Raw genomic sequence first — 70,289 nt, 5'->3', positions numbered from 1 at the left:
CGGTTTTGGGGACGGTTTTGGGGCGACTGGAGATGCTCTAAAGGACGAAAAGCTTGGGCTTGGGCAGTAGGGGTGGAACAGTAACAGCTGCATCCATCCACAGTAAAATAACGTTGCCCAAGGTCTGAAGGAAGCCACGGAGTTTTAGAGAGAGAGAGAGAGATAAACGGGGGGGGAGGAGGAATGAGAGGGCATTGAAGCCGCTGTCAGCCACCCGCACAGAGTATTCTACTGCTTTCCTCGACTACGACTCCTCTTTGTCAGAGAGATTGCGAGGGGAGATTGATGAGAGCGGACAGAGACATTGTGCTAGAGAGAGAGAGAGAGAGGAGCGACCGACTGACTGACGGGCGAGAGGCAGCAGGAGGGGAGTTAAAAGAGCAACATCCATCCCTGATATAAATACAGAGCGTGGGCGGTCAGAGAGTGAGCGCAGGTCATGATTTTGTAATCGATTGCTTTATGATTGAGAGCCCTGCCCCTGACTGCCACCGCTAGCCCAGCCAGCCTAGCTATCGCCAGCCCCCTTCCTTCTCTCTCTTTTGTTTTGACGCTGACACAAAAAGGGCTCATGATGGCCTTATGATGGAGCTGCATGCGCTATGACCACCTCTTTTCTCTTCCTGCCATGGCCATGGTTTTCTCTCTCTACTACTACTCGCGCTAGTCGACCTTGTTTACTTTTCTTCTTATCGTATCATCACACGCACCTTCCTCGTTAGTCTTTTAGAAAGGACGGATCGCGGCTGTGGGGCCCGTTCACCAGTCCGATGTGGGTGAAACACCTGCTGGTTTTTCTAGGGCAGGATGGGCCGCATGCTAGTGCTGCTTGCTCCCATTCCTGATAACCCAGCCCGGGATCTGCAGGTTTTGGCCCATGTAGGTGGAACCGATAAAAACCATACAATTTACTTCCTCCGTTCAAAAATAAGTGACTTTAATTTTTCTAGATATGAATGCATCGACAACTAAAATCAACTCAGATAAATTCGTATCTGACCAAAACTAAGACACTCATATTAGAACGAAGGGAGTAATTCCATCCAGCATAATAGATGCCCTTTTAAGGTAAAAAAAATGTCACATGCATGGAATCAGCCAGCTATGGCTACAACCGGTTTGACTTTTACAGGTATGGGTGGTCTCCAGGTCACTGTTGGAAAAAAAAACGACCATAACATGCTTTTTTCTATATGTAGCATTTTTAGGAATGCCGCATCGTTTTCCAACATTTCTCTAAGAATCCGTAGGAACTTGCGGCATGTAGCAAAAAAACTTTTGCGACAATTCTAGCATGCCCATGTAGCAAAAGAAAATACGGTATGTAACAAATCCCCATTTGTTTGGAGCGAAATGAAAGGATCGTGTGGCAGTATGCAACCTAAAAACCCAGTACATCAAACATATTTTTATAACTAATCGAACATGTACGCAACATTGCATCAAAATCACTCTACCACATACATAAATCTTTCTAACATTTTACCCGTGCTTAAACAACAACAAAAATAATGCACACATGTAGCAAATCGAGACACCGTATGTACTATTTAAAAATTCCACATCAATTTGACCTTCAGAGTCGGCAGTGTAGGCATGGCCATGGCCAATTCAAGATCGCTCGCAATGAATCTGCCACATCGAAGGTCGCCACGAAGAGCTATTGGACTCCCACCTACTTCCGGAGGTCGGGAAAAATGGTTGAGGGTGCGGGGAAAGTAGGGTACATGACACCAGAGCGGGCACCACCGCCACCAGAGTGATAGGCGGTGGTGGATGGTGGGCGCTTATCGCTCGTGGTGGTGAGCGGTGGGCAGTGGGCGTCTACCGCGGACGTGGTCTGGCTGCTTCAACACGAATAGGAAGCGCAAATGCCTACATGGAGACATGGACGCATCTTGCCTAGCAGCGGAAACCGACTCTAGGAGTTCTTAGCGGCGGGTTTCTTGTGATCAGATGAGCGAGAAAGTTGGATATCATGGAGGCTAACGTGGTGGTGGCCGGAGCTGGGTGGATGCAAAGGCTACGTTCCGCATCGCATGGTGGGAGGAGGAGAAGGCACGAAGAAGGGAAAGAGACGCGTGGGTCAAGGGACGTAGCGAACGAGGAGTGCATGTGGTCGAACCGGCTGATGGATCACAAATAGAGTTTTGCGTGTTTTGTTCGTAACATGTGTTGTTTTCTCGATTCCGGTAAAGTCTTGTCGATCGGTGGTACAAACTCACAAATAATTTTTGAAAATAATGATCTAAATTAGTTGCCACTGATTCAGTGAAGCTAGACATATTTAGGCAACATTTTTACTTAAATTTGCATCAATTAATTTGGCCCGGACGGAGTACAGCAAATATTTGACCATTCTCAGTTTCCATGTGAACTGTCGATGCTAAATATTAAATCTCCCTAGTGGTAGAAATTCTGTTAACATCCAGTCATCCACACCCAAGAATGGGCCGTCCAGCGTATTACATATGCGTAGATCTAAAGTGTCAAGTTGTGCCATGTAACTGAGAACTGAAAATTAGAACTGTTAGTAATTACCGGGTGTGTAATCAAAGCAAAGTCAGAGACCTAGCTAGCACGCTGGTCACAAGATCTAGGCTCAACAACCACTAAAAACTGTACTTACTATATACTGCAGATGGTGCCATTTGACCGCTAGTGCGTACGTACAACGGCTTCCTCTTGGAGAGGGGAGGGGCCAGCGCACAGTCACACACTGTGCCCACACGTAAGTAACACCCAGCGCCCCTCATGAATGTAGATGTAGAGTACTACACCAGATGGCACTATGCATATCCCGGCAACTGAGATATAACGTCACCCCATTTCATTTTTTTTTTTTTTTTTGAGGGGGAAAAACAATTAATCAGCTCACAAAGTAGTTTACAGAGTCTTGATTACATAATTCCCTAACAGCTTCTGGGACAGGGGAAAGCCAAATATTACTAGACCCAGAGGAAGTAGCAAGATGTGCCAGTCTATGGGCAGCTTCATTACAATTTCTACCAACTTTAGATAAGATACAGTTAGGCAGCACGCTCGTATACAACTTTATGTTCTTGTAAATATGCCAGTTCACAGAAGAAATAGCTGAGTGATTGTTGACAGCTGCAACCGCATTAGCACAATCAGACTCCAGGGAAGAGGGTGTCAGGTTGTACTCCACAGCAATCTTCAAACCTTCATATATAGCAGTAGCTTCTGCTTCTTCCGCATCCCTGCACTTTGTTCCAACCATACTTGCTGCTAGGATGATGGCACCCTGGTGATCACGGATAACTACACCTGCTGCCGATTCTCCAGAGGCCGGGCAAAAGGCCGCGTCCACATTCATCTTTGTTTCCCCTTCACACGGTGGCGACCAGGATGTTTGCTTGCTGGGGTTGGCGGCAAACGTTCGGCTATCTTCGGTAACCTGCACAGGGTCAACAGTAGACGAACCAAGACGAGAGGATTCCTCTTGTGTCGGATCCTGAAGAAAATTGTTATAATTTACGAGGAAAACAGCAGATCTGGCAATGGTCTCGTCCCCTTTACCGTGGACAATATCGCATCTCAGGTGCCAAGATCTCCAAAGCAGCATCAGGATTTGGCATCTTTGGGATTTGGTAGAATTGATAAGCAGGTTTTGGAACCATTCAGGTCCAGTGAGTCTGAAAGCTCGTTCTGGTGGGAGCTGCCAGTAAGTCCTCATTTGGGTTCTCAGTGCTCTAGATTTAGTGCACATGACAGTAGCATGGAAACTGTCTTCCTCTTCTCTCCCGCAGATATTACAAATACTATTCATTTCGAGGGTTCTTCTCATCTTGTTCTTCTTAGTGGCTAGGTTATCACAGGCAACTCTCCACCCAAAAATTTTGACTTTGTTTGGAACGTTTGCCTTCCAAATGACTTTCCAAATTTTCCTGCTGTTGTCTCTGCTTTCGCTATGACATGCACGCCATCTGGTGCCATGTTGAAGATTGTAAGCCAACCTGTATGCGCTTTTGACAGAGAACAATCCCGATGGTTCATAGTGCCAAGCTAAAAAATCATTGCATTGGTTGATAGGGAGTTTCATGTCGAGGATCCAATCAACATCACTGCTATAGCATACATCCCGTACCAGGGCTTCATTCCAGGATTTACCATCAGGCGCTAGAAGTTGGTTTACTCGTCGGATTCTAGTTCTCGTCTTCCCCTGGGAGACCTTTAGGTTATAGTCTCTCGGAAGCCAATTATCCCTCCAAATATTGACCTTGTTGCCATTACCTATCCTGTAAATGATGCCCTCTTTGATGAGATCCAAACCATGCTCGATACCATGCCATGAAGGGGATGCATCTTGTCTGAAGACGGTGTCAAGAAAGTTCCCACGAGGGAAATAAATTGATTTGAGGAGCCTAGTACACAAACTGTTTGGGTTTTTTATGATTCTCCAACATTGTCTGGCTAGCATGGCTTGGTTCATAAGCCTGGAATCTCTGAATCCGACTCCACCCAGGTCCTTAGGGCTAGTGAGAATATCCCATGCCGCCCAGTGAACCTTTCTCTTCATCTCATCTTCCCCCCACCAAAAGTTGCGCACCAACTTCATGTAGTCGTCATGGAACCCAGCCGGGAGCTTAAAGATACCCATAACATGGATGGGGATGGCACGAGCGATGATTTGATGAGTTCTTCCTTTGCCCCCATAGACATTAGCTTCTCGACCCAATTATTCAGTTTCTTGGAGAGACGATCTTTAGATGGCTGAAACTTCCCTTTATTCATGCGTCCTTCAGGAGTTGGGTAGCCCAAGTATCTATCTTCAAAGGAATCCCGAGAGACCTCCAAGATCTGTTTGACTTCGACCTGTTTAGTTTCTGGGCAATTCTCACTGAACAACAAGGAGCATTTGTTGGCACTTAGAATCTGGCCTGACCCCTTCTCGAACTCTAAAATAGCCTCTTTCACCACTCTCGCTTGTTCTGGATTAGCACGGAAGAACATGAGACAGTCGTCTGCAAACAGGAGGTGTGAGATACCTGGAGAGCTTCTAGTAATTTTGAACTCCTGGAGGCTTTTGGTGAGGATAGCATTATTAATCACCGAAGAGAAACACTCAGCCACGAAGAGGAAAAGATAAGGAGACAGCGGGTCTCCTTGTCTTAGCCCTCTAGTGGGAATGATTGTTTCGGTGAGTTGGTCATTCACCTGGACAGCGAACTTCACAGATTTAACACAGTTCATAACCCAGCCGACCCAAACACTGTCAAACCCCCATTTGAGAAGAGCTTGTTCCAGGAAAACCCAATCAACTCTGTCATAAGCCTTGGACAGGTCCATTTTGAACGCACAGAAGGACTCCTCACCCTTCCTAGACCTGTGAATGGCATGGAAACATTCAAAGGCGATGAGTGCATTATCTGAGATGAGTCTGCCGGGCAGGAAAGCACTTTGGTTCTCAGAAATCAGGTCATTGAGGAACGGTCTCAACCTATTGACCAAACATTTGGATAGGATTTTGTATATGACGTTGCACAGAGAGATAGGCCTGAAGTCTTTAAGGTCCGAGGCATCATTAATCTTCGGGATTAGGACAATTTTGGTCATGTTGAAGTTCTCCGGGAAGGACCCATCACGGAAGAATTGTTTGATGGCAGCACAGACTTCCTTCTTCAGCATACTCCAATTCCTCTGGAAGAACCTCGCAGGCAGGCCATCCAGACCCGGGGATTTTAAAGGTCCTATTTGGAACAGGGCATCGCCTATTTCTTCATCCGTGAGCTCTGCAAGCAGAGCTCGATTAATCTCCTCTGAAACTTTGGGTTGGATCAAGTCAATCAGGATAGAGGGGTCAGTTGATGGGTCATCAGTGTACAGGTCTTTGAAGAACTCGGTTGCAATCTTGTTGAAGTCATCCTCATTGTTAGTTTCATACCCCTCTTTAGATTTGAGCTTTCTGATTCTGTTCTTCTTAGCTCTACCTGTGGCTTTTCGGTGGAAATATTTGGTATTCTGGTCACCCTCCGCCAGCCATTTGATCCTAGACCGTTGTCTCCACATGATTTCTTCTCTATGTAGCATTTCATCTAGTCTGGCAGAGACATGCTTGATCTCCATGGAATTGCGCTTGTAGTTCTTTCTCTGGAGGAAGCCCAACCTTTTCTTCAGGCGCTTGATTTCTTTATTGATGGATCCGAAATTATCTTTGCTCCAAAACTTCATGGAATTCATGGTCGATGATAATTTGTTTTGGATCTCTTCAAGATTGTTTGCTGGGGATAGATGGTTCCATGTATCCTCAACACATCCAGCAAAAGAATCCTCCCTCTCCCACATAGCTTCATATCTGGGGGCCAGAGAGTTGTGTCGAGGAAGTTCTTTCTTTAGGCTGATCAAGATTGGGCAATGATCTGAGACTGAGGAGACAATGTGCTCCACCAAGCTATGGGGGTACAGCTGTTGCCAGGCGGGGCAGGCAACAGCTCTATCCAAGCGCACTCTCACATTTTTTTGACCAATCTGCTTGTTGTTGTAGGTCCATGGGATCCCCTGGAACCCCAGGTCATGAAGGTTACAGTAGTCCAAAGTCTCACGAAAATCAAGCATACGTTTTTCACTTCTCTTGCATGCTGACCAGTGCTCAGATTGGTACATGGCTTCATTAAAATCACCTGCAACAAACCAAGGGTGTTGCGATTTGTCCCTGATTCTCCTTAATAATTTCCAGAATTCAGGACGGTCTTGCGTGCGAGGCTCACCATAAACAAAGGTATATCTCGCTTTTATTCCAACATGGTCGGTAACAGAGGTGTCAATGTGGTGAGGCCCAAAGCTTATCAAGTCAAGCTTCACACAATCACTAACAAAGAGGGCCAGCCCTCCCCCTTTACCATCCACGCAAACAGGCAGGCAGTTAGAGTAACCGACTCGTCTGCAGACTCTCTCAACTGCGGGCTTATTCTGTCTAGTCTCCGACAGGAAAACTATCACCGGTTTGAACTCACGCACAAGGCGCGCGAGTTCTTGAACTGTCCGAAGCTGCCCCAGGCCTCGGCAGTTCCATATCAGGATCCTCATTGCTTCTTCCAGGCACCCTCTTTGGTGCCCGGATCAGTGCCGTCCGTGTCCGGCTCGGTCTTCTTGCCTTCTTCCAGTTCTTGTTTCCTTTTATCCTTACTGACTCCGGTCTGAGCCTCACTAGCAGGCGCCGACTCATCCGTCCCACTAGCCTGAGCAGACTCTATGGTGACCTGGGCGCCCCTATTATCAACTAGGGGCTCACCCGTTACAATCTCGGCAGCAGTAAGGCTATCAGAAACAACCCCTATAACAAGATCAGACACAGATTTCCTCTCTAATTTCCTAAGATTACAGAGCCCCTCTATTCCTAGGCTCTCTTCCAAGGAGGGCACCAACATCAGGATCTTCCTTTTTGGGTCCCGCTTGAGCTCTGGACTGTCCTCGTCCTCTCTCTGTCGCGTAGCCCCCGAGGTGAGAACCTGGGTTGTACGCATGTCCTTGGAATGGGGCTTCGTGAGTTCCTCTCTGGGTTGCCTTTTCCAAGTAGCCGCATTGTTGCTCCCAGAGATGATGCCTGTGGCTGTCTTCGTGGTTGACGAGGTTGGGGACGTCGTGTTGTTGGGGCCAGCCGCAGTGGGTGGCACCACTTTGTCTTTCGCCTGTAGAGCTGGAGGGGGGCAGTGATCAGCAGAAGGGGTCGGGGAAGAGTCGGTGCTTGCGCGAGGGTCGATGACGATGTTGGCGAGGGAGTCGTCGTTGAAGGACCTGGGCTTGTCGTTGACGGTGAGTCTGTCCACCTCTTGCGTGACGTGGGCGACGATGGCGAGGTCGCGTCCGCTTGTGTGCTTGCCCGGTGGAGATTTTGGCACTCGCCACAGGAGGCCAGGCGCTTGGCGAGGCTTGACGGTGTCCTCCGGCAGGAACCAGCATCTAGGATCGTCGGGGTGTACAGGCGCCACCCCGAGGTCCTCATTGTACATCTTCCTCTTGGTGGAGCCAGCTGCGTTGCAGTCAGAGTCACTGTGGCCGATGAAGCCACAAATGTAGCAGAAGGATGGCAACCGCTCGTAATGGACATTGGCCACCACCTCCTCGTTGGTCACTCCGTCCATGAGCGTTACCCATCTTCGAAGAGCTCGGTCAATGGGTAGGTGCACACGAGCCCTGAGAAACTTATCACATATATCTCCACGAGCATGGTTATCAATACAAATGAAAGATCCAACTTCCCTTCCAAGATCTCTAGCTAGAACTTTACAGAGCAGATAAAAGGGAATTTTTCTGAACTGTACCCAAATGGGGACAGTAAGGAACCGTACCGTTTCAGGATCCTGGCCTTCCTTGAGAGCGTCGACGAGGACCGCATCATCCTTGTGTCTCCATGGCCCTCCCTTGGTGACGTGGTTGAAATCTCCTTCCTCAGAGAACTCAAGGAGGAATCTTCTATCGGGCAGTTGGAGCATGTCGAGGTGACCTCGAATCTTCCAGACCCTCTTCATTGATTCAATGAGGTTCCTGGAGGTGATGGCCAAGACGGACAGGAAAACACCCACGGCAATGAATCTGCCGCGGGACGCCTTTCTGGCCATGGACATGTTGACGATGATGGCCTTCTTCTCCTCTACGGTGCCCAGCTCCTGGACCAGTTCCTTGCCGCTGCGACGACCAGGGATGGCTGGAGTACGGGTTACAGAGAGTGGTGGCGGGGGGCTAGTCAGGGCCTGGTTGGTGGGAGGGGTTATCTGCTTACACTTGTCCGCCATGGCAAGGCAGAGAGAGGTTGGGCTAGGGGATGGCACGAGCAGTAAGGCGTGTGGCAGAATGTGAATTCCTTGGGTTCTACCGATCAAATATATAGTACTTGGAGATTTGATACGGTGATTACTGCCATTGAAGAAGATCAAGATTGACGGAGGTATGGATCGCATTGGGGACGAAATCACTGGTTGCAATTCAGAATATGGAATCGCTGAAGATCGGGGCAGGTACCGTGGGGATGAAGGCTCCGGATCGTGCTCCAGTAGGAGGAGGTCCTGGTGATCAGATTTACGTTGGCACTGATTTGGGATAGGAGCAGCAGACGAGCAAACAGGGATTATGGGCGAATCTTGCAAACACAACGGTGCTGAGGGGGCCGGCCGGGACGTGATCGGAGGGGGAGGGGTGATGGAAGGGGAGCACTGGTTAATGGACTTACCAAACCCATCGAGGAAGGATGGGATTCTAGAGCGGAAGATCTCCAGGCTTCTTCGCGGATCACGGGATTTTAGGATTAAATCCTTGAGTCTCTGTTTGGTATCTAGGGGAATAAAATCGGGGGCAGAGGCGGAAGGGGATCGGGGCGATTGGAAGGTGGATGGCTGGTGGGTAAGGGGGCGGTCGGTGTGGGGCGGCTGGTGTTGATCTGCTAGGATTCTCTCATTCTCGGTGGAAGGATCGGCTGGATCGGAGAGATCGTCTCGCCGGACCAGGGGGAGACGAAGCTCCGCCATTCAGTGGGTGATCTTTTCCTTTTTTTTTGACCTTCTCTTTTCTTTTTTCCTTTGCATGTCACCCCATTTCAGATATCAAAATTATCTGAATCGGTCCGTTTTGCGGTGGGTCGTGAATAGATCAGTGGCATGTCCATTTATGGGTGGCAGTGCACTCAACGACAGCCATCGCAAGAACACATGGGAGTCAAAAACATAATTTACATTACTAGGCCCCAAAAGTCCACATTACAAGTTTAAAAAAAGGAAAAATAAAATGATGGATAATGGTCGCGGAGGTGGTGCTGCTCGCAGGTCCTAGTTCTCCTCGTCGATAACAATGGGAACTTGCGGTGGCGGCCACATTGGCTGCCGGAGGAGGAGGCGGCGGCTCCTCTCGAACTAGTGGCCGCGGGCGTTGGAGCCGCCCGCCTAGGGTCATTGCAGCCGGGGAAAAACCAGGGGTCTCCCTTCGCCATTGGAACTAGCAACAAGCTTCGGAGGTTTTGGACTAGCTTTTGGAGAAGGTTCGGAGGCAGTGGACTGGCGAGAGTGAAAGATGGGGCCTCAAACACAACGGGTCCCCATTAGAAGGACACGACGATGGGCGAGACACGTGAACCCGCGTCTATTCCCATCACACGGTCACTAACACACGGGCCCGGGAAAACAAAGGGGGCACACACGCCGACGCGCAATGTCCGCGGCCACCGCAAAGCAGCCATCCCAAATTTAGACTGAAAATAGGGGTCAAACTGATAAAATCGATCACGCGTTCATTTCCGGATCCCTGCAGTTAGACCTCGCCATTAGATCCCGTGAACAAAAACGGACAAAATGAACCCGTTTACAGACATCCGTTAAAGATGGCCTAAACAATGAGAAATCTCAGCGCGCGCACATGTACACCAGACGATTGATGGGGTTTTGGCCGGTGGCGCAACTACACTGCTAGACAGTGGTCACTACGTAGCAGCGTCTTTCTGTCCGTCTGTCAAGCTACACGCACCTGCACGAACAGTTTGAGGCATAAATGTCACGTATAATTGGGTGTTGATTGGTTTATTCGGCCCATCACCGTATGCATAGTGCCATCGCGTTCTTGTCTTTTCTTTTTGCCCGCCCGGGTATGCTGGGGAAGAAGTGAGATCGAAGCTAGGGGACCACCCGTAGGTGACTCGCGAGCTGCAGAAGACCGATGAGGCGCGTTTCAGGAGAGGGATAGCCAGCAAATCGTCGATTGCATATGCTACGAGTTGTTTGAGAACGTACTACTGTATTTAAAAAGAACGTCGATACGATAGACCATCAAATCATATGTCGATAGCTGGCCATGGGCAGCCCAGCCCGGCCCGAAATTCCCGGGCCAACCCCGACCCAACCATGCATGTGGGCCGGGCCTGGGCCAGATTTTTTGGCCCGATGGTCAACATGGGCCGGGCCTGGGCCATCATTTTGCGCGATTTAAGGAAGCGGCCCGGCCCGAGGCCCGAGGCCCGACGGGCTTTCCTTATGATGAGTCGGGCTTGGGCCAAGATTTCGGGCCCGACGGTCAGGCCGGGCCGGGCCTGGGCTGAGATTTTCCGCGTTGGGCCTTGGTCGGCCCGGCCCGAGAAATGCTCAGGTGTGAGGAGAGCGGGAGGTGAAATATATTGGCCTTGGTTTTCCATTGCCATACTGCTGGAAGCAACTGAAAACAGCCCACGAGCGCATCCTGTAGGCCGGCCACGAGATAAGACGGACCGGCTTTAACAGTCTCAACGGCCCATCAATTGGGCTACCACTACCAGGACCTTCCCTCGGTGAGGCTGGGCTGACACGGGCTGATTTCTCTACTCACTGACAAATTAAGGGGGCATTTTACTAGAAAATATCACATGGTTAAATGGACATCTATTTGTAGGGCTAAAGAGAAAGAGGGATGGGCATTGAAAATCTAGACAAAATGAGTTACAAGTTTATTGTGTAAATGGTGGTGAAAATTAGAAAATGGTGAGGATTGATGGCAAAAGTTAATTCATGCTAAGTATGTTCATAGGGCCATTGCATTTGTTTGAACATAGAGATTTTGACTCTTCATGCTGGTATAATCTTTTGAAAGTTCAAACAAATATTTGGACAATAGAAGTATGCGAATTGGATCAAGTGAAGAAACAAGTTTCTGGGATGATGCTTGGAGCACTACAAATCCCATGAAATTTGTTTTTTCAAGATTTATTTGACATTTGCAATGAACCAAGCATTTATGTACCGAGGCTACGAGAAGAAACTGGATTTCTCATACAAGAGGTGGCTAGATGCTGATGAAAAGGAGCAACAAAGGAGAATGAGAGTTTCATTTTAACCCAGCCATTGGATGATGACAAAGATAGACCAGTTTGGAAATTTAAAAAAATCTGGTGTATTTTCTGCTAAGTTCATGTAAGAACTCTAAATTAAAATTTTACAAATAGAACTTTAAAATATCTATGGAAAGCAAAACAATGGCTCCAAAAATAAATAAAAATTGGATGTGGACCATTTGGACAATGTGCCAGTGAAGATAATATGCTGAAAAGAGGGTGGCGAGGTGATTTTAAATGGAGATTTTCTGATGATTTGGAGAGTATACACCTTTTTTCTCTTGCTCTTCTGCCAAAGTATGTGGAGGTTATTAGTTTGGCTATGGGCTAGTGATAGGCCTATGAATTTTATTCAATATATTGGTTAGATTGCTAAAAAAATCCTAGAAGATCTGCATGTGGTTTATCTTGCAACATTTTGTTGGGAAATATAGAAACTAAGGAATAGAGCTTGCTTTGAACTCAAATGGATTAGTTCCCCGGTGATATTGTTTTCTATGCCTACGTATTTTTAAGGTATTGGGAGGGACTTAAATTTGGTAATGATAAAATTGACATTTTCACGGATGTTTGCAAACTGTGGCTTTATCTCTTCAAGCTTCGCCGTCTAGAAAGAGTTGCGTACGCATCAAGGATGACCTGGAAGCTTCGGAAGATGAGGAGACGTGACTGGGGCATGTTTTTTGAGGAAATATAAAAATGGCTGTTTTTGGCTCTCTTTGTCTAGAAAGTGTATTGGCAGTTTGTAATTTTCTCCTTTATCATCAGAATGGAGGTTTTCGCTTTAAAGGAGGTTGCTATAAACTTGTTCTGTTTCAGTGGTTCTCCTGGTTCTTTGTATCAGGAGGACTGGTAGGAGGGACATAGCTAGTAGGGGCATGTTGGGGCCATGGCCCCCCTATGGTAGTTTTTTTTCTCAAACTTCCTTTAAAATTTGCAGATTTGGCCCCTATACTCGGTACATTTTAGGTATATAGACCATTCCAAGTTATGTGATGTGTTTTTCTTGTATTCCTCGCTCTTACTCTTGGCTGGTAGATAACAACTTCTTTTATTTTCTTTTTATTTTTGGTTTGTTGGAAACTTGAATCTACGTTGTTTCGATATCTTATGATAGTGGATTCCGGAGCCATGTGGCTCCGTATGAAAAAAATCCAGTTGTGCATGTACTGAGGAGATACTTTTGTTTCTAATGTGAGTGTCTAAGGGCTACGCAAATTGGCCACGTGACTTTTTTATTTTTGTCCATTTCCGATGTGAACCACATCTACGAATAAGGTTTCTCCATATTGGTGGCTCTCTCTCATATTAATGTCGAAGTTGGAGTGCCTTTGTTTCTAATGTTTGCGCTTGTAGATTCTTTCAGATCTAGGAGGACGAAAACCTGTTTAGAGGATTCTTTAAAATTCAGGAGGGCCCGCGTCCGTTGCTTGTCTTTGATGGTGGTGGTTTCATCTCAGGTTCTTATCTAATGGAGGTGACGGTCGTCTTTGTCATGTTCGGCCTTTCCCCTGATCCTCTTCTCCGGCCGACTATCTGATTTTCGGATGGTGGTCATCGTTGTCTTCCGGCATAGCCCGACGACTTCTCCGACGAGGATTCAAAGTTTTACTGGCTCCCGTGGTATTGCTGACATCCAGTCGTGGCAATGAGCACAGCTCAACGTGCACCTGTTTGTTATTTCTGTTTTCTTCTGGAACTGCATTGTGTGTTCAAGATTTCTAATCCTTTTAGTGTCCACTTATGTCCGACGTGCGGGCCAGACAACACTGACCCTTGGATCGGTCTTGGTGCCAACAGGTTTTGCGCGCCAGCGTTTGACTCAGGCTCCCGATCACTCGACCACTGCCCGAGAGATCGATGGTACTCGACGCCCGGGACGGCGCCGCGCGCACCAACGGCGAGGCCTCCTCTTCCTCCTCCCACTCGACATCCGGCGAGGAGCATCCTCTCCCGCCCGTGCTCGGCGGATTCGTCAACGGCGATCAGCCGCTGCCGCGGCGCCTCCTGGACTACGCGACGCGCGCCGGTGCGACGACATGGTGTCCGCGCCAGGCCACCGAGAACGCCGCGCGCCGCCTGGTGGCCTGGACAAGGGAAGGCGGCGCCGTCCACGCGCTCCTCGTCGTATCTGTGAGCCTCCGCTTTCCTGTTCGGCTTTGGCTCCGACTCGAATTCATCAGCCTAACGGACTCTTGATTTGGATCATGATCCCAACAACTAAACCATCATTCGCCCCTCGCAGGTTGGATCCGTCACGTCCTTAGCGCTGGCTGTGCTTCTCTTCTTCACGTTCTTCCTGGTGGCGGCGGCGACGGCCGGCATCGTCATTTCGATCCTCATGTCCCTGGGTGCAGCCGGAGGGTTCCTGGCCGTCACGTTCGCTTTCCTGGCGGCGATGTACGTCGGGCTACTGTCGGTTGCCGTCGTTGTTATTTCGGCAACGACCGTGGCGACTGTCATTGGCATTACCATTGCCACTGGTACCTCGTCTCATCTTCTTCCGACAAACAAATCCCACTCTTGCTTGCCATACTTTCTGAACGTGATGATGTTTGAATGAAACCACACCACACCCCTTTGGAAGTATCACTTGCTGCATCATGTTAATCAAGCTTATTTCAACAATTAACTGGTCTGACTATGCCTCGTTGCAGGTTGGGCTGCGTTCTTCTGGATTCTTTGCTTTTCTGCTAAGAAATGCATGGACCTTTCTAAGCTCTGAGAGATCAACTGGCGCCACAAGATGTGCGATCGATCTGGTCGAGCAAATTTCGTTCGCTTTCTAGGTACATGATCTACGGCTATCTGTATAGATAAATCATGGCACGGATGTGCGCCATGTGAATCTAGTCTTGTAGCTAGCTCTGTGAACAATAGCATACTCTTTTCTACAACAGCAGAAAATCAGGTAAAGTTCACCATAGCTAGTCTGGAACCGATCGATGCCGGGGCTGCTTCTAAACCGGATTAAATTTCAGTCGTGCTACCAGGTTCTCTCATCGCAGAACTGCAAGCCTGTCTATATCTGTTTGTCACATTGTAATGGACAATCATTTACTTCCATGGACAACAGCAAGGAAGTAAAACCTATATGTGTCATTGCACGTAGTTAGCCCAATTTTTTGCACAATTGCACGGCTATAGATGTGATTTATATAGAAAGCGTTTTATACATCTCAAATGCCAAATAACAGGTGCGTCTCTTGCACACAAAAAATTTGGTACACGATTTGATGCTCAACACCTACTTGATCACTACGTAAGGGTCAGTTCATCCTGTGGCATAATGTTTGCTACACTTCTCACACTAACACCAGACACCAGTGATGGTATTACGCTCTAGACAAGGTACACCTTCCGGCAATTTACAGGCGCATCTTGCTGGTAAAAAATGGAGAACTGTGTAAATAATGTGTTTTGCTTAGGTGCTCAATAATTTCGGCTACTTTGGCCTTGCATTCCATGGAATCCATGCAGGGTGGAAGTCTTCCCCCAGACATACCTCTGCCTTTGTCCTGCGAGAAGCTGAAAATGGTGCACTTCGTTCCGCTCATCGCAAAGATTGATAAGTTAGATAGAATCATCGTGGGACTAACATGGTAACTAAGCTTAATCATCAGCTATTGCAAAAAAAATAGGGCCTCATTCCAAAATTAGACAACCATTACTGTTAGTACTATGCGCACGATTCACTTACTCCGTCCCTTGATTTGGATTACATTTGAATCATTGGCCTAAGAGAACTCAAAATTGCAGCCTCATATAGTATGAAGGTGAGTGGGGGCGAAACAAGGTAAATGCACAGCACTTACCTGTCCACACACTTTGATTTGCTGCTACCATGCACCTTAGAGTCTAATCATTGGCCTAATGAGATCGCAATGAACATCATATGCATGGATAACAGTTTCTAAGGTCCCTGTGATATAACATAGCACAGACTGAGGGAGGAGATGATCCTACTGAACCGAGGACATGATCAAATATGGTAAGCAAAGATGGCCAGGCTCTCCGCCTCCCACATCGTATCAGCTCTCCGTCCTAGCCTAGGCGTCTGCCATGCCAGTGGCTACTGACATAGGCATCCCAAATGGGCCTGCCAAAGATAGTACCCGGGGTTTACTGAAGGCCCACTACCCGAAGAATAAGAAGATTCGGGAGCCCAAGATATATCAAGGAAAGTCAAGAGTTGTAATAGGAAGTGTTATTTGTAATCTGGCGGGATGAGTTAGAAACCGTCCCGGACTCTGTAACTTGTATGGCACGAATCCCTCGGCTCCACCTCCTATATAAAGGGGGAGTCGAGGGACAAAGAAAGAATCGAATCATTGTCTACAAACCCTAGTTTTCATAATCGTCGAGTACTTTCCGGCTGAAACCTTCGAGATCTACTTACCCTCTACTTCCAACTAAACCCTAGCCTACAATCCATAGGCATTGACAAGTTGATACCTTGTCAGCTACCTACCGGGAAAGTCTGGCAACTGCGAGAGAAGTAACGACCCAAACTGTTGCGAGGATGGTAAGAGATACCCACAGTACCGTTGCTCGCCTCCGGTGACATCGAGCACCAAAGCCATCTTGACATTCAACAACTTTGAGAAGGGCAAGGACAGTGGTGGTCCCTCGGAATGTGACAACGCTTTCCACAACGATGAGGAGATGGTCGTTGCTCTCTCCACCGGCTGGTTCAAGAACATGACCCGTTGTGGATACTGCATCAAGATCACTGCCAACAGCAACTCCGTGTATGCAAAGGTGGTAGACGAGTGTGATTCCGTGTATGGTTGTGACGATGAACACAACTACGAGCCGCCCTGTCAAAACAACATTGTGGACGCCCACCAGATGTTTGGAATGCATTGGGGCTTGATCAAAACGTTGGTGAACTGGCCATCACCTGGTTCAACTGGTTCGACAGCAGTAACTAGTCAACATTGACATACAATCTTATATTACCATTCCTCGCGATTTTACATCAACTATTGTGTTTGTACAAACCATTTGTAGGTATTATAGTAATTACATGCTCATTCGGGATGCTACATATGTCCGTTCCTACAATGGTTGTTATATGGTTTCGACAATATATTTCCGTAACATTTGTCTTGAGGGAAGAATGTTCTAGTAGCTCAGTTGCATGCGTCTTACCTATCCAACAATGAAACCACTACTACTTCTCTCCCGGCATTCATTGTCGTCGCTATTTTTGACAGTTAAATCTATAGTGGTTTGTGGCTTGGGGGTACAACCTTAGCTTATTGAAAATTTACTATTGGCAACACATGATTTGCCACTTTCTTAGCCATACGTTCTGCATGTCATAGGATCAATTGAAATTCTTGCAAAATCTGCCACACTTGTCATTTTTGTTTGCAGGACATTTCGTGGCACCCAGAATGCATCAAAGGTTAATTGTGCAAAAGTCATAAACCAAATAAAAAAGTCACAATCCAAATATGCCATGTGTGCATACAAAGTACTCCACCTCAAAGAAAAAAAGAAGGTTAATTGAACAAATTTAATCGTGACCCAAATATGCCATGTGTGCATGCATTATACTCCACTTCAAAGAAAAAGAAAGCTAGTTGTGCAGTTATTACCAAATATGACATGTGCGCATGCAAAGTAGTCCACCAAAAAATGATTGCCTCTGACTTTGAACTGTCAGAGAGAAGGCTATATAGCGGTCTAGGCGCAGAGAAGAGGTGGCGCCACTTGGCAACAAGCCGTCAACATTCCCAGCAAAAGGTTGGACCTCATCCTGTTCGAATCTAGCTAAGGGGTAGCAAAAGCAGTCGCTGTAGTTTTGCCAGCACCACCCACCTGTGTGATTTCAACCCCGTAAAAGATGGTGTTTACAAGTAAACACCTTGCTTTTGCATCTGGACCTCGCGCACCTTATGGAGGGTGCAACTATTATAGCTTGCGCCCGGGTGTTCACTACTTTATATAATAACGTAAATAACACTACGAACTCCATATTCACTCTTTTTTCAATGAAGTAAAATACAGTGCTCACTACAGTTAATAATAGCACAACCGAATACAATCACCAAACCAAGTGACAGTGAACCACCAACACCAGCAAGCAGCAACCGCACAAGGGTCCCCAGATACGAATCATATATACACACACTTTAGGCAAAGATAATAAACGAGAGCAAGCATAAATAGTTGTCAGCAAAAATAAACGAGAGCAAGCATAAATAGTTGTCAGCAAGACTCAGTACACCGTGAATCCATGATGATTGTCCGGGTAGAGTCGCTGCATTTAGGTAAAGTAATGCAAAGCAGCATGTCTGGCCGTAGAACATAGCCTGAGAAGTTCAAAGAGCAGAAGATAAAACAAGAGGTCAGTATGAGCACTACCATCTTTATCTCTAACCTGGTGAAGGAAAGATAGTAGCATCACACAACATACCTAGTGGCTACCAACAAGCGAGAGCAGGAACGTCCGATAACTCCCTGATGTTTCAGAATGGATAGCATCACTTAACGGCTTTTTGTATTTCTTGTAGTATTCTGCCTTGATATACTGCATATCAATCTCAGTCCTCGTCACCACAATCCTTATAAGTGTCCTGTCGTCAGTACCTAGACCTTTCATGGACTTCCTTAACGCCTGTATTAACATTATTCACACAAAATACAAGATAAATACCAAAGCAAGAGAACAGAGATCAACACTCCCCAAAAAAGATGTCCTGAGAAGAGAATAATAAAGATGACACAACTTTTAGGTCTATCAGTCAGTTCTGGAGCAGAACCACTGCATGGAAGATAATAGCATTCATGGAGGCATAGTCTGTAGCATATTCCCGTATCAATGATACTGGTGGTGTTCAGCCTAGATAAATAATGCAGCTAGCACAGTTACAGACAGTGGTGGATCTAGAGCAAGCTATGTGAGTGCACAGGACCCCTAGTGGAAAAACAATTCTTTGTAAAATGCCATTTTTACACCACATATGTACCCCTAAAAATGTTTTTTATTTGTTGATGCACCCTCTAGGCACCCTGGTTCCAAAAGTTGTAGCTCCACTACTGGTTACAGAGTACAATGGGACGTTGGGCACCAAACATACCGAATCAATCTAGCCACGTGCCTACTTGAAAGTATTTGCACAACATATCTCATTGGGATTAACTAGATATTAACTGAAAGTAGGAAACACGGAAGAAGTAAAGAAATAATACTCCAGAGTTGAACCCTGCAGGGCTTCATACACAGTATATTACGGAGCAAGTGATATTGATTCTCCAGATCTTGAAAAGTAATTTTGTAACATGAAAAGGTTGAATTACAATTCATGCAGTGTAAAAAATCTTCACTTTATCAAACACAAGAACTAAAGAGCATGACTTGCCTCTGGCAATCAAACAAATTATATTTACATATTTTAATCTGAGGACAGCATGATTGAGATACCTTAGCAAAATACTTCGCTGGATTCTCAGCACATCTGAGGATAGTTATCAGTGCAACTTCAAAATTTCCAGATGTTTCATTCTTGACAACCTACCATCAGTAAAGGAAATTCGTTATTACACACCAGGAGAGCACCAAAATGTAAATGGAAAGGCAGAAGTCTTACCTTCTCTAACGATCGGTCATACATGTGGTGGTAAGCAGAAGCAACAGCTGCCAAGTGTGCCCAGCTGCGTTCAGTGAAGATACGAATGAAGGTTTTCTCATCTGTGCCAAGCTTTTTCTCACCAGCTTTGTACAGGTCCTTGGCGTCATGTGTCACTATAGTGGGATCAACCTCAGGGCCTTCATAGCGTGGAATGCCCAAATAGGCTAGTAAGATCTGAAATATACATTACATCACTAATTAGCACAAAAGGTACAATTTGGACAGGTATACCTGTCCAAATTGTAAGAAAGCCAGTGCACAGATCACACTGATATCAACATGTAAAGAGGAATTACAAAATGATATCAAGATAGCATTTAGTAAATGCAATATTCTCAAGAACGCATTAAATTCTGCGTTTCAAGAAATGATATGTATGAATAGGGAAGTAAACAATCCAAATGTCTTTCAACTTGTTTGCATCAGACGAAAAAGTTAAACAAGTTGAGCAATAAAACCTTCTGATGATCACCAGAAGTTTGCTGACCAATGTCATGCTCAAGATAGGTACCAAACTTGGCATAATATGTCTGTTTCATTATTTGCAGCTGTGATGGTGTCCTGGAACATATTATATCAGTAGCTGCTCTCAGATCAGGAGCTTCAACACTCAGAGCATCTCTCAAAACAGTTGCATCACGTCCAGCAGGATCAAGAATCCAGAGCAACATTGCTTTCTGAAATCATAACCACAAGGTTAGCCATATCGCAGTAATTCAACCATACACACAACTGAAGAAACACAGCTTTGGCTAATACACCACGCAAATCAGTACTTCTACTAAGTGAATACGTAGTAATATCTAATTAAGCATACCACTTCAGCTAGTGTAATTGTGCAATGATTTGATTTATCATTCAATAATGATTAATTTTGTAGTTTCCAATACCTTGTGGTTTCCACTGAGTTCAGATGATATACGACGCGAAAGTTCCTCAGAATACATAGTCTTGAATTCATGTTGAATGTATCCACGTTGCATTGAGTCACGGTGAGCAAGTATATTTGAAACTGCTGTACTATCACACCCAAACCCTGTAAGACAGAACCAAGTCAAAATAAATCATAATCAGCACGACAGCACCTAAAGGATTACTTACTAATAAAGAAAACAGATAATGAAGATTGAATGAACTTTATCATTTTAAGTTAGAATGTTTAGTTTCTGCAGACCAGTAAATCGCTGAAGCAACTTTCTTCACTTCTGATTCTCACTTGATTAAAGCAACCATGCATTACTAGAGCATATTTATTAACTCCTGACCTACCTGAAGAATAATGTAGTTTACAGACACAGTAACATTGATATAGGTGCCGTATAAAATAAACTTATGTTGTATTTACTATCTTGTCATCTTAAATGGAACATTAACATGCACATGTTTTACACTAAATTGCAGATCACTACAGAGTTGCTGCTCAAGTATTGTTATATATAATGTAACAGGATTCACAACTCAAATACCATGGTCGTAATGAGTGCAAGTCGACTAGTCATGGTACTAACAGAGTAAGGGGCAACTTGAATGGTTACAACTACACTGCTCCGTAAACAACTATAGCACCATTATGTCATAGGTAGTAGGTGTCATCCATAACAAATAAATTCTTGAAAGCACCTTCATCGGATGCTGAGCCTTCTATGGGGGCCCTTAGCAGTTGAGAATTTTAATTCTGAGTTATTCTGAACACACGGGAACGGCTGGGATGGTTAAGGGGAGGGGACACACAAATGGAAGGGACAAGAAGGAATTTGATAATAAAATAAATGAAAATTCAAGAGGCAACAATATGTATCAACTTGTGAACCAGAATATCAATGATCACCAATATTTTACAGGACATCATTCCATAAATATTGTCCACAATCTAATTTTTATTTCTTCTAACCTTGATAAAAAAAATCCTAGCAATCCAGAAATATGAATTACTCGAGTTTTTTTTTTTTCGAGGAAACGCAAAGGACCATTTCAGTGAAAAGGTAGAGTTTTGTTTACATCCTCCTAGGAGGCAAGATTACATGTTATTAAACCTATACATCAGTGCACATCCAAAGTGGATGGCAGAACCAGCCTTAACCCCTGGGCTCCTGCCTGAGCCCATAATCTTATCTCTTCCTTGATGTTATCTATCAGCAGCGGCATTGAAGGCTGAATTACTCCAGTAACCAGCAATTACTACATGGCTTTGCACTTTTGCAGGAAGAATGGTCTGCCTGAGACGGGACTCGTCCTTATTATCAGGCCACTTGACTCCAAATTCGAGCAGGTCAAGCTACATGTCCCCAGTGGGCACAGTACTGCAGTTACCATCACCGCACCCCTGAAAAATGTCCCAATCTCCGACTCACGGTCCATCCTAACATCTAGATATTTCAACCTCCGACGCTCTAGCTCTTAACAACAAATCCACATCCAACCAGAACACTTCAATAGTGCTAAGTCCATTCTAATGAATAAGGCTTATATTATTTTTGAAAAGTCAAACCATGTAAAGTTTGACCAAGTTTTTACAAAAAAAAAAAAAATCATTAACATGCAAAATATAAAATCAACATCATTAGATACATCATTAAATATATTTTCATATGATATATACAGAACATCATATTTGTTGATAGAATTTCCTAAAAGTTTGGCCAAACTTTATTTGGCTTGACTTTTAGAAAAAATTTAAGCCTTATTCATTGGAACATACATTTTTACACGACAAAAATAAATCTAAGAGACCAACGTTCCTTTTGACCACTGAATTCAATCCACGCAGCCCCTGGTCTGGAACAGCAATTTCCACCTGGAACAGTGTTCAACTCATGTGAAGACTATTCAGCAAAATAAACTCATCCGAAGATCGGCAACTATTATTCGATATCGAACGAATCGCTGCGAACGAAACGGCAATCGTTGAAAATCCATGGCATGACGCAAGCCTCCCGTGGCCGCGTTGACCCGAAATCGATCCTTATCCAAAAGCGCGATTGCGGTGGGGGAATCGGGGAGGGGGAAGGCACGGACCTTTGAAGGCCTTGTGGAGGTCGATGGCGTCCTGGCGGGGGTTGGGAGGCGCCGGCGGCAAGGTGAGGCTCGCCATTACCGGCGGAGTTCGATGCGCTCTCCCGCTCCCGGCGATTCGATTCGATTTGCTTGGTCAAGGGAGCTGAGGGATGGTTACGCGATTTCGGTTACCTTCTTCTTCTTTTTAGGTCTTCTTTGTAAGTGGGGAACGATGGACCAGGTCTAGCCATTCTTGGTGCCGGGTCACGGTCGACCTCCACGTCGCCTGCTCGGACGGCCGATACGGTGTGGCCGGACAGGGAACCCGGCAGACCTCCACGCCTGAGAAATGCCAAATACGCGACGACAAAATGAACAACGAACCATTAAAAAATATCGAAAAAATTATCTAAATTTAAATGTATTTATGCATTAAACAAAGTCTAGATATATTTAAATTTAAATAAACTTGCAACTTTTTATGAAGAGAGGTAGTACAAACAGCTAGCAGGGCGGCTCTAGCCCTAGACATGGTGGGCAACGTCGGGCCCATCACCGCATCTTCTCTTCTACTTATTAGGCTAAACCAAATTCTTGAAAAGGCCCACCGGGCGAGGGACGTAGCCATCAGGTAACCAAAGAAAGGCACCGAGGCTTCATAGGGGGTGGGGGACGCAGTCGACTCCATCTCCCTTCTCTTCTTCAAACGATCGAATCCCCGGTCCAACCGTCTCGCATGTACTCCCACTCCCAATCGGCAGAGAAGTGCGTAAGTGGAGATCGGCTCCCACCTCCCAGTACCATATCACCTTGCTCAGATAATTGTGCTCCACTTTTTCTTTAGTATGTAGATTCTTGTTAATTCTTAATTGTTTAGTGATCGGAATTGCATATGTATATGTATTGCTGAAAAATATGGAAACACACTCTCACCACTAGATAACCATGGTAAATTATACCACGGGGTAGATAATGGTGAAGTTTCTGTGTGTGTGAGAGAGAGGGGGATGTTAATTGTTTAGCGATCGATTTTTTTTGTTTTTATGTAAACATTGTGAGAGATGCATCTTATGTGATGCCAGTTAGCTAATTTCTTCATATTTATAGGTGTCACAATGCTGAATTATAAGCCCGGGCTAAGAAAATGCATGAAAGAAAATGAGTGAATCAACTTATTGAATCATAAAAGGTGCTTTAAATAGCTATTTTTTGGCAACAAGTAGAAGAGAAGATGTGGTTTTGTGACTTCGCATCTACAAATGCTCAAAGATTTTTTTATGAAGCACTAAAGTATTATTGTCGATGGAGTCATTGGAATTTGGTTTTATTTGAGGTAATACAATTAGCACGGAATACTACTTGTTGTATTTTGCTACTGCATTTGTCTTACTATTGTTATTTGACATTGTTTAAGTGCTTAACAATTAGTTTATAGACATCTCACACTATGAATGTATGGTTGAATATTAGTTTTTAATATTTTCCAAGTAAAACAAGACATTGAATGCTATTTTTAATACTTTCCAAGTAAAAAAATGCATATATATATATATACATATATATTTATTTATTTATTTATCTTGATACCGTACATGTATATTAGTCTTATGGGACCCTATCGTCATCTTGCCCTAGGGCCCCGCAAAATGTATAGCCAACCCTGAAGGCCAGGGGTGCATACAGATCGGATTGAAGAGAGGAAGAGGGAGGGAGGGAGAGAGAGAGAGATTGGACTTTGCAATTGGAAAATACAATGAATTTATGTTCATGTAGAGAATTCTAAAAAATTGCACTCCATACCAAACGAAAGTCTTGCATTCCAAACTTGCCCTATATAAGAGCATATCCAATAATGTTTATATCATGGTTAATAACATGTTTCAAGCATGTTTTCATGAAGAATAAGACCGAGTAAGTTTGTGTGAGTATGGATCAACTGGCAACTGCCCTATGCAGAAGCTCCAAAGATACACATACTGAAGTACATGATAGTATATTATTGGTGAATGATATGGACAACTATACATGCAAGTAACCAACAAATTGTTGGATTTCTCTAAATGAACATTAAGAAGATTGTTGATGTGAAAAAGGTACTCTTTGCATGGTGCATATTTTCTTCGAAGAAACATGGATGCCCCCATTTGAACACTTGAATGGGGCAAGTTGAAGATAAGTACCAAACAAAATGTAATGGTGCTACCAAAATGTTGATGTTTTTTTTTTTTTGTAGGAAATACAAAATTAAGAGATTGCAAAATATGATACTGGTAATTGTAAACAACATTGATTAAACAAGTATAAGATAATTCGGAAATATCATTTTTCTTTAGGCACAATCTTTCTTTGTTGCAACACACATCGATACCTTCTCATATGAAAGTAATGCTATTATTTACTTAGATAACGAGTATAAGATAATTAAGATTTTTGCATGATGGAGAAATTTAAGTTTGTTGAGTAGCATGTGCTTCTCTTTGTGTGACCCTTGTCATTGCTTTGCTCCGTCACAACTCGTCTCTCCCCATCCTTCATCAAAAAATGTTGGTAATGTGGAAGTAGGGAGCTGACAAACATGACACCGAGGAACATACATGAAATGGCATATGAAAACTTTGACATGACAAAGAAAAGAGAATTATGGGGTTGACCATGTAGATACATATGCTAGAGACACATAGACATATCTCCACATGCTACATCTTGTAACGGAGGAAGGAAAGTAGAGTGATGAGAAAAAGAAGAATATAGACATGTGAAAGGCCAACATCATGGAGATAAGGAAGAGTGAATGCATGTGGAGAGAAGATAATGACATAAACGTGTCTTAGGAATGTTTTTGATTTTGGTGGAGCAAAAGGTGCCAAAGGAGAAAGGGGAATAGAGAACAAAATGAGGCACAGACTACTAATGTGCTTCACCTCCAAATATTATTTTTTTGTCTTAGGTGGCCTTAATTCGTCGCTTCATTATTATTTTCATGAAAACCATAGTTTTATAAGGTTAATTTATTTTTAGTGATATATCAACACCGCAATTAAAATGAATTGAAGTATTAAACACTACATAAGGGTCCAACCCATTCTCAATCAACAAAATATTGGTGGACACATGCAACCGATCAAAACTGATTGGTATTCATCAACGGAGAGCCAACCATGACCGATCAAAACTCGAATCAACCAGGACCGAATCATGTTGTGGTGGAGCTCCTGGTTGGAAATGGAGCACAAGAGATGTGCCATGACATTGGGTCGGTGCATGCGCTGTGGAGTCTTCCTCGAGGAGCTTCGAGGGCAAGCGGATGGAAGGCTACATGAGATGGATGGGACCAACGTTCGGCGACTGGGCGTCGACTTGGAGGAGTTGCAGCGGTGGCGCCAAGCGGAGGAGCCGAAGAAGAGGCAGCGACATAGCCTGCACGAAGGAGTAGGGATGGGCTAGCATCATAGAAAGGAGTGCACCACCCGACGAGAAAAATGTGTAGCCCACGTGTAAAAAAAACATACTCCGTACTAGAAAGGAGAGAGAGATGCATAAGTTCTAGCCGGCCGCTGAATAAAGTTTTCCTTAAACTCATTTTTTTTTGTGTGTGTGCAAATTGGAGACTTTAAACTCATTTTCACTGCTCCTGCACCCGGTCCAAGCCAGCTCGCCGTGCACCGCGTACGTGCGGGTGCGCCTCCACGCGCTTCCGCTGCCAGCGTGCACACCGTACGCCTTCCAGCGCAGCGCTCTCTGCGTTAGACCAAGTGCCACGATGAATGTAAAACTTTGCTAAATACGGAGTATAAAAATCGGGACGAAGAAGAAGAGACCGAGAGAAAGATTTGACGACGGGATTTCTCCAGAAGCGACCGCTTCCATTTCCAGATCCCGTCGTTCCATTCAAACCGACCGTTTCCGCCACCGGTTTCTCCTCCTCGGAGCGACGCTCGGCCGACATGTGGCCCCCCGCGGCCTCGCCGGCGGGCAGGGCGCTCCGTCCGCCGCCGCCGCGGTTGTCGGCAGCGGTGCGGGTCGTCGTCGCGCTGCCTGTCGCGGCGAGGGCGCGGGGGCAGCCGCCGCCGCGGAGGCGGCTCTGCCTCGCTGCGCCGCGCGCGTCGGAGATGGCGGCCGCGGCCGAGAAGGGGGAGGAGGAGAGGAGGTGGTGGAGGGGCGCGGAGGAGATGGACGCGGCGGTGAGGCGGGAGATAGCGATCCGGAGGCTGCAGGAGGAAGCCGAGGAGGCGGGGACGGGGCGGAGCAGGAGGGAGTTCGCCGTGTTCGAGACGGCCAGGGGGGACACGCTCTTCACCCAGTCGTGGACTCCCGCCGCCGCCGATCCACTCAGGTACCCACACGGGCTTCCCGGAGCTTCGATTCATTATTGTAAGATCGATTTTATTTGCCTAGTCGCGGCGCTTGCTGCTACTTTGAATATGCGTGCATGTTTTTCCGTTGTTGGAGATGATTCGATCTGTGCCGCGCGCGCCCATGTTAATTTTGGCGCGATTTGATTTGATTTGATTTCATCTGTGTTGGTACCATCCAGTGATGCATAATACTACCCGAGCATATATTTTTGTCTTGGGGCTCCATCCGTTGTCTTATACTAGTAGGGAAGCATGTGAGAATCTCAGAATATTCTACTGAGAGTGTAAGCTTGTCTGTTCCTTGCACGCGTGTGGGATTGGACAGCGGGGAGATGGTGGATTGCATGGCAAATACTAGTATGTCGTTTACCAACCATAAGAGTAGCTAATGTTCAGGGATGGCCGGCTTGCTATACTAAACCAGGGCGTTACTTGTGGTTGGACATTTTTATTGCTTGGACAGCAATGTTTAGCATTGTTGGTGGTGCATCACTATTAGACCAGGGCGTTACTTGTGGCTCGATTCATGGAACTGGAACTGCAGATATTGACGAAAGCACTAGCTGATGAGCTTTTGGAGTTTTAATTTTCTCAGAAGTATTGATGAATCATAAATGGGGCTGTGTCTAGATGGATGTAGGTTCTGAAAACACGCGAAATAAATCCCTAGATTAAGACATTAAATGGTCTATCCAACATCTAATGCGTTATTAGAACATAGTGATAACTAATGAACCGAGTGACTTCTGCGAAGTGATGGTGCTCACCAAGTTGCAAGGTGTAACTAACATTTTGTTGTTGCCTCAGATAAAATTTTACATATATCTCCAAAAAAAACGAAGAAAAACTTCTATGGGAACTTAAAAAGTGAAGGTAGCAACCTGAACATAGCTATAACAACTGCTGTCCTAACTCCTGAATTTTGCCTTTTGGCCTTTTTCGGCCATTATCTCCCAGAGTAGAAGCATATTGTATCAGGGAAGAGACTACTTCATGATTGGTGACAACTTGTCCGCTAATGCTACAATTTTTGTTCAGTGTTGGGGGTACTTGGACCTAGAACTCGTGATATATTAATGCAAATGTAAATTACTTAACAACAAAAATTCATTTGTAGCTCATAAAAACATGAGAGCGCGTATATCATATTTAGACATTCAATACTGGTACTGCATGCTTTATATTTCTAACTACAATTTGCCGGTGGTGGCTAGCTAGTCAAGGCCTAGAGCAAGCATGCAGAACAAAGCTACCTCGTTTTGCAAACAAAAAGCCACATGCACGCGACATGCAGGGAAGCATGGCCTGGCCATAGGCTCTTTTCGTGCCCAGACGATGAACAAAAACAAAACTGCCTGGCTAGACCAGTCCCAAAAAGCCGGGTATTAACCAAAGTTTGAATGAGGTCAACCCGGAACTGTTTGGACCCATAACCAGCCAAACCCAACTGTTTACCTCACGAACCCAAACTGAACCCAACTGCTGACAGACTAGGCCCATTCCCACCGTAATTAATCAAACCCATTATTAAAAACTAAACCATCCAACCTGGTGACACTGGAACCATTCTCAGGTTTAACTACTTGATCCACTGAATAATTTTCCATATATAGTTTTCTTTAGACAATAATCCTGACATTTTTTTTGCTTTTCATATCTTGTAGGGGCGTAGTTGTTCTGCTACATGGTCTGAATGAGCATAGGTATCTACATACATCGATATGCCAAGATGGATTTCCCTAGTAAGTTTTGCTGACAGCAGTGAGTGTCCCGCAGTGGAAGATACAACCATTTTGCAAAGTTGTTGAATGATCAAGGGCTTAAAGTTTATGCAATGGACTGGATTGGTGAGTTTTGTTACTGTCATATGCTGGGGCTCAGATTTGACCTGCTTACTGCTTTTGGTGATTTGATAACGATTCCACAAATCATTCTTGTAATCTCTACAACTAGTACTAACTACAAAGTTCACTGTGGTTTAAGATTGCAAGATCTTCAAACTAGTACTCCCTCCGTCCATAAAAGGATTTGTGTAAAATGGGATAGTGTTGTAAGATCTTCAAACTAGATCAACAACACAATAGAAAGTGGAGCTCGTAATCTAGATGGCTATTGTATTGCTCAATTTTATCTACCGATGAACTTAGTAGTCGCAGGATACTTGCTGCCACGCCAGTTTTGTATGCGATTATCCAATATAAGTAAACCTAATTAATTTCATAAATGCATGCCACAGGATGGACCAATATGCAAAATGTTTCTTCTGTTTGATTTATGATTTTAATGAAATTTTCCTCCTACTGCTATTTTGCTTTCATCTTGGAAATGAGCGAACTGGTTGTCATTCTCAGCCCTTTTCCTTCTCTGCATGCGTTCGGAGTCGATCTGATTTTGAAGTTGTATTTTTTCTGTTCTCCCAAGGACATGGCGGAAGTGATGGGGCGCACGGTTATGTTTCATCGCTTGATCATGCTGTTGGTGACTTGGTACTGTTTCTTGAAGCCCGTAGCTATAGACTTCAACTCATAGTTTCTTTTATATCTGGGCTTCCTTGAACTAATGAAAGTTTCTTTGTGCGCAGAAAGAATTCTTGGAGGATGTTGTGTTGGAAGAAAACCATGGTTTGCCATGCTTCTTATTTGGCCATTCCACAGGTGGAGCTATTGTTTTGAAGGTATGCAGTTAGAGCTTATTTGGTTGGCATCCTGGCTACTCCGTGCCTGGTCTGGTCTGGGGCCTCCCTGAGATCTGCCTGAAGGTTGTTTGGTTGGTAACATGAAGAAATAGCTGGTGGTCTGGCCTGGATGACCTGGCAGCTTAGATAGCATGGACCAGGCAATTGATTTGGAGTTCCTGGGTCCTGCACGGCATTCTAACACCCAGACTCCAGTTACTGCCTTATTCTCATTGCCCTGCCCTCTCCCTGTGCTCAGGCCAATGTGAGGAGACTTTTCTGCCTGATGGCCGTTGACTGTTCTGTCCGCCATCGCAGCTGATCGTGGCTCTGTCCGCCATGGACTCGTGCAGCCCCAGGCCGCTGTGGGCTGTGGCTTTCAGCACCGGACAAGCCCTACCTCCCCACGGTCAATACAAGCCCCAATCTCTTCGTCCATCTACTTTTCTTCTCCATGGAGCTATCAGTTGGACTACCTGCTAGTTTTCTATATATTTTTTGTCTTTTCTCGTGAGTGTTTACGGTCTGTTAGTAATGGATATTGGGTTAATTTATGGAAAACGAAAGTGTACTACGGATTATACGTTTCTCAGGTAGAATACACTCCTTTCTCTTCTACACATTTACCCAGATCCAGGACTCGAGCCAAACACTATACTCACCTGGCCAGGCAAGTATCACTTGATTTCCAGGCAGCTTTCGGGCACCACTTTTTGCCAGGCAGGGATACCAGGGTACCAACCAAACAAGCCCCTAGATAAAATTGTTTGATTCTTATCATAACCGTAATACTAAGTTACTAACTCTGAATCTCTGATTCCTTTTGTTCACTGGTCATTCAAAGGCAGCACTAGATCCTTGTGTCGAAGTAAATATAGAAGGTTTGATCTTGACATCGCCAGCCATTCACGTACAGCCATCTCATCCGATTATCAAAGTAAGCACATAAATGTTTGCATTTCTTTCTAGTGATTGCTGTGGGGTGTTGGGATCTTTGTTTTATGAGCAACATCTCTACATCCTGTAACCTTCGAACTCCCGGAATACTATCCTCATATGTTTGACGTTAAATGAAATCAGTAGGGTGGTATGCAACACCGGGTAGATTTAGGTCTATATTTCAAATGATCTTATCATGTCAATGCATAGCGATATGCTTACGTTGTGCTAAAACCCATTATTCATGTTAATTGCCGCCATTGTTTGCTTTAATATATGTTTCTTGAACATATCTATGTAAAAATGAACTGTAACAGTGACAACAATTGACGGAAGGTTCATTTTGTTATTCTTCTTTTATATATGGACAAATCCAGTGTAACAGGTTCTGCTATTATATCTTTTGTGTGGACCAGTGTGAATGCACATAATATTATTTTAATTCGTCAGACTGGCTACATAACTTTCTTGAAGTTTAAGCGGCAGTATTCTAACAAGAGTGTACCTTATTAAATTCCTGGAGGATCGAGTATCGCATTTCTATTTTGAAACAATCGCTGTATTCCTCTCCTACATTTACTCAATAATTTTAATGTGTTATATATTTGTATGATTGGTAATTTCAGTGCAGGATACAACCATACCATTTTCTTATTAGTGGTCGCAATATGAACTAAAAATGGATGTTGTTTCCAAATGCTTATATTTTTTGTTATTCTCAATGGCAGGTTGTTGCACCGATCTTCTCTGTGTTGGCTCCAAAATACCGAGTCAGTGCTTTGCATAGGAGAGGACCTCCTGTTTCCCGTGATCCAGAGGCTCTGAAGATCAAGTACACTGACCCACTTGTGTATACTGGACCAATTAGAGTTAGAACCGGCAATGAAATTCTCCGGATATCATCGTACTTGCAGAGAAACTTAAGCAAAGTTACTGTCCCCTTTCTAGTTCTTCACGGGACGGCTGACACGATAACTGACCCAAGAGCATCTCAACGACTTTACCAAGCATCAATGTCAACTCATAAATCTATAAAGCTATATGACGGATATTTACATGATCTTCTCTTTGAGCCTGAAAGGGATGATATAGCAAATGATATCATCAATTGGTTGAGCTCAAGACTTAATGCTCTCCACGGATGGTAAGATGAATCAGCTACGAGGTGCTTTCACTCGTAACATGCTATAGAAGAAGATAATTGTAATACGTGAGGTTTTTTGCTTGCTGCCTTTTCGTAGTTGTATTTGTGTAGTTACTTAATAAAGGGTATGACAGATGAGATGTAAGTATGTAAGAAATGATGTATTTATATTCTACGCAATTAGTTAATATTATTTTAAAAGAAAAGGAATGAATTCGTCGTTGGTTACTCAATTGCAGTCAGGTATTCTTGATTGTTTCTGGTTCATCTTGACCATCTATCTGATAGCACAGCTTATTAATTAAGACAGTAATGGTGTGGACCAAGAACCAGGAGATAATGCTGGTGTGTGCATTGTCGGATAATGTCTTGCAGGGTCTTCTATGTAATGACAATTATCTGTTCTTCGATGGGTTGCCACTTGCCAGTAATAGTCCAATCCCTATGACAGGTGAAAGCTACAATTGTGTAGCTCTGTCTCCATATATTAGGAATCCAGTTTGTGGGTATACACTTTATTGGTCTCAAACTCACAACACCATGATCTTACTGTTGAGTATATTGCTAATATGGGTGAGGATTTTTTAAGTTATCCTTCTCTTTGTTTTTTTTTTCTTTTCTATAGTGAGTAATTTTCATAATAGTACAGTACAACATGATTCATTATGCGGCACCCTTAGTTGAATAACTTATTTCAGTTCTGTACTAGGTAAACTAATGCTACATGATTTTTCACTTCTAACAAAGATTGTACTCTAACTCGCAACATGTGATGTACATAACATACTTGCAAATGCCATTTGTTCCTGTGTAAGATTCTAGAGTATGATGGATGCTTCTGAAACGAAAAGGTGACGTAGAATAGATAATGACACCGAAAGATGATACTATTTTCGCAATACCATGACTAATTATATGTGTACTATACTACTATTACTATTTGTCTGTACAATTTGTTTATGATTATCTTTTTGTTCATCAGCATATGCTAAGCACTTGGCGACTGCTTAACTCGTGCTTGTGCACATATTCAGTATGACATGTGTGTATCTTTCTGTTTTTATATGCATTTGTGCTGTTGGAGACAAAGATGATATATTCATTTTTTTCCCTGTTTGGCGTGTCAATTACGCCTGTGGTAATGTCCCAATTATTTTTTCAAGTCCCTCCTTTGTTACTTACTATGCTAGCATAGCTAAATCTTATATGATTTCTGCGAATTGGTGAAGATCCACATTTTTTTTATTGGTTGCAAATATGGCCCTCTCATGTATCGGTGTATGTGCTGTGACCATCGCTCATATCATGAATTCAGTCTTGTTTTTTTGTGCATTTTGCAGGTAGTGTTGGTCACAGTTTGTACTTAAAATCATTATCAGATGTCTGTACTAATTTTGAGGTACTCCCTCTATTCCACAACCGTATGTATTGTTTCATTGAAATTTTTGATTTTATACATCGTTTAACAGGTACTGTAAAATAGATGCAGTGCATGTTTGGTGCCATTCAACTCTTCAATTTAACAATGATTTTGGCAAAATAATATACAAATTGCAACTTGAGAAAAAAAAATGGCTCAGTGTCCATGTCTTCGGCAATTATGCTTAACGAGTAAGAAGGCATATGAATTACAAATATCTGAACTGACCATTGCCAGTTGTGTTGATTGTCACACACTAACTTATGTGAAGTGGATATTGATGGTTGCATAATGCTGTTGTGGCTTCTGCATTGCCACGCATGCTGGGAAAACTTAGTATCTGAGGAAGTAAAGCATTATGCACCAAAGAGGATTTATTTTTTTGCATCTCATGGTATTAGTTTTCCGCTATCTCTCCATGCTGAGGTTTGTTGATATGATTGAGTGACAAGAGCGGATATTAGGCCCATGCAGTGAATCAACATTGCAGAAAATGCAACAATTATGAAGTCCTATTCGCTATCAACAGGAGGCAGCCATTCTTATTTGACACTGGCCACAGGAACCCTGATCACTTTTGCATATGTATATGTAGAAAAACATATTGAGTTTCCTATCCTTTTTATGAATGGTGTTCTAGTGCAGTAGAACAAGTTGTCATAGGAGTGAGAATGCCATGTATCCAGCAACACTCAGATGAGCTCATACTTCATCAGTTGAATAATATAAGTTATTATGGGATTATGAGATACCGTAATCACATAGATGTGAAAATTAAATGTTATTGGAGTTGTGCTAGGCAAATCATGTCTGTGAGCTGCACTGTAGCTAACCTCTGACTCGTGTGCATGTGTCCCTTCCATATTTATCATAACAGTCGTGTGCATATGTGACCAATATCAGACGATCATCATTGTCAAGCTCACGATGCAACTCAAGTGAGCTGGTACCAGTTTGTTCTTGTTAAGATCTCAGCATGGTTGTAGCTTGCACTATTGTTTACAGTACTGCTGTTTCACTGGCTTATAGTATTGATATTGATATTTGATAAAAGTAAGTAGTTTGTTTTTATCGGATATGTTTCCGAAGGAACAAAGTACTTCCTCCGTCTAAAAATATGCTAATGTGTTATGCCGCTATTCCACTGATAATATGGATATTAAAAAACTGACATTGCAAATGTTTATGCTGTTATATGCAAGTTGAGTGATGTTTATTTCAGTTGAACTATTGATAGTGATGGTGGTTAACTCTTTTGTAATCATATTATTATTTACTTAACAGTACTCAACTATGTTTCTTATCACTATCAGTAATGAAAGACTTCCAGGTTGTGTTTCGTAAGGGTAAGCATGACTTAGTATTATTATTATTATTACTATTTGTTCTTCTTATGCTATGCATACAATATTTTTCTAGAAACACAAGGGTTAGCTGTTTATACACTGTCTGCAATGTGCATCTAGGCATCTAGCCTTCTAGTATACTGAAGGTATGCAACTGGGGACCAACTAGAAGCCACCACCGTCCATTTACCAGGATCAGATGATGATACATGTAGGCATGTGGCTACAGACCTCATTTTAGATTCTCACAGCTGTGTGTGAACACATTCCATTGTGTAGTCAGGTCTATCAGACAAATGAACGAACACAATTTTTCCTCTTTTGATTTGGGACCATCCTACTCCTACCTTGGTTTCTCACGGTTCAAAAAGAACGTCGATGGTTTCAAGAGAGTGCCTTGTCAAATGAAGAAACATGGGACAAGCTAGAAGCCACCAAATTGGTTGTTCAGGAAAATGAACGGTGAGCACTACTCCTGCCTAGATGTGCTTAACTTTTTACACCCCTTCTTTTTTATCCTTTAAATATTATTATTCTTGGATTGCTCTTTTGTCAAATCACCAACTTGTAGTGTCTTCATGACCCCTAAACAAAAACATAAAACAATATGAGTTTTTGTTCATTTTATCTCTAGTACCTTGCCAATGAATTCACCATTAGTAATATCTCCTCTGAAAAGGAGCTCAACCTGATACCTATCAAGCTTAATATCCTTCATTTGGGATTCAGGCAGAGGTAAGCCTAATATGACATTTATGTTAGAAGAAGCACATGATTGAGCGCATTAACACTCTACTATAATAAACTTTTGGTCTATGGGCCATATGGTGCCTGCAGGATCTATCCACGCAGTTAACCATGGCACAAAACTGGTACAACCATGGGATCTTTTTTCTCCCTTCCCTTTTTTTCCTAAAGAAAAAAAGAGTCTGGAGATCTTTTCAGATGGTACAAATGCAAATAGGTATAAATGTCCAAATTCTAGCAAGATTCAAACAAGTTGCAGGGCTTTCTTGCCAAAATCCAAGGTAGCATCACAAGCAGATAATAATAACAATACATATTAGGTAAACAAGTTGCACAAGTGGGCCTTTGTATATTCCCAGCCAGCCATTCAAGAGAGAAGGGTTTCTTTCCCAGCCAATCAAGTATGACAGTGTAGCTCGCCTATCAGAGCACTTTGGACTGCACATTTACTTTATTTATTGCACCACTTGATTATTATTTATTCTCCTGATGTTAATCGTAATATCTTTGTACTTTTTATTTTAGCATAGAGCCATCGACACAAGTGACGCCAAAAGTATAAACTAAAGCTGTTGTCTTTTGTTAAGATCAGAAGTTCAGAACCAGCAGTCAACCCATTGGTCTGCAGAAAGCTTAACATGTCTTAGGTCCAATATGTAGTGTATATATAAACGTTTTGAAGTTGGCGGAAATAATGAGAAGCTTCTTGACTTGCAACTCTGTCAACATCTTAGCTAAGCTTTCTCCCTTTCTGTTCCTGCCCATCTGCTCAGCTATATATTCTGAAACATTTGCAAGGTCTGTGATTACTTGCTCATGCATGTAGGCTTCTGCATGCCACTATTAGACAGCGAGACAGTCTCTTCCCTGTCATAGTTGGCTACCACGACATGGGAGAGAACCGGAAGTTTGGACAAGTGAGCAGACATGCATTTGTAACTATTCCTTTCTTCTCTGTTGCAGAATTGAAGCATATAACATCTGATGTTCTTCTTCTAGATCATCCTGCCAAGGATGGTGACAAGTAAGATACTGCACCACCAGGAGCTGTGTGCCCATCGATCCATGTCTGAGGTTTCAGGCATAGTGGATGAAACATTAGGAAAGAGGCCATTGGGTGGGCAGGATACTCTGAAATACAGGTGAATTTTTGTCATCCTTCGCATAGCAATTAAGTTCGTAATATCTTGTTTCTGATAATTTCCTGTGCACATGAAGGGTGTTTGCTAGTACATGGAATGTTGGTGGCATAATACCATCAGATGATCTAAACTTAGAAGATTGGTTGGATACAAGGGCTAACTCCTACGATATATATGTCCTAGGGTGCGTATCAACCTGCTAAGTGCCAACTCATTTGTTGTTAATAGTGCTGTTTAGTTCTAGCTGAATAATATTTGTGCTAATGGTGCTTTAGGTTCCAAGAAATAGTGCCACTCAATGCAATAAATGTCCTTGGTCCTAGCAAGAGATGCATATCTACAAAGTGGAACTCACTAATTGGGAAGGCACTGAACAAAAATAAGACGCAAGATGGGGAACAGTTGCATCATACAACTACAAATAACAGTGCAATAGAGAGCTTCACACAACAGGGATGCTTTAGATGCATCAGGAGCAAGCAGATGGTGGGCATATTTGCCTCAGTCTGGGTGAGAAGCAATCTTAGGCCATACATTCGCCATTTGAATGTGTCATGTGTTGGATCGGGTATCATGGGCTACCTAGGGAACAAGGTACACTTTACATCCATGTGTGAGCAATAAGACGTGCATATGTGCAATCTCATAAGTGTTAACCGTGTACTTTGATATTTGGATTTCAGGGTTCAGTGTCAGTTCGATTCTTGTTGCACGAGATGAGCTTTTGCATTGTTTGTTGTCACCTGGCTTCAGGTGGCAAACAAGGGGATGTACTGCTGAGGAATTTTGATGCAGCGGACATACTTGCAAGGACGACATTCCATGGCGATGGAAATAAAAAGCTGCCAAAGAAGATCCTTGATCACGAGTAGGTTTACAGCATCCCAGCTCACAGACCTTATGTGTTTCTAAGTTTTTTGCTTTTGGTATTCCTCTTAGATCTCGTGAACAGGCAATCCCAAGGCATCTTTAAATTTTGTGTTCAGTATAAAACAACCTTAGATACTTATCCCTACAGATAGGATTAGCTTCTACTCTGTTACTCAAATGATTGTGTTCTTTAGTTCATAGTTGATGTGACATGAGGGTATCCCAGCTGAGAACTCAGAATTCAGCAAGATGCTAGATTGTATTATACATACATCACTCTGCACCACTTTTTTTCGTCTAATTTGTAGCAGTGATTTGTTTATGACATTTATTTTGTGTTCTCTTTATCATCTGTGCAGTCAGGTACTTTTGCTTGGTGACTTGAATTATAGGATATCACTGGAAGAGACCGAGACAAGGTTGCTGGTGAAAGCTAAGAACTGGTCCACCTTGTTAGAGAACGATCAGGTATTCTTCGACGAGCTAACCTTAGACCTGAGTACCTGACCTACCATTCTAACAATGTTTTCTTTTCCTCCTGGTGCTATTGCAGCTAGTGTCTGAGTTCTCGACTGGTCGACTTTTCGAAGGCTTTCAAGAAGGGTCAGTCACCTTCTCTCCCACCTACAAGTACCAGCCAAACTCTGATCAATACTACTGGTGCTTCGAGGCAGCGCGGGGCGAGAAGAAACGTGCTCCCGCATGGTGAGCTAGTTTGATGCCCAACTCAGAACGCTGTAGATGAGGTGAACCTTTTCAGGAACAAAATAATTGACGCTAGATTTGTAACTTTCTGTGTGCAGGTGCGATCGCATTCTTTGGCGTGGTAAGGACTTGAAACAAATCCAATACGAGACTTGCGACTACAAGTTATCGGACCACCGACCCGTGAGAGCGGGTTTCTTTGCGGAATGCAAGATCAAGGGAGATCTGGACTCTGTTGGTGGCTTCATCTCGAGTATGCCAGATGCCTGACAATTCTAGATGGAAATTTTGCACCGTTTAGCCCAAGTCACAGACCTTGAATGTAAAATATTAAACAATCACAGCCATAGCAAGCAAGAATATAGGATGAGTTTTATGAGATCTCCAATGTTCAATGTCGACTGGAGCAGGTCTTAAGTTATTATTAGGTATATAAATGTTTGTTTTATGATCTACTTCTGTGTCAGCTTAGTTCTTCCATAAGTTGCCATTTTATTGAATGAACAAGTATTCTGTAAACATTATGGCTGGAGAAATCAGGTGTTCTTCAGTTTTTTTTTTATGCCTATCGGTGGTATAGCTGTAGTACCTGAACTTGTGTACCAACTCACACCACACTCACGCACACCCCTAGTACACATGCTAGACCTTACAACTACACACATGGAGCACGTGAGCTTTGAGATCTGAATAGTGTTGCAATGTTTCCGCTTCTGATTCCTAATTGCCAAAGCATTGGCTTGAACAATTACACGACCAACATTTCATACACCGGAAACTGCCGCATAACCTGTTTCGAGATCATGGAGATTCTAATACTCCTTCTGATTCATATTATTTGATGCTAAAATGGATATATCACATCTAACATAAAAGTATGATATCTATGACATCTAGGTGTCAAGTGGGATTCCACTTATAATACATTTTTGCCCTTTTTAGTGTAAATTTTAAACAAGAAAAAGCAAAATACATTGAAAGTGAAATGTCCATGCCCACTCTGGCCGTTGCAAAAGGTAGACACCACCATGGGTCCAACGCTGTCGTCCGTCATGAATGGGGAGGACAATCAAAAGGCTACTTGCCATTGCATGGGCAAATGGAAAGCGTGACTTCCACTAGGTGAATACCTAGATTAGCACGAGTCAACCTAGCACGTTAGCTAGCGTCAATGTGTTGCAATAGGTAGCATCAAGTTGTGGACTAGGTAAGCTACCTCCGTTCCGTAAAACAAGTTTGGTCCAATTTATAGGCCAAATAATAAACAGCTGAAGTATTTAGCAAATACACCATGAGACGACATTGTATGGTGAATTTATTGATGTTTCTCTTACGAAATTCCACCAATCTATTAAAAATCATCAACAGAGAAGCTCAAAAGCAATAGAAATTGCAAATACTAGATCTTTGGACCACCTCGATGAATACAATCACTAGCGCAAGCCGCAAGCCGAATGCGCCCCGCCGTCCTCGCTCCTCCATCATCGGAACCAGACAAAACTTAATCATGGTAGAGCTTGTTGTTAAACATAAAGTCGTCGAGCTAAGGCCACAAAGAATAAATGCACCAGAGAAACAACCATCGTCATGAATGATAGCCGTATATTGAAAGAGACTGATATAAAAACACACCAACGGACACGAAAACTAGCTAGATCGTGCGAGATCGGCTGGATATATGACTCCACGCGTCCTCCGGTGACGCTAGATGCACCACCGAAGCGATGATAGAGCGGGAAATACCTTATTCTAACTTCAAGATAGACGTAGCCGCCGCCTCAACATCCCGAAGAAGACACTGAAAAATAGTCTAAAAAAACGGAAAACCTTCCATTAACGAGAGGCCGTGGTTCGCCACACCTCCAAGCCTCAAGGCCACCGGAGGCGAAGCGGACCGGCCACGTCGCCGGAGAGAGAGAGACGGAACCCTAGATGGGTTTTGGCTGTCGCCTCCCGATCGCCTACTCCTTGTTTGCTTCCGTACCAGTTAAATAAGAAATTGACTTTTGACTAAAGATATACAAACCTTGTTTTATGAAATGGAGGTAGTATCTATCTACGAGATGAGCATCGAAATATCTCCACACTTCTGAACTTTCAACTCTGACTAGCACCTCACCGAAATATCTCCACACTACGTATGTTGTCGACCAGCTATCTTGAAGATGAACACAGAAGTATCTTTATTCTTTTGAACTTTCAACGCTCACAATATCTCACCACGTCGTCCCCAATAAACAACGATGATTACGAACGGCTGGGACCCATTCCGCCATAGCTTTCGACGCATGGTTTACCACCAGTATCCAATCGGAACGCCGGGGCTGATTAAATCAAGCAGAAGAAACCAAACGGGGTGAAAATGGTGAAGTCATGCTTCATCATAGTCACAGCGATGTAACCCCAAGAATGTTATCTTGAGGTGGGTGGGGGTGGAGTGGGCGGGGTTTGTCATCCATACGAGATACGGTACATCCATAGCTAAGAAATCGAGATACGGAGATAATATCAGCTCTGCACACTTTTCTATGTGCAACCTTTCGAGTTAACTAAGGTAGTAGTGACTAGGAGTGGGTGGAAGCGTGTGTGCCAGCTCTTAACAAATTCTAAACCTAGTAGGGGGCGGGGAGTGGGTTAAGCAACCTTGTTTATAGACTCATAGTAAAAGAAAACAAACCAATCTGTGTCCTTTAGAACTCTATAAACGATTTCATTTGACCTAGGAGATTTGGATGCTTTAGTTGGAGACCACAGAACGCCGACGCCGGCCATAATATCTGGAGTTCTGGACGGCGCGCGGTTGCACACAACGACAAAACGGTCGACACTGTGAAATGTGTTTCTTTGCGTGGCTCTGTTGATAACACAGCACGAGCTCTCAGAAAGAGATGTGACCTTACAAAAAGTTCTCTGCAGATGTGTTCGTGATGGGATGGTAAACCACAGAGCTACCAAAAGTTGTGTAATGCTACTACTATGGTCTATTATCGTTCTTGAAAAGTTCAAACAAGTAGGAATTCAATGTACTTTGCAGAATACAGAAAAGACAGACGGCTGTGAACAGTATATTTGTTAACACTACTCACATCAGAATTCTATTTTTAATCCCGAGAAATAGTTTGAACGTGGAATTGAAATTTGCATGGATTTACAAGATATATCCTGCCGCAGCATACTTATTCCTTTAAATTCTTTAAACTCTTTGACATTCATGAACTTGTAGAGTCTAGGAAACTATCCATCTGCACAGGATATGTCCCCCTCAAGCCATGGCTACATTATGACTACACAACTTCAGGAGTATGCAGGTAATATTCATGTATAGAAAAAAGAAAAAAATGCATATAAACGAATGATATTTCCTCACCAATGGCTAGCACTATTAATAACTGAGGAGTGTTTCCTTTTTAACAATTCGATCTATTATATTCCCCGCAAAAAAGTGATCTATTATATACATGGGCGTGATCATAAAGTTAGGTGAGGCTATTTAGGACCGTTGCTGCTAATGGCTACTGTTTCTACATGACCCACAGGAAGGTTAGATCATTACTAGAGTGTGTGTACTTCTCGGTTCAAAAATCCTCCAGGCTGTTGAAACTTTTGTTCATCTGCAGAACTTAACATAACAGTCTCTTACTTTGGTTCCCCAGGGGCAGCAGGGCTCAGAGACATCTCGATTTCCTCAAGAGAACGTCCTTTCGTCTCGACTATGAAATTGTAAGCGAAAAGTGCTGTCAACAAGGAGACACCACCGAAGCCTGCATAGACTGCTCCAACGCCGAATAACTTCACAAGCTCCAGGAAATATAGTCCCACCACAAAATTACATATCTGACAAACAATCAACTCCATAAGCATAGATGTAGACTGGACAGTACTGATAAACTACATCTCTTGATCCGAAGTAGAGTGAATACCCAATGTACAGTGAAGCTGAACCCCATAACTTTTGAGCGTGTCCGAGCACTGCTAAGCTCGGGGATGATGATTCCAGTAACTGGCCCAGCACCAATAGCGAAAGTAAAAATGTACCTGAACATGAAAACTTAAGCTTTCTGTAAATATGGACAAGTGAGTGAGATATCTGACCAATTTCAACACAAATAGGATGCGTGAGGTCTCTAACCAAGATTCTGATAATTTGTCACAACTATCAATTGTCAGGTCATTGCAGTGTAATAAGGGTTTAGTCATCGCATTTTAAAATTCTGTGCAACATGGAATGCAGAATATCCTAGAGATAAAGAAGGTAAAACGTACAAAAGAGTTCCGGTAATTGACAGGGTGTGTCCAACATCTTCATCAAGTGGAAAGCTGATGGAAAACACTATAAGAAACATAGCAAATGCCTGAAAAAAGGCATATAGTGGCATTAGATTTTGTTAAGAACAGAGCAGTATTTGCATAAGAACCACACAAACATTGCAAGTCTGAATGTCAGGATAGTGATATTGGCATAAATGGTATATACTCGCCATAAACTCTCCAACAAAAGAAGAGATGCAGATAATTTTTCCCAACAATTGTGTAGAACTTCCTGAAAAGTTGAACACTAGAAATACTGCATACCATTCCAAGATAGCTCCCTATCAAAAGATTCTTCCGCCCTTGCTTGTCCATCAAATTTGAAGCAACAAGTGCTCCTGAAAACCCCAATATGTTCATGAGTTTATGAAAAAGGTACCACACAGAGAACATGAATAACCGAGTCTAACTAACCTCCAAAGTTGGTTATTCCAACATATAAGCTCGCCAAAATACCACTAGTAATACCAACATCACGGAATGTTAATGATGAAAAATATAGAACACCATTTATTCCAGCAAACTGTTGCAGAAAGAAAAGTGACCCTCCGATCAATGCAACTGCATGTACATTAGAAAATAATTTATTGATAGCATGAAGAAAAACACAATAATATAAAGTAACAAATGTCTCCAGATAAGGACACATAACCACTCCTTTAGAAACGGAGGACGGTGGAAGTTTGTGTTCAAAGCTGTGCAAAGATGAGATGTAGAACCTTAAGACAACTTTTGTTGTTACATTAATATGTTAATAATCTCTACGTCAAAACACATGAATGGACGAGCAGTAATGACCATTGCAGATCTGTAGACATATTCAATGAAAACTTACAACAGGAAAAATTGCAAAGCATGAAATGGCAGTGCGAAAAATGGACGGCATACTTTTCCAACATGCCTTGGTCAATATAAGAGGGAAACCTCCAACTGGTGACTAGAAAAGTTCACCGGGTATCAAAAACTGTTAAATGGATGCTAACGGTCGAAATGCGACAGCAGTGGGATAATAAGTATAAAAAACTTGATGGAATTTTCATAATAAGAAAAGCAACGGAAAAATTAGAATTCCAGGAGGAGCTAGTGGCATTGACATAATTTTCCCAAGAAAATATCAAGGTAAGGGAAACAACCTCTATTGTGGGGTTCCGACAGAAGTTCTGACCAGCTAGCCTGTGAATCGTCATTTACAACGACAGATTTCATTTCTTCCATGGCCTTCTCAGCTTCGGAAGCTCCCCAAATATCTTCTACCACTTTTCTGGCATCATCTAATCTCCCAACCTACACGATGGAGTATAAAGATAGAGAGAAGGGTCATGATCAACTAAATGAAACTGTCAGCTAAGCCTAGGCACCTTGGCAAGCCACCGAGGGCTTTCGACGGCGAATTGCATTCCAGCAACAATGAGAAAACCAGGTACACATGCAGCATAAAGCATTGTTCGCCACCTATGCAAAGGAACCCCAAATTTTAGGCAACATTTTAAGAATCTATAAAATATTACAAGCATCTTGTTAAAAATTACTCCCTCCATCCCATAATATAATATGTTATGACAACCAATATACTCCTATATTCGTTGTAATAACCTCTTCTATTATGGGACGGAGGGAGTAGTTCAAAAAGCTAAACAAAAAATGTGAAGTGTTTAAAATCGAAGTGTTCATTTTTAATATGTGTCGAATCTCAAGGCTTGGTAGTTAAAATTAGACAACTGAGCTTCAGCAAGGATGTAACAGACCAATATCCTTCGCATGCTATGATTTATTTAAAAGCAATAATTGTGCCTTGGTTCTGTTCTTCTATACAACCAAGATATGTCAGACAAAGGTTAAGCATCTGCTTCATTAATATGTATTATGAATCTGTTCGGTGATCATAAGCATTATAATAAATTTAAGCAAATGATGACTTACATCATTAACATAGCAGAAAAGCCAACAAAAGGTGCCTCACCAATGTGGATCACTTTCAGAAGGTATACCCAAGGAAAGTGCAGCAATTATTCCTAAACATGTTCCAATCTGACATAGAGTACCCAGAGAGCCTCTGTATTTTGTTGGAGCAACCTTGTATGTAGTAGCATGTACAAAGAGTTAAGATTGATAGAGAGATAATGGAAATGTTGAAAACATGAGAACTAAAGATAGCATTACAACATTGATGTTCAATTCTGATATACATATTTCTTAAGTGTACCTCAGAGATATATATTGGAACAAGCACGGTATTTACGCCAATTCCAATGCCAACAAAAAACCTTCCCAGGAGCATCTCATCCAACGAATGTGCCTGTGCACTGTTTAATTGTTTTAGAAGTAACAAATGATAATTTATAATATGGGCATGTTGTTAAGAGGAAATACTGGATTTGATGTTAGCTTCTATACAGCTATTTTACTACAGGGGGCAGAAGAAGAAACTCCATAAACTTACGAACATAGAAACAGTGAAATTAAATACCTGATAAATGCCCCAAGAATCAATGGAATACTATCGATCTGAAGAGTCCTTTTACAACCTAAATAATCAACTAGAGCTGATGAGCCTAGGCTCCCAAAAAATGCGCCCACAATGAATATGCTGACCACAAGACCTTGGAGAAACGGATTCCCTTGAAAACCAAGCTCTCGTGCAATATCCTCTATTGGACCATTCATAACCCTGCAACCACAACATGTACTGAGGCCTGTATAGAATGTTTTAATCTCTAACAGAGATATCAGTACAAGAAAACTGAAAATTACACTGCACGATGTAGCCCATTAAACAGTCAAATAAACATAACTTCAGGGTACATTCCAAATTTAATGTTTCACATCTCAGTTGACAGTGATGAGGTAGTACTGCAGTATAACTAATATAGGGCAGTTAACAATGCCATTTGAATTCTTGTTGAAGCCACATAGATTTTGACGACAGCTCGCCATTTTCTGCTCCAAAGTAATGCAGTAACTATATGACCACCATGCTTATTTTTTCGACTTAAGGAGCAAAGCTCCCGATTTCGTTTCACTGGAATGAAACCAGAAATAACACACCGAATTCAACATCCTGACCACCAACTCAACTCACGTTCAGCCTCCTAACATACAGATCTTGCCTCCTCTTTTTTTAACTGTCTTTTACAGCCAACAGCTAACCTCACAACGCAATAACCAGTAACCACCTTACAAGACAATTACACAAATTGTTCTCAAAACCTGCCAAGCAGATATGACCACCATGCTACTTCACAAAAATTGATCTAGATTTCGAATCAAAGATGTTCATCATAAATAAGTTAGGATCTACATGTGTTCTCTACATTTTGAGCTTTAAATCCAATTTCCCCGCAAAAAAGCTTTAAATCCTATTCATACAACAACACATGCATGGCACATCAGTTCAACACTCCTAAAAAAGGATATCTAAACCCTGAAGTGGCTACCCCGGTCCCTGCATAGTGGAGTACTTGAGAAAGGCAGGCTTTACGCACCCAATGTGGTAGCCAAAGAGGAAATTGGCCATGGATGCTGTGAGCACGTGCGGGAAAGCCCGTACCCAGCCGAAATCAGCATCACCGCCTCCATCTCCACCACCGCCGCCTCCGAACCCTGTATTCAATCCAATTAAGAGCAGGAACGCTCGCTTCATCACTTAGAGCAAGTACAATAAGGCTGACTCAGCAGGCTATTAGAATTAAAATAGTGTTGTTTTGCTTAGGTGGATGAGAGATAAGTGGAGAGAGAAGAGAGATGGTCTCTCATGCAAGAGCTAGCTCTTGCACGTGCTCCTAGACACTTTGTGAGTATGTGTGGTGGACCTTTTACACATAAAGTTATCAATCCTTAAAGCCAACTATTGTACAAGTTAGCTATACGCTGACTATAGTTGGCCTTATAGCCAGCACCCGGCTGCACTATTGGAATTGCTCTTACATCGACACCTGCACCAGGCACGAGAAACAAAGAGACAATACGAGAACGAAGCCAAACCTGAGGACTCCACACCAGGCTGAGGCGGCGGCGCGGAAGACTGGCTGGAGGGAGGCCCGCTCTCGACGGCGGCGAGGCGTGGGGGCCAGAGCTCGAGGCGCCGCGGCAGGGCACGGAGCGCGGCCGCCCTGACGACCGCGGTCCCGCGCGCGCGGCGTGAGGAAGGCGCGAGGCCGAGCCGCGGTCGCGGGGCTGGCGTCGGAGGAAGGACGAGCAGCGCGGCTAGGGGCGTCGGCGGCGGCATCGCTCCGGCAACGGGACAGGCGATTCGTCGAGCAGCTGGCGGGCGCGCGCAGAGGAGGAAACGGGTGAATGGGAAGGCGCGACGCGGAACGGCTGACTTTATGTGGGGCCAAGAGAGCGATTTTGTACCACGGCCACTGACGCAGCACTTACCACGTGTCTGCCGGCTTTGGCTTCTTTGGGTGCATCAAAGATTTTTGCCAAATAAACCCAACCTTTCCTATACCTACTAGGAAAAACTGCTACCCTGCAAGGATCTGTATAGGCTCACAAAATACAAAGGTGCTCCTGAGTGTAGTCCCGTGAGGAAGAAGCTATTGATATGGTGGAGAGCTCTATTCTTCCTCCAAGGACATCTCCAGCGGCGCGACACATTTTAGCGTCCGAAAATGTCCGCGCGCGTCCGTTTGCGGGCGGTCGAAACGGTCGAAATCGACCGTGCGTCCGTTTGCGTCGGGGATAGCTCCAGCGGCACGACGCATTTTTTTGGCCGAATCATTTTTTTTACATGAAAACATAATTTACATAGTTGAACACATGAAAATAAACCCTAAACGCGTGCGCCTACTGCTGCTCGCCGTCGCTGTCGAGCACGATGAGCTCCGGTACCGTCCACGGCCAGTTGGAAACCGGGGGAGCGTACGCCGGGCGCGTCGGCGCAGTGGAGGTGGAGGCGCCCAGGGCTCTAGTTGTGGCGCCCAGAGCTCTGGCAGCGGTGGAGGCGCCCAGGGTTGTGGTTGTGTGGAGGCGCCCAGGGATGCGGCTGTGGCGGCGGTGGAGGCGCCCAGGGATGCAGCTGTGGAGGAGGAGCCCATGGGTTGTACGACGGCGGTTGTGGTGCGGCCGAGTCCTGTAGCGCCAGTCGAAGGGCTTTATCCTCCGCCAAGCCTGATACGTCTCCGACGTATCGATAATTTCTTATGTTCCATGCCACATTATTGATGATATCTACATGTTTTATGCATACTTTATGTCATATTTATGCATTTTCCGGCACTAACCTATTAACGAGATGCCGAAGAGCCAGTTGTTGTTTTCTGCTGTTTTTGGTTTCAGAAATCCTAGTAAGGAAATATTCTCGAAATTGGACGAAATCAACGCCCAGGGGCCTATTTTCACACGAAGCTTCCAGAAGACCGAAGGAGTCACGAAGTGGGGCCACGAGGTGGCGACACAACAGGGCGGCGCGGCCTGGCCGGGCCGGCCTGGCGTGTGGGGCCCTCGTGTGGCCCCCTGACCTATCTCCTCCGCCTACTTAAAGCCTTCATCGCGAAACCTCTAGTACCGAGAGCCACGATACGGAAAACCTTCCAAAGACGCCGCCGCCGCCAATCCCATCTCGGGGGATTCAGGAGATCGCCTCCGGCACCCTGCCGGAGAGGGGAATCATCTCCCGGAGGACTCTTCACCGCCATGGTCGCCTCCGGAGTGATGAGTGAGTAGTTCACCCCTGGATTATGGGTCCATAGCAGTAGCTAGATGGTCGTCTTCTCCTAATTGTGCTTCATTGTCGGGTCTTGTGAGCTGCCTAACATGATCAAGATCATCTATCTGTAATGCTATATGTTGTGTTTGTTGGGATCCGATGGATAGAGAATACTATGTTATGTTGATTATCAATCTATTATCTATGTGTTGTTTATGATCTTGCATGCTCTCCGTTATTAGTAGAGGCTCTGGCCAAGTTTTTGCTAGTAACTCCAAGAGGGAGTATTTATGCTCGATAGTGGGTTCATGCCTCCATTAAATCTGGGACAGATGTGAAAGTTCTAAGGTTGTGGATGTGCTGTTGCCACTAGGGATAAAACATCGATGCTATGTCCGAGGATGTAGTTATTGATTACATTACGCACCATACATAATGCAATTGTCTGTTGTTTGCAACTTAATACTGGAAGGGGTTCAGATGATAACCTGAAGGTGGACTTTTTAGGCATAGATGCATGCTGGATAGCGGTCTATGTACTTTGTCGTAATGCCCAATTAAATCTCACTATACTCATCATATCATGTATGTGCATGGTCATGCCCTCTTTATTTGTCAATTGCCCAACTGTAATTTATTCACCCAACATGCTATTTATCTTATGGGAGAGACACCTCTAGTGAACTGTGGACCCCGGTCCATTCTTTTACATCGAATACAATCTACTGCAATACTTGTTCTACTGCTTTCTGCAAACAATCATCATCCACACTATACATCTAATCCTTTGTTACAGCAAGCTGGTGAGATTGACAACCTCACTGCTTCGTTGGGGCAAAGTACTTTGGTTGTGTTGTGCAGGTTCCACGTTGGCGCCGGAATCCCTGGTGTTGCGCCGCACTACATCTCGCCGCCATCAACCTTCGACGTGCTTCTTGACTCCTACGGGTTCGATAAACCTTGGTTTCTAACTGAGGGAAACTTACTGCTGTACGCATCACACCTTCCACTTGGGGTTCCCAACGGTCGCGTGCTGTACGCGTGTCAAGCTAAATTTCTGGCGCCGTTGCCGGGGAGATCAAGACACGCTGCAAGGGGAGTCTCCACTTCCAATCTCTTTACTTTGTTTTTGTCTTGCTTTATTTTATTTACTACTTTGTTTGCTGCACTAAAACAAAACACACAAAAATTAGTTGCTAGTTTTACTTTACTTGCTATCTTGTTTGCTATATCAAAAACACAAAAAAATTAGTTACTTGCATTTACTTTATCTAGTTTGCTTTATTTACTATTGCTAAAATGTGTACTCCTGAAAATACTAAGTTGTGTGACTTCACAACCACAAATAATAATGATTTCTTATGCACACCTATTGCTCCACCTGCTACCACAGCAGAATTCTTTGAAATTAAACCTGCTTTACTGAATCTTGTTATGAGAGAGCAATTTTCTGGTGTTAGTTCTGATGATGCTGCTGCCCATCATAATAATTTTGTTAAATTATGTGAAATGCAAAAGTATAAGGATGTAGATGGTGAAATTATAAAATTAAAATTGTTTCCTTTCTCATTAAGAGGAAGAGCTAAAGATTGGTTGCTATCTCTGCCTAAGAATAGTATTGATTCATGTACTAAATGCAAGGATGCTTTTATTGGTAGATATTATCCCCCTGCTAAAATTATATCTTTGAGAAGTAGCATAATGAATTTTAAACAATTGGATAATGAGCATGTTGCACAAGCTTGGGAAAGAATGAAATCTTTGGTTAAAAACTGCCCAACCTATGGACTGACTACTTGGATGATCATCCAAACCTTTTATGCAGGACTGAATTTTTCTTCGCGGAACCTATTGGATTCAGCTGCTGGAGGTACCTTTATGTCCATCACTCTCGGCGAAGCAACAAAGCTTCTTGATAATATGATGATTAATTACTCTGAATGGCACACGGAAAGAGCTCCACAAGGTAAGAAGGTAAATTCTGTCGAAGAAACCTCTTCCTTGAGTGATAAGATTGATGCTATTATGTCTATGCTTGTGAATGGTAGGACTAATGTTGATCCTAATAATGTTCCGTTAGCTTCATTGGTTGCTCAAAAAGAACATGTTGATGTGGATTTCATTAAAAATAACAATTATAATAATTCTAGGCCATATCCTGCTAATGGTAACTCTTATGGTAGATATGCTTCACCTAATGAGGAAAAGATGTTAGAAATTGAAAGATCCACCAAGAGCTTTATGCAATCACAATATGAGCAAAATAAATTGTTTACTAAAACTATGAATGAACAATCTACCTTGTTGAAGAATATAGGAAATCAACTTGAAAATCTGAATATGGAGATCTCTGGGTTGCAAACTAAACTTGCAAATGCTGAAAACTGAATCTCATACATGTCTGCGTCACAATCTTCTTTAATTAATAAAATGGCTGCTAAACCTGAGGATATAGATAATAAAATTGTTACTACAGCAAATGCCATCCAAGTTAGAATTAATGAGAATATAAGATTGATGGCCGAATTGCGTGCTAGGTGGGAGAAAGAAGAAAATGCTAAAGAAGATAATATAGCTAAAGTTTGGACTATTACCACCACTAGTAATGCTAATGCTCCAGATGTTGCTGCACCTCCTACTATTAATGGTAAAATAATTGGTGTTGGCAATGTTTCCACTTCTAATGCAAAGCGTGAGAAACTGCCTGAAACTGCTAAAACTGCTGAAACTGCCTGTGATAAAACTGCTGAAATTTTTTCCAACATTGGGGACAATGATCCCATTGCTTTAGATTATAATGGTTTGGATTTTGATGATTGCCACATCTCTGAAGTTATAAATTTATTACAAAAACTTGCTAAGAGTCCTAATGCTAGTGCTATAAATTTGGCTTTCACGAAACATATTACAAATGCTCTCATAAAAGCTAGAGAAGAGAAATTAGAACGCGAAGCTTCTATTCCTAGGAAGCTAGAGGATGGTTGGGAGCCCATCATTAAGATGAAGGTCAATGACTTTGATTGTAATGCTTTATGTGATCTTGGTGCAAGTATTTCCGTTATGCCTAAGAAAATCTATAATATGCTTGACTTGCCAGCATTGAAAAATTGTTATTTGGATGTTAATCTTGCTGATAATTCTACAAAGAAACCTTTGGGGAGAGTTGATAATGTTCGCATTACCGTTAACAATAACCTTGTCCCCGTTGATTTTGTTGTCTTGGATATTGAATGCAATGCATCTTGTCCCATTATATTGGGAAGACCTTTTCTTCGAACTGTTGGTGCTATCATTGATATGAAGGAAGGTAATATTAAATATCAATTTACTCTCAAGAAAGGTATGGAACACTTCCCTAGAAAGAGAATGAAGTTACCTTTTGATTCTATCATTAGAACAAATTATGATGTTGATGCTTCGTCTCTTGATAATACTTGATATACACTTTCTGCGCCTAGCTGAAAGGCGTTAAAGAAAAGCGCTTATGGGAGACAACCCACGTTTTTACTACTGTACTTTTATTTTATATTTGAGTATTGGAAGTTGTTACTACTGTAGCAACCTCTCCTTATCTTAGTTTTGTTGCATTGTTGTGCCAAGTAAAGTCGTTGATAGTAAGGTTCATACTAGATTTGGATTACTGCGCAGAAACAGATTTCTTTGCTGTCACGAATCTGGGCCTAATTCTCTGTAGGTAACTCAGAAAATTATGCCAATTTACGTGAGTGATCCTCAGATATGTACACAACTTTCATTAAATTTGAGAATTTTCATTTGAGCAAGTCTGGTGCCTCTTAGAAATTCGTCTTTACGAACTGTTCTGTTTTGACAGATTCTGCCTTTTATTTCGCATTGCCTGTTTTGCTATGCTTGATGGATTTTTCTATTCCATTAACTTTCAGTAGCTTTGAGCAATGTCCAGAAGTGTTAAGAATGATTATGTCACCTCTAAACATGTAAATTTTAATTGTGCACTAACCCTCTAATGAGTTGTTTTGAGTTTGGTGTGGAGGAAGTTTTCAAGGATCAAGAGAGGGAGATGATACAATATGATCAAGGAGAGTGAAAGCTCTAAGCTTGGGGATGCCCCGGTGGTTCACCCCTGCATATTTCAAGAAGACTCAAGCGTCTAAGCTTGGGGATGCCCAAGGCATCCCCTTCTTCATCAACAACATTATCAGGTTCCTCTAGTGAAACTATATTTTTATTCCATCACATCTTATGCACTTTGCTTGGAGCGTCGGTTTGTTTTTTGTTTTTGTTTTGTTTGAATAAAATGGATCCTAGCATTCATTGTGTGGGAGAGAGACACGCTCTGCTTTTGCATATGGACAAATATGTCCTTAGGCTTTACTCATAATATTCATGGCGAAGGTTGAATCTTCTTCGTTAAATTGTTATATGGTTGGAAACGGGAAATGCTAGATGTAGTAATTGGTAAAATGTCTTGAATAATTTGATACTTGGCAATTTTTGTGCTCATGTTTAAGCTCTTGCATCATATACTTTGCACCTATTAATGAAGAAATACATAGAGCTTGCTAAAATTTGGTTTGCATAATTGGTCTCTCTAAGGTCTAGATAATTTCTAGTAAAGTGTTTGAACAACAAGGAAGACGGTGTAGAGTCTTATAATGTTTACAATATGTCTTTTATGTGAGTTTTGCTGCACCGCTTCATACTTGTGTTTGTTTCAAATAGCCTTGCTAGCCTAAGCCTTGTATCGAGAGGGAATACTTCTCATGCATCCAAAATCCTTGACCACTATGCCATTTGTGTCCACCATACCTACCAACTACATGGTATTTCTCCGCCATTCCAAAGTAAATTGCTTGAGTGCTACCTTTAAATTTCTATCCTCTACCTTTGCAATATATAGCTCATGGGACAAATAGCCTAAAAACTATTGTGGTATTGAATATGTACTTATGCACTTTATCTCTTATTAAGTTGCTTGTTGTGCGATAACCATGTTCCTGGGGACGCCATCAACTACTCTTTGTTGAATATCATGTGAGTTGCTATGCATGTCCGTCTTGTCTGAAGTAAGGGAGATTTACCACTTGAATGGTTTGAGCATGCATACTGTTAGAGAAGAACATTGGGCCGCTAACTAAAGCCATGATCCATGGTGGAAGTTTCAGTTTTGGACAAATATCCTCAATCTCATATGAGAAAATTAATAATTGTTGAATGCTTAAGCATTAAAGAGGAGTCCATTATCTGTTGTCTATGTTGTCCCGGTATGGATGTCTAAGTTGAGAATAATCAAAAGTGAGAAATCCAATGCGAGCTTTCTCCTTAGACCTTTGTACAGGCGGCATAGAGGTACCCCTTTGTGACACTTGGTTAAAACATATGTATTGCGGTGATAATCCAGGTAATCCGAGCTAATTAGGACAAGTTGCGGGCACTATTAGTATACTATGCATGAGGCTTGCACCTTGTAGGATATAATTTACATAATACATATGCTTTATTACTACCGTTGACAAAATTGTTTCTTGTTTTCTAAACCAAAGCTCTAGCACAAATATAGCAATCAATGCTTCCCTCTGCGAAGGGCCCTTCTTTTACTTTTATGTTGAGTCAGTTCACCTATCTCTCTCCACCTCAAGAAGCAAACACTTGTGTGAACTGTGCATTGATTCCTACATACTTGCATATTGCACTTGTTATATTACTCTATGTTGACAATATCCATGAGATATACATGCTACAAGTTGAAAGCAACCGCTGAAACTTAATCTTCCTTTGTGTTGCTTCAATGCCTTTACTTTGAATTGTTGCTTTATGAGTTAACTCTTATGCAAGACTTATTGATGCTTGTCTTGAAAGTACTATTCATGAAAAGTCTTTGTTTTGTGATTCAATTGTTTACTCATGTCATTTACCATTGTTTTGATCGATGCATTCATTACATGTGCTTACAATAGTATGATCAAGGTTATGATGGCATGTCACTCCAGAAATTATCTTTGTTATCGTTTACCTACTCGGGACGAGCAGGAACTAAGCTTGGGGATGCTGATACGTCTCCGACGTATCGATAATTTCTTATGTTCCATGCCACATTATTGATGATATCTACATGTTTTATGCATACTTTATGTCATATTTATGCATTTTCCGGCACTAACCTATTAACGAGATGTCGAAGAGCCGATTCTTTGTTTTCTGCTGTTTTTGGTTTCAGAAATCCTAGTAAGGAAATATTCTCGGAATTGGACGAAATCAACGCCCAGGGGCCTATTTTCACACGAAGCTTCCAGAAGACCGAAGGAGTCACGAAGTGGGGCCACGAGGTGGCGACACAGCAGGGCGGCGCGGCCTGGCCCTTGGCCGCGCCGGCCTGGCGTGTGGGGCCCTCGTGTGGCCCCCTGACCTATCTCCTCCGCCTACTTAAAGCCTTCATCGCGAAACCCCCAGTACCGAGAGCCACGATACGGAAAACCTTCCAGAGACGCCGCCGCCAATCCCATCTCGGGGGATTCAGGAGATCGCCTCCGGCACCCTGCCGGAGAGGGGAATCATCTCCCGGAGGACTCTTCACCGCCATGGTGACCTCCGGAGTGATGAGTGAGTAGTTCACCCCTGGACTATGGGTCCATAGCAGTAGCTAGATGGTCGTCTTCTCCTAATTGTGCTTCATTGTCGGGTCTTGTGAGCTGCCTAACATGATCAAGATCATCTATCTGTAATGCTATATGTTGTGTTTGTTGGGATCCGATGGATAGAGAATACTATGTTATGTTGATTATCAATCTATTATCTATGTGTTGTTTATGATCTTGCATGCTCTCCGTTATTAGTAGAGGCTCTGGCCAAGTTTTTGCTAGTAACTCCAAGAGGGAGTATTTATGCTCGATAGTGGGTTCATGCCTCCATTAAATCTGGGACAGTGATAGAAAGTTCTAAGGTTGTGGATGTGCTATTGCCACTAGGGATAAAACATTGATGCTATGTCCGAGGATGTAGTTATTGATTACATTACGCACCATACTTAATGCAATTGTCTGTTGTTTGCAACTTAATACTGGAAGGGGTTCGGATGATAACCTGAAGGTGGACTTTTTAGGCATAGATGCATGCTGGATAGCGGTCTATGTACTTTGTCGTAATGCCCAATTAAATCTCACTATACTCATCATATCATGTATGTGCATGGTCATGCCCTCTTTATTTGTCAATTGCCCAACTGTAATTTGTTCACCCAACATGCTATTTATCTTATGGGAGAGACACCTCTAGTGAACTGTGGACCCCGGTCCATTCTTTTACATCGAATACAATCTACTGCAATACTTGTTCTACTGTTTTCTGCAAACAATCATCATCCACACTATACATCTAATCCTTTGTTACAGCAAGCCGGTGAGATTGACAACCTCACTGTTTCGTTGGGGCAAAGTACTTTGGTTGTGTTGTGCAGGTTCCACGTTGGCGCCGGAATCCCTGGTGTTGCGCCGCACTACATCTCGCCGCCATCAACCTTCGACGTGCTTCTTGACTCCTACTGGTTCGATAAACCTTGGTTTCTAACTGAGGGAAACTTACTGCTGTACGCATCACACCTTCCACTTGGGGTTCCCAACGGTCGCGTGCTGTACGCATGTCAAAGCCCGGCGGCATGAAGCCAGTGGCGTAGCGAGGCAGCGGTGGATGCACAGGTGGGTCATTCTCGGAGATGAGTACGTCGAGCTTCCCCATCTCGTCGTTCGTCATGTTCTCGGGGAACTCAAATTTGCGGCCATCCACCATGGCCTGCTGCCATTCCTGGAAGACAACCGCGATGTAGTCATCGCTGTCGTCCTTGACCTCCTCGTTATGGTACACCAGAGCCTCAATGTAGTCTTCCTCGTCGTAGTCGTGGTCGTGGTGGTCGTGGTCGTCGTTGTACTGCGCACGCGTCGATGCCTGGTCACGACGCGTCGGTGCCTGCTGTCTTCGTGGACGAGTCGGCGGTGGACGGTCGAAGAGAAAATCCCTGTCGCCCATGAAGCCCGCCCTCCTCCTCCGATCCCTCTCGGTCGAGAGATAGGTACACCAAATTTCAGAGTCGATGGCATACGCCGGATCGGCGCGGAGGTCCGGCGGCAGGTACCGCCTCCTTCGCCGGATCTCCGCGGTCCGATATGGCTCGCACACAGGGACGGGCACCCGGCGGCAGCTGAGCCGCCAGGCAATTGCACGCCCGACCAGGCCTCGCACGGCGTCCAGTTCCCGTGCATTTGGCTCCCCAGTGTGACGGGCAGCGGCACCCTCTGCGCCTGCTCCCCCTTCTTGGTGCCACTACCGGACGCCTCGAAGTCATTCTTCTTCTTCCCCATGGCGCTACGGCGGTGGTGGTGTGAGTGGAGGTGTGGGCGAAGGAGGAACGGGGCCGGTGGACTTTTAAGACCGGCCGCGCGCGGGATACGATGTCATTGAAGGCGACGCAGAAGCCCATCCGCCGTCCGCCAGTGCGCGCGCGGAACAGGCAGTCGCGCCATTGATGGAGAAGGCTGCAGCGTAGACGTGAAAGCGCTGACCGTGGAAGCGATGGCCGCCGATGCGATGCCCTCGATGCAGGCTCGCTGCCAGGCGGGCCCGGTGGAGACACGAGCGGACACTTTGCGTGTTCGCGCAGTGTCCGCAGAGACGCAAACCTGCTGCAAATATAGAAAGAAGTGTTTGCTTCTAAGATAGAAAGAAGTAGGTAAACTGACTCAACATAAAGTAAAAGAAGGGCCCTTCGCAGAGGGAAGCAGGGATTAAATCATGTGCTAGAGCTTTTCAAGTTTTGAAATCATATAGAGAGCATACAAATAAAGTTTGAGAGGTGTTTTTTGTTGTCAACGAATGGTAGTGGGCACTCTAACCCCCTTATCAAACAGACTTTCAAAGAGCGGCTCCCATGAAGGACGTTATCTCTACCAGCATGGTAGATCATCCCTCTTCTCTTTTGTTTACACATGGATTTTAGTTTTATTTATAGATGACACTCCTCCCAACCTTTTGCTTTCACAAGCCATGGCTAACCAAATCCTCGGGTGCCTTCCAACATTTCACATACCATGGAGGAGTGTCTATTTGCAAAATTAAGTTGCTTACTGATAAATCAGGGCAAAACATGTGAAGAGAATTATTAATAAAAGTTAATTAATTGGGGCTGGGCACCCCGTTGTCAGCTCTTTTTGCAAAATTATTGGATAAGCGGATGATGCCACTAGTCCATTGGTGAAAGTCTACCCAACAAGATTGAAAGATAAAACACCACATACTTCCTCATGAGCTATAAAACATTGACACAAATAAGGAGTAATAAAATTTTAAATTGTTTAAAGGTAGCACATGAAGTATTTACTTGGAATGGCAGAAAAAATACCACATAGTAGGTAGTTATGGTGGACACAAATGGCATAGGTTTTGGCTCAAGGTTTTGGATGCACGAGAAGCATTCCCTCTCAGTACAAGGCTTTGGCTAGCAAGGTTGTTTGAATCAAACACAAGTATAAACCGGTACAGCAAAACTTACATAAGATCATATTGCAAGCATTATAAGACTCTACACTGTCTTCCTTGTTGTTCAAACACTTTTACCAGAAAATATCTAGACCTTAGAGAGACCAATCATGCAAACCAAATTTCAACAAGCTCTTTGGTAGTTCTTCACTAATAAGTTTAAACTACATGATGCAAGAGCTTAAACATGATCTACTTGAGAGCTCAAAACAATTGCTAAGTATCAAATTATTCAAGACAATATACCAACTACCACATGAAGCATTTTCTGTTTCCAACCAAAAAGCAACCTTAGAACTTGTGCTTACTGGGGGTTGTTGGTGAAGCACAAGTTCTAAGGTTGCTATTTGGTTGGAAACAAAAAATGCTTCATGTGGTATTTGGTATGTTGTGTTGAATAATTTGATACTTGGCAATTGTTTTGAGCTCTCAAGTAGACCATGTTTAAGCTCTTGCATCATGTGGTTTAAACCTATTAGTGGAGAACTACCGTAGAGCTTGTTGAAATTTGGTTTGCATGATTGGTCTCTCTAAAGTCTAGTTATTTTCTGGTAAAAGTGTTTGAGCAACAAGGAAGACAGTGTAGAGTCTTATAATGCTTGCAATATGTTCTTATGTAAGTTTTGCTGTCCCGGTTCATACTTGTGTTTGCTTCAAACAACGTTGCTAGCCAAAGCCTTGTACTGAGAGGGAATGCTTCTCGTGCTTCCAAAACCTTGAGCCAAAACCTATGCCATTTGTGTCCACCATAACTACCTACTATGTGGTATTTTTCTGCCATTCCAAAGTAAATTGCTTACGTGCTACCTTTAAAAAATTCATTCCTTGTCTTTGCAATACATAGCTCATGGGAAAGTAGCGTAAAAAACTATTGTAGTAAAGAATATGTCGCTTATGTATCTTAGTTCTTATAAGTTGCTTGTTGAGAGGTAACCATGTTATCTGGGGACGCCATCAACCTGTCACACCTTTGTTGAATATCATATGAGTTGCTATGCATGTTCGTCTTGTCTGAAGTAAGGGAGATTTGCCATGAGTTAAATGGTTTGAGTATGCATATTGTTAGAGAAGAACTTTGGGTCGCCAACCAAAGCCATGTATCATGGTGGAAGTTTCAGCTTGGACATTAATCCTCAAATCTCTTATGAGAATATTATCTTTTGTTGAATGCTTAAAGCATAAAAGAGGAGTCCATTATCTGTTTTCTATGTTGTCCCGGTATGGATGTCCTCAAGTTGAGATCTATCAAAATTGAGAGATCAAATGAGATCTATCTCCTTAGACCTTTGTACACGTGGCATAGAGGTACCCCTTTGTGACACTTGGTTGAAACATATGTAATGCAATGATAATCCATGGAAATCCGAGCTAATTAGGACAAGGAGCGGTCACTATTAGTATTCGATGCATGAGGCTTGCAACTTATAGGAGGTTTTATGCATAACACATATGAATTATTACTACCGTTGACAAAATTGTTTCCATGTTTTCAAAATAAAAAGCTCTAGCACATGAGTAATCCCTGCTTCCCTCTGCGAAGGGCCTTTTTTTTACTTTATGTTGAGTCCTTTTACCTACTTCTTTATATCTTAGAAGCAAACACTTGTGTCAACTGTGTGTATTGATTCTTACATACTTGCTTATTTGCACTCATCATATTACTTTGTGTTGATAATTATCCATGAGATATGCATGTTGAAAGTTGAAAGCAACTGCTGAAACTTAAATCTTCCTTTGTGTTGCTTCAAAACCTTCTATTAAGAATTTATTGCTTTATGAGTTAACTCTTATGCAAAACTTGGTTATGCTTGTCTTGAAAGTACTATTCATGAATAGTCTTTGCTATATGATTCAGTTGTTTAGTCATTATCTATTTGTTAACAAACTATAGACCATTGCTTTGAATCACTTCATTCATCTCATATGCTTTACAATAGTATTGATCAAGATTATGATAGTAGCATGTCACTTCAGAAATTATCCTTTTTATCGTTTACCTACTCGAGGGCGAGTAGGAACTAAGCTTGGGGATGCTTGATACATCTCAAACGTATCTATAATTTATTATGTTCTATGCTATTTTTATGACAATACTCACATGTTTTATATACACTTTATATCATTTTTATGCATTTTCTGGCACTAACCTATTAACAAGATGCCGAAGCGTCAGTTCCTGTTTTCTGCTGTTTTTGGTTTCAGAAATCCTACATAGGAAATATTCTCGGAATTGGACGAAACAAAAGCCCACGGTCTTATTTTCCACGAAGTCTTCCAGAACACCGAAGAGGAGACGAAGAGGGGCCACAAGGCGGCCACACCATAGGGGGGTGCGGCCCCACCCCTAGTCGCGCCGCCATATGGGGTGGGCCCCTCGGTCGTCCCCCGACTCTGCCCCTTCGCCTATATAATCCTTCCGTCACGAAAACCCTAGTACCGAGAGCCACGATACGAGAAAAGTTACTGAGACGCCGCCGCCATCAACCCCATCTCGGAGGGTTCTGAAGATCGCCTCCGGCACCCTGCCGGAGAGGGGAATCATCACCGGAGGGCTCTACATCACCATGCCCGCCTCCAGACTGATGCATGAGTAGTTCATCCTTGGACTATGGGTCCACAGCAGTAGCTAGATGGTTGTCTTCTCCTCTTGTGCTATCATGTTTAGATCTTGTGAGCTGCCTATCATGATCAAGATCATCTATTTGTAATGCTACATGTTGTGTTTGTTGGGATCCGATGAATATGGAATACTATGTCAAGTTGATTATCGATCTATCATATATGTGTTGTTTATGATCTTGCATGCTCTCCGTTGCTAGTAGAGGTTCTGGCCAAGTTGATACTTGTAACTCCAAGAGGGAGTATTTATGCTCGATAGTGGGTTCATGTCTCCATTGAATCTGGGACAGTGACAGAAAGTTCTAAGGTTGTGGATGTGTTGTTGCCACTAGGGATAAAATATCAATGCTTTGTCTAAGGATATTTGTATTTTTTACATTACGCACAGTACTTAATGCAATTGTCTGTTGTTTGCAATTTAATACTGGAAGGTGTGTGGATGCTAACCCGAAGGTGGACTTTTTAGGCATAGATGCATGCTGGATAGCGGTCTATGTTCTTTGTCGTAATGCCCTAAGTAAATCTCATAGTAGTCATCATGATATGTATGTGCATTGTTATGCCCTCTCTATTTGTCAATTGTCCAACTGTAATTTGTTCACCCAACATGTTATTTATCTTATTGGAGAGACACCACTAGTGAACTGTGGACCCCGGTCCTTTCTTTTACATCTGAAATACAACCTACTGCAATCATTGTTCTCTGTTGTTCTTTGCAAGCAAACATCATTCTCCACACCATACGTTTAATCCTTTGTTTACAGCAAGCCGGTGAGATTGGCAACCTCACTGTTAAGTTGGGGCAAAGTATTTTGATTGTGTTGTGCAGGTTCCACGTTGGCGCCGGAATCCCGGGTGTTGCGCCGCACTACACTCCTTCACCAACAACCATCACGTGGCCTTCATCTCCTACTGGTTCGATAACCTTGGTTTCTCACTGAGGGAAAACTTGCTCCTGTACGCATCACACCTTCCTCTTGGGGTTCCCAACGGACGTGTGCTTCACGCGTCATCATACAGCGGCTTTCAGCTTTTGCCATGAACATTAAAAATAAAACGAAGAACACCAGTGTTCAAATGAAAAAGCGGAGCGTGTCTCTCTCCCACACAAGTATGTTAGGATCCGATTTATTCAGAGAATGAAAATAACAAAACAAAAATAAAAACACACAGACGCTCCAGGTAAAGCACATAAGATGTGACCGAATAAAAATATAGTTTCACTAGAGGTGACTGATACGTCTCCAACGTATCTATAATTTCTGATGTTCCATGCTAGTTTTATGAAAATACATACATGTTTTGCTCACACTTTATAATGATTTTATGCATTTTCCGGGACTAACCTATTAACAAGATGCCGAGGTGCCAGTTCCTGTTTTCTGCTGTTTTTGGTTCCAGAAAAGCTGTTCGGGCAATATTCTCGGAATTGGACGAAACGAAAGCCAAACCTTCTATTTTACCGAGACGGACCCAGAACACCGAAGGAGAGACGGAGAGGGGCCAAGTGGGCCCCACACCACCTGGCGGCGCGGCCAAGGAGGGGGGCGCGCCCAGCTATGGGGTGGGCACCTCGGGACCCCTCCGACGCCGCCCTTTCGCCTATATATTCCTCGCGACGCGAAAACCCTACAGCAAGCGATCATATTCCAGAAAGACTCCAGGGGCGCCGCCGCCATCGCGAAACCAAGATTCGGGGGACAGAATCTCTGTTCCGGCACGCCGCCGGGATGGGGAAGTGCCCCCAGAAGCCATCTCCATCAACGTCACCGCCTCCATCGTGCTCCGTGAGTAGTTCCCCCATGGACTACGGGTTCTAGCAGTACCTAGTTGGTACTCTCTCTCCCATGTACTTCAATACAATGATCTCATGAGCTGCCTTACATGATTGAGATCCATCTGATGTAATCGGTGTTGTGTTTGTTGGGATCCGATGAATTGTTACATTATGATCAGTCTATCTATAAAGTTTGTGAAGTTATTGTTGCTGCAATCTTGTTGTGTTTAATGCTTGTCACTAGTGCACGAGTGGCTTGATCTTAGATTTAAGCTCTATAATTATTGCTTAGATTGTATCTACAAGTTGTTTGCACATGTCTATGTCCGGAACCCGAGGCCCCAGAGTGAGAGCAACAGGGATAACTGGAGGGGATGGCTTAGATATGAGGATCACATGTTTTCACCAAGTTTTAATGCTTTGCTCCGGTGCTCTATTAAAAGGAGTACCTTAATTACTAGTAGATTCCCTTGAGGCCCGGCTGCCACCGGCTGGTAGGACAAAAGATGTTATGCAAGTTTCTCATTGCGAGCACGTATGACTATATATGGAAAACATGGCTACATGATTAATAAATTGATGTTCTATCTTAATGCTATTTCAATCCTATCAATTGCCCAACTGTAATTTGTTCACCCAACACTTGTCACTTGTTATTGGAGAGTTACCACTAGTGTAGATAGCTGGGAACCCCGGTCCATCTTTCATCATCAAATACTCACTCGGTCCTATATGTCATTAGAAGTAGTATCAACTATTTTCTGGTGCCATTGCCTCTGTGTTACTGTTACTGCTGTTGTGTTACTGTTACTATTGCTCTCATATTACTGCTGCTTTCACATCACCCCTGTTACTAGTGCTTTTCCAGGTGCAGCTGAATTGACAACTCAGTTGTTAAGGCTTATAAGTATTCTTTGTCTCCCCTTGTGTCGAATCAATAAATTTGGGTTTTACTTCCCTCGAAGATCGATTGTTGCGATCCCAAGCTTAGACGCTTGAGTCTTCTCGAAATATGCAGGGATGAACCACGGGGGCATCCCCAAGCTTAGACTTTTCACTCTTCTTGATCATATTATATCATCCTCCTCTCTTGATCCTTGAAAACTTCCTTCACACCAAACTCAAAGCAATCTCATTAGAGGGTTAGTGCATAATCAAAAATTCACATGTTCAGTAAGGACACAATCATTCCCAACACTTCTGGACATTACCCAAGGTCACTGAAATTTAATGGAGCAAAGAAATCCACTCAAACACAGTAAAAGAGGCAATCCGAAATAAAGGCAGAATCTGTCAAAACAGAACAGACCGTAAAGATGAATTTTTTCGAGGCACTTAACATGCTCATATGGAAAAACTCCAGTTGAATGAAAGTTGCGTACAAATCTGAGGATTACTCATGAATTTTTTCAAGATTTTTAGATTTTTCTACAGAGAGAAAAAACGCAAAACCGTGACAGCTAGAAATCTGTTTCTGCGCAGAAATCCAAATCAAGTATCAACTTTCTATCAAAGACTTTACTTGACACAACAATGCAATAAAATAAAGATGCAAGTGTATTGCTACAGTAGTAACAAACACCTTGACTCAAATATAAAACAAAATTGCAGAAATAAAATAATGGGTTGTCTCCCATAAGCGTTTTTCTTTAACGCCTTTCAGCTAGGCGCAGAAAGTGAAAATCAAGTAACATCAAGAGAAGAAGCATCAACATCATAATTTGTTCTAATTATAGAATCAAAAGGTATCTTCATTCTCTTTCTAGGGAAGTGTTCCATACCTTTCTTAAGAGGGAATTGATATTTAATATTTCCTTCTTTCATATCAATAATAGCACCAACGGTTCGAAGAAAGGGTCTTCCCAAAACAATAGGACAAGATGCATTGCATTCAATATCCAAAACAACAAAATCAACGGGGACAAGGTTATTGTTAACCGTAATGTGAACATTGTCAATTCTCCCCAAAGGTTTTTTATAGAATTATCAGCAAGATTAACATCCAAATAACAACATTCCAAATGTGGCAAGTCAAGCATATCATAAAGTTTCTTAGGCATAACAGAAATACTTGCACAAAGATCACATAAAGCATTACAATCAAAATCATTGAGCTTCATTTTAATGATGGGCTCCCAACCATCTTCCAACTTCCTAGGGATAGAAGCTTCAAGTTTTAATTCCTCTTCCCTAGCTTTAATGAGAGCATTTGTAATATGTTTTGTAAAGGCCATGTTTATAGCACTAGCATTAGGACTTCTAGAAAGTTTTTGCAAGAACTTAATAACTTCAGAGATATGACAATTATCAAAATCAAAATCATTATGATCTAAAGCAATGGGACCATTGTCTCCAACACTTTGAAGAATTTCAGCACTTTTATCACAAACAATTTCAGCAGTTTTAGGCAATTTTGCACGCTTTGTAGTAGAAGTACAAGCATTGCCAACTCCAATTATTTTACCATTGATAGTAGGAGGTTTAGCAACATGTGAAGTATCAACATTACTAGTGGTGGTAATAGTCCAAACTCTAGCTATATTATTCTCTTTAGCAAGTTTTTCTTCTCTTTCCCACCTAGCATGCAATTCAGCCATCAATCTAATATTGTCATTAATTCGAACTTGGATAGCATTTGCTGTAGCAAATAACTTAGTATCTTTAACTTCATTAGGCATAACTTTCAGTTTTAAAAGATCAACATCAAGAGCAAGACTATCAACCTTAGAAGCAAGAACATCAATTTTACCAAACTTTTTCTCAACAGATTTGTCAAAAGCAATTTGTGTACTAATAAATTCTTTAAGCATGACTTCAAGATCAGAGGGTACACTCCTACTATTGTTGTAAGAATTACCATAAGAATTTCCATAAGAATTACCACCATTAGAAGGATATGGCCTATAGTTGTTATTACCAAAATTATTTCTATAAGCATTGTTGTTGAAATTATTATTTTTAATGAAGTTCACATCAACATGCTCTTCTTGAGCAACCAATGAAGCTAAAGGAACATTATTAGGATCAACATGAGATTTACCATTAACAAGCATAGACATAATAGCATCAATCTTATCACTCAAGGAAAAGGTTTCTTCAACAGAATTTACCTTCTTACCTTGAGGAGTCCTTTCAGTGTGCCATTCAGAGTAGTTGATCATCATATCATCAAGAAGTTTTGTTGTAGAACCCAAAGTGATGGACATAAAAGTACCTCCAGCAGCTGAATCCAATAGGTTCCTTGAAGAAAAATTTAATCCTGCATAAAAGGTTTGGATGATCATCTAAGTAGTTAGTCCATGGGTAGGGCAATTCTTTACCAAAGATTTCATTCTCTCCCATGCTTGGGCAACATGTTCATTATCCGATTGCTTAAAATTCATAATGCTACTTCTCAAAGATATAATTTTAGCAGGAGGATAATATTTTCCAATGAAAGCATATTTACATTTCGTCCATGAACTAATACTATTTTTAGGCAAAGATAGCAACCAATCTTTAGCTCTTCCTCTCAAGGAGAAAGGAAACAATTTCAGTTTTATAATATCCCCATCTATATCCTTATACTTTTTCATTTCACAAAGTTCAACAAAATTATTAAGATGGGCAGCAGCATCATCAGTACTAACACCAGAAAATTGCTCTCTCATAACAAGATTTAGTAAAGCAGGTTTAATTTCATAAAATTATGCTGTAGAAGCAGGTGGGGCAATAGGAGTGCATATGAAATCATTATTATTTGTGCTAGTGAAGTCACACAACTTAGTGTTCTCAAGAGTACTCATTTTAGCAATAATAAAAATAAATAAAGCTAGACCGAATTTAAAATAAAGTAAAACAAGTAACTAATTTTTTTGTGTTTTTGATATAAAGAAAGCAAACAAGATAGAAAATAAAATAAAGCAAGACAATAAACAAAGTAAAGAGATTGGGTGTGAGAGACTCCCCTTGCAGCGTGTCTTGATCTCCCCGGCAACGGCGCCAGAAAAGTAGCTGCTTGTGACGGTAAAGCACACGTCCGTTGGGAACCCCAAGAGGAAGGTATGATGAGTACAGCAGCGAGTTTTCCCTCAGTAAGAAACCAAGGTTATCGAACCAGTAGGAGATGAAGACCACGTGAAGGTTGTTGGTGAAGGAGTGTAGTGCGGCGCAACACCAGGGATTCCGGTGCCAACGTGGAACCTGCACAACACAATCAAACTACTTTGTCCCAACTTAACAGTGAGGTTGTCAATCTCGCCGGCTTGCTGAAAATAAAAGATTAAACGTATGGTGTGGAAAATTATGTTTGCTTGCAGAAAACAAAAGAGAACAATGATTCCAGTAGGTTGTATTTCAGATGTAAAAGAATGGACCGGGGTCCACAATTCACTAGTGTTGTCTCTCCAATAAGATAAATAACATGTTAGGTAAACAAATTACAGTTGGGCAATTGACAAATAGAGAGGGCATAACAATGCACATACATATCATGATGACTACTATGAGATTTACTTAGAGCATTACGACAAAGAACATAGACCGCCATCCAGCATGCATCTATGCCTAAAAAGTCCACCTTCGGGTTAGCATCCGCACCCCTTCCAGTATTAAGTTGCAAACAACAGACAATTGCATTAAGTATTGTGCGTAATGTAAACAATACAAATATCCTTAGACAAAGCATTGATATTTTATCCCTAGTGGCAACAACACATCCACAACCTTAGAACTTTCTGTCACTATCCCAGATTCAATGGAGGGATGAACCCACTATCTAGCATAAATACCCCCTCTTGGAGTTACAAGTATCAACTTGGCCAGAGCCTCTACTAGCAACGGAGAGCATGCAAGATCATAAACAACATATATGATAGATCAATAATCAACTTGACATAGTATTCCATATTCATCGGATCCTAACAAACACAACATGTAGCATTACAAATAGATGAACTTGATCATGATAGGCAGCTCACAAGATCTAAACATGATGGCACAATAGGAGAAGACAACCATCTAGCTACTGCTATGGACCCATAGTCCAAGGATGAACTACTCACGCATCAGTCCGGAGGCGGACATGGTGATGTAGAGCCCTCCGGTGATGATTTCCCTCTCCGGCAGGGTGCCGGAGGAGATCTTCTGAACCCCCGAGATGGGGTTGACGGCGGTGGCGTCTCTGGAACTTTTCTCGTATTTTGGCTCTCGGTACTAGGGTTTTCGCGGACGAAGGAATAAATAGGCGGAGAGGCAGCGTCAGGGGAGCCAGGGGGCTCCCTCCCCATAGGCCGGCGCGGCAGTGGGGCCCCCGCGCCGCCTTATGGTGTTAGCCCCCTGCTGCCCTTCCTCGACTCTTCTTCGGACTTCTGGAAGACTCCGTAGAAAATAGGGCCGTGGGCTTTTGTTTCGTCCAATTCCGAGAATATTTGTAAACTAGCTTTTCTGAAACCAAAAACAGCAGAAAACATGAACTGACACTGTGGCATCTTGTTAATAGGTTAGTCCCAGAAAATGCATAAAAACATTATAAAATGTGAATAAAACATGTAGGTATTGTCATAAAACTAGCATGGAACATAAGAAATTGTAGATACGTTGGAGACGTATCAGCGACGCACCGAGCTCTAGCGGCCGCACGTCAAGCGACGGAGAAGCAGACAAGGGAGGGACGTAGCGACGGGGCCGGGCCGTCAGACAACAAGTAGCCTAGGGCTTGTATCTCCTTTAGTTTGTAGTATAGTAACTCTTTACTTGATGAATGAAAAATATTATTGAAAAACAAAAATAGATCGCCCCGCTGGAAGCACACCTAGACGCAAACGAACACGCGATCAAAATATGTCCGTGGAGCGAGGTAAACGAACGCGCGCGAGCACTTTTAGTTGTCCGATATGCATCGTCCCGTTGAAGATGCCTAACTGCCAGCTTATGCTATAACACGCGTCGGCGTCACCTTTATCTAGCATGCCTGCGATTTTGTCATCACACCGAGACATGGTGCTTAATTTGATCGAGCGTGCGATGGACGGGGCGCCAACGCAAACGCCATGCATCTTGCATCGCGTGCTTGTTGAAGCTAGAAAGCAGGAACGGTTCCCAATATAAGTGGTGATCAAGACGAATTTGCGCGATTGGGATTTTTGTTTTGTTTTGGGAGTGACTATTTCTAGGACGTTCTCAGTTAAATGATGTTATCAAATTTTAGTTACAATTTATGTTTTAACTCATGACTATCGTAAATCACGATGCAAATCAAATTGTGTAAAATTTGACGGAGTATAAATTTAGTTCTCAATTAACTGAGAACTAGCAAATCGCTTTTATTTTAAGTGGTTTGGGTCCAACAAGATCACTGAACTATGCATCAAAACCTGCATGGAAGCTAATTAAGATGGTCGCATGTGGAAAACCAACGTCTCTGCGTTGTAAGAGCTAGAGAAAAACGGAAGCCAGCCGCGACCTCGTAAAAAAAACCTAGCCACATTTTATCTTAATTTTCTTTGTAGATCGGTTCACCTTCTTCTGTCGGTCGGCCGATCATGCGTGTGTCAAGGAGAGTGGAGAAATCGATCTATGCGTAAAAAATTTAAATAATATTTTCAACAGATTAGGTTAGACTACGCAAGTTATTATCAGATTATTAACAACAAGTATAAGGTGTACATATTGACATGGCTCTCCTCCCTCCACCTCCCTCCACCTCGCCGGCGATCCTCTCCCTCACCGTCGATGATGACCGGCGCCTCACCCTCTAGATCTCCCTCGACGACCCCAAGGCCTAATGGATTTCTTGATCCATTGGGATTTCTCCCCCGGCATCAAGTTTGCCGCGCTGGTACGTAAGCGTTTTCATTGCCCAGTTCATTTCAGTCCTTCCTCCCCTAGAGACAAGGCCTTCTTCCTTGTTGCTTCTTTCCCCTATGCGTCCTTCCCTCTCTCGGTTGACTCGGTTGGTCTAGCCCTTCAATGTTGTCTGGGCGGCGATGCGTTAGGGTTTCAAGTGGTCAAGCTTAGCGATCGAAGGTTCAGGTTCTCGGTGTCATCCAACTCCGTTGGTCACTTCATCTATCATCTTGAATCCAGAATCTGGCCTGATTTTCATTGTCACTTCAGTCTCTTTCGTGGAGATGGTTACTCCAAAGCGTTCTGCGAGCAGTTACCTATCACGGATCCAGTCTCGGAGGGTTGGGTCTCACCAGGAAAAAGAACATGTGCTCCTTCATCTAGATATAACATTCCAGAGCATATTTTTAGTCAACCAAGCTTTGCCCGTTCCCCAGTGTTTTTTAAACCTAATCTCGAGGTTCTCCGGCGATCATCGGAGCTAGACAAGACCAGGATTCAAAACCCTCCAGTCACAGCACCAGGCGTGGACACACTTGGTTCAGCAAATTTGGTATCTTCCCCTTGTTTCCGCATCAAGTTTGGCAAGTTTGATTATTTGGAATTTCCAGCTAATTCGCCTGCCCGTAATTCTGGGTGGACTTTCCATCCTAAGAAACGTGATCTTCCCAGTGAATCATTCCCTACGCTAGCCTGCCTTAGGGACATGAAACAGGCCAATTATTCTGATGAGGATATCTTGATAGCCACAGGCTTGTCGAGCATGCCTTTTATTGGCCAGGGTCAGATTGAATGCCCCCTCTGCCTTGGACCGGGCAATCTCTGTCATTTCGGCGGAAATAAATGTTGCATTGGTCTCAGATGCCGCTACTGCCTAGAACTTTACCATAAAAGAGCGTCATGCCCTCTGCTTTCTAGCCCCGAAAAGGAAACCCCACGGCAGTTCCCCTCTAGCCGGGCCCCTGCGCCAGATGAAGCAGGCCCCTCCAATTGGTCCTCAAAGGTTTATACAGAAAGGAATCCCGAGCTATGCGATAACAGAGGAAAATCTGAAGTAAAATCAGCAGTTTTGATTTGCTCCCGCTGCTTTTCGGAAAAGCATCTTGCCTTTAACTGTAAAAATCAGATACGTTGCAAAAAATGCAAGGAACCAGGGCATTATGCCAACAGATGCACTGCCAAACTCGTGTGGAGGCCAAAACCTTCTCAGCCGCCTCAGCCCCAAAGGAAACCGCAGGAACCCTTTCAAAACAGCATGCAATCACAGTACGAGGGTCATTTTGGCATGCGATCACAGGATACCACCTCTCTCCAGAGCAATATAACACCCCTCCAAATCCCTGCGACAGTTATCCCTACACCGCTGGTTCCACCACCGACCACCTTGACGCCCACCCTCCCTACCTCGCTCACAGCTCCCTCCTCGCCCATGGCAAATTTTCCTGTGAACCCCTTCCGTTTCATCCCTGAAGGTTTGATCATTGACGACGGCCCTGCTGATCGCGTTGCCAGAACGCACGTAGCCCTGCCGGCTGAAGCTCCTTCTTATCATGGAGAATACGCGATTGCGGTGGCAGACCGGCCCATGGCTGAACTTGAGAGACCTGTCCTGCTATCCAGGCTAGTGGATCTACTGAGGTATGACCACAATGTGGAGATCCATAGTGCGCGCAGCTCACCGTTTGGCATCGGTCTATTCAGATTCAGCACGGTGATGGCCAGAGACACCATTGTTGAAGGACATGGTTTCCAGCTTGATGAGGCAACTAGAGTCAGTTTTGTTCGCCACGATGAGGCCCTCAACTACAGGAGAACCCCTGCGGG

The 70,289-nt window shown here is 43.2% G+C and overlaps 5 protein-coding genes and 1 pseudogene across 11 annotated transcripts; 4 read left to right on the top strand and 2 right to left on the bottom strand.

The window, feature by feature from the left end:
* The first annotated feature begins 13,631 nt into the window (after positions 1–13,631).
* LOC127298115 (uncharacterized) lies at positions 13,632–14,896 on the top strand. The gene is made up of 3 exons (XM_051328067.1): positions 13,632–13,936; positions 14,049–14,286; positions 14,461–14,896. Exons 1-3 carry the CDS (start codon positions 13,664–13,666, stop codon positions 14,526–14,528), a joined length of 579 nt encoding a protein of 192 aa, XP_051184027.1. The 5' UTR covers positions 13,632–13,663; the 3' UTR covers positions 14,529–14,896.
* A 908-nt stretch (positions 14,897–15,804) lies between these two features.
* LOC127303928 (putative ripening-related protein 5) lies at positions 15,805–16,737 on the top strand (annotated as a pseudogene).
* A 1,047-nt stretch (positions 16,738–17,784) lies between these two features.
* LOC127301273 (annexin D5) lies at positions 17,785–22,656 on the bottom strand. Its single transcript, XM_051331492.2, has 7 exons — positions 22,462–22,656; positions 20,337–20,482; positions 19,905–20,123; positions 19,405–19,620; positions 19,239–19,328; positions 18,231–18,431; positions 17,785–18,126 (listed from the first exon to the last, which is right to left on the bottom strand). The coding sequence occupies exons 1-6, from the start codon at positions 22,535–22,537 to the stop codon at positions 18,231–18,233; spliced, it is 948 nt and encodes a 315-aa protein (XP_051187452.1). The 5' UTR covers positions 22,538–22,656; the 3' UTR covers positions 17,785–18,126.
* Positions 22,657–26,218: 3,562 nt separating this feature from the next.
* On the top strand, positions 26,219–31,780 carry LOC127301272 (uncharacterized). Its single transcript, XM_051331491.2, has 7 exons — positions 26,219–26,773; positions 28,460–28,498; positions 28,572–28,642; positions 29,217–29,281; positions 29,377–29,469; positions 30,314–30,406; positions 31,137–31,780. Exons 1-7 carry the CDS (start codon positions 26,385–26,387, stop codon positions 31,554–31,556), a joined length of 1,170 nt encoding a protein of 389 aa, XP_051187451.1. The 5' UTR covers positions 26,219–26,384; the 3' UTR covers positions 31,557–31,780.
* A 117-nt stretch (positions 31,781–31,897) lies between these two features.
* LOC127301271 (type IV inositol polyphosphate 5-phosphatase 9) lies at positions 31,898–38,332 on the top strand. 3 transcript variants are annotated; one of them, XM_051331488.2, is made up of 10 exons: positions 31,898–32,951; positions 34,439–34,780; positions 34,998–35,982; positions 36,065–36,207; positions 36,284–36,391; positions 36,483–36,801; positions 36,891–37,075; positions 37,437–37,545; positions 37,631–37,782; positions 37,881–38,332. In XM_051331488.2, exons 3-10 carry the CDS (start codon positions 35,956–35,958, stop codon positions 38,050–38,052), a joined length of 1,215 nt encoding a protein of 404 aa, XP_051187448.1. In that variant the 5' UTR covers positions 31,898–32,951; positions 34,439–34,780; positions 34,998–35,955; the 3' UTR covers positions 38,053–38,332. The 3 variants fall into 3 exon arrangements, with proteins under 3 accessions (XP_051187448.1, XP_051187450.1, XP_051187449.1); XM_051331490.2 differs by lacking the exon at positions 31,898–32,951 and having other exon boundaries at positions 33,102–34,780; positions 34,998–35,863; positions 36,029–36,207; XM_051331489.2 differs by lacking the exons at positions 31,898–32,951; positions 34,998–35,982 and having other exon boundaries at positions 33,102–34,780; positions 36,029–36,207.
* Positions 38,333–41,140: 2,808 nt separating this feature from the next.
* Positions 41,141–46,414, bottom strand: LOC127301270 (probable plastidic glucose transporter 1). Of its 5 annotated transcripts, XM_051331486.2 has the most exons (13): positions 46,072–46,401; positions 45,573–45,690; positions 44,691–44,758; positions 44,558–44,615; positions 44,294–44,393; positions 44,051–44,163; positions 43,449–43,542; positions 43,224–43,374; positions 42,505–42,651; positions 42,355–42,428; positions 42,046–42,134; positions 41,703–41,817; positions 41,141–41,616 (listed from the first exon to the last, which is right to left on the bottom strand). In XM_051331486.2, exons 1-13 carry the CDS (start codon positions 46,313–46,315, stop codon positions 41,419–41,421), a joined length of 1,569 nt encoding a protein of 522 aa, XP_051187446.1. In that variant the 5' UTR covers positions 46,316–46,401; the 3' UTR covers positions 41,141–41,418. The 5 variants fall into 5 exon arrangements, with proteins under 5 accessions (XP_051187446.1, XP_051187445.1, XP_071676322.1 ...); XM_051331485.2 differs by having other exon boundaries at positions 44,558–44,758; positions 46,072–46,409; XM_051331487.2 differs by having other exon boundaries at positions 41,433–41,616; positions 41,703–41,840; positions 44,558–44,758; positions 46,072–46,414.
* Between the last annotated feature and the right edge of the window lie 23,875 nt (positions 46,415–70,289).

Source organism: Lolium perenne, chromosome 5 (genome assembly GCF_019359855.2).
Source record: "Lolium perenne isolate Kyuss_39 chromosome 5, Kyuss_2.0, whole genome shotgun sequence".
NCBI lineage: Eukaryota > Viridiplantae > Streptophyta > Magnoliopsida > Poales > Poaceae > Lolium > Lolium perenne.
This window is presented reverse-complemented; position numbering and strand designations above follow the sequence as displayed.

Bases quoted from the DNA above. Each gene is read 5' to 3' on its own strand.
- LOC127298115 (XM_051328067.1), top strand. From the start codon at position 13,664: ATGGTACTCGACGCCCGGGACGGCGCCGCGCGCACCAACGGCGAGGCC. The intron at 13,937-14,048 runs GTGAGCCTCCGC...CGCCCCTCGCAG, and splicing joins ACGCGCTCCTCGTCGTATCT to GTTGGATCCGTCACGTCCTT. The intron at 14,287-14,460 runs GTACCTCGTCTC...GCCTCGTTGCAG, and splicing joins TGGCATTACCATTGCCACTG to GTTGGGCTGCGTTCTTCTGG.
- LOC127301273 (XM_051331492.2), bottom strand. From the start codon at position 22,537: ATGGCGAGCCTCACCTTGCCGCCGGCGCCTCCCAACCCCCGCCAGGAC. The intron at 20,483-22,461 runs GTCCGTGCCTTC...TCTGTCTTACAG, and splicing joins CCTCCACAAGGCCTTCAAAG to GGTTTGGGTGTGATAGTACA. The intron at 18,432-19,238 runs GTATCTCAATCA...ATGTTAATACAG, and splicing joins CAGCGAAGTATTTTGCTAAG to GCGTTAAGGAAGTCCATGAA.
- LOC127301272 (XM_051331491.2), top strand. From the start codon at position 26,385: ATGTGGCCCCCCGCGGCCTCGCCGGCGGGCAGGGCGCTCCGTCCGCCG. The intron at 26,774-28,459 runs GTACCCACACGG...CATATCTTGTAG, and splicing joins GCCGCCGCCGATCCACTCAG to GGGCGTAGTTGTTCTGCTAC. The intron at 29,282-29,376 runs GTACTGTTTCTT...CTTTGTGCGCAG, and splicing joins ATCATGCTGTTGGTGACTTG to AAAGAATTCTTGGAGGATGT.
- LOC127301271 (XM_051331488.2), top strand. From the start codon at position 35,956: ATGGGAGAGAACCGGAAGTTTGGACAA. The intron at 35,983-36,064 runs GTGAGCAGACAT...TTCTTCTTCTAG, and splicing joins AGAACCGGAAGTTTGGACAA to ATCATCCTGCCAAGGATGGT. The intron at 36,208-36,283 runs GTGAATTTTTGT...GTGCACATGAAG, and splicing joins CAGGATACTCTGAAATACAG to GGTGTTTGCTAGTACATGGA.
- LOC127301270 (XM_051331485.2), bottom strand. From the start codon at position 46,315: ATGCCGCCGCCGACGCCCCTAGCCGCGCTGCTCGTCCTTCCTCCGACG. The intron at 44,164-44,293 runs GTACACTTAAGA...ACTACATACAAG, and splicing joins TTCCAATATATATCTCTGAG to GTTGCTCCAACAAAATACAG. The intron at 42,135-42,354 runs GTATGCAGTATT...GCCTTTTTTCAG, and splicing joins TAGGGAGCTATCTTGGAATG to GCATTTGCTATGTTTCTTAT.